The following is a 72,089-nucleotide window of genomic DNA, read 5'->3' as shown; positions in this document are numbered from 1 at the left end:
GCAACTTAATATGTTATCCCTCTTAGTATTTTTGTTTGTTTGTTTGTTCTACTTAATACTTTTGGTTGAATACTGTAATCAATGCACAATTATTCTTAAGTGCTGAAACTTAACTGAAAAGTGATCGCTGTTAAATATAAGAGTGGGAATAAGAGAGGGAAGAGATGTGCAATTTGGGACATGCTCAAGCTGACTTACCTCAAAAGGTAGAGTTAGAAACATACCAGGGGATTCCAATTCAATCCCATCAAGGTGGCATGTACCAATGCCATCTCACTAGCCCCAGTGATCAATTTCTGTTCACAATTGATCATAATGATAGGAATAAGAACCAAAGGGATAACATAAACAAGACTAGTGTCTGCAAATACTAGCTGATAGAATAAAAAAGGGAGAGAACGATCCAACATAGGAAGTGAGATACACAGCAGACCCATAGAATGGCAGATGTCCTAAACAGCACTCTGGCCTCAGAATCAGCCCTTAAGGCATGTGGATCCGGCTGAAAAGCCCATGAGAGTATTATTTCAGGCATGGAAAGCCAAGACACTGTGGGGAAAAAAAAAAAAAAAAACCTAAATGAAAGATCTCTGCGAGTGAGATCCCAGTGGAAAGAACGGGTCATCAAAGATGGAGGTACCTTTCTCTGAAGGGAGGAGAGAACTTCCACTTTGACCATGGCCTTGTCTAAATATAATCAGAGTCAGTGAACTCAGGGGGCTTCCATAGCTTTGGCAGCTCATGACAAGAGCCTAGGGTGATTACTGAGGCCATAAACAAGAGTGTCAATTTAAGTCAACAACAGGAGTCACTGTGCACTTACTCCTCATGTAAGATCTCTGTCCTTAGTGTGCTGCGCATTGAGATTTAATGCTATAACTAGTACTCAAACAGTATTTTTCACTTTATGTTTCTGTGTGAGAGCAAACTGTTGAAATCTTTACTTAATGTATGCTAAACTGATCTTCTGTATATAAAGAGAAACGAAAATGAATCTTGATGTGAATGGAAGGGGAGAGGGAGTGGGAAAGGGGAGGGTTGCGGGTGGGAGGGACGTTATGGGGGGGAAGCCATTGTAATCCATAAGCTGTACTTTGGAAATTTATATTCATTAAATAAAAGTTTAAAAAAAAAAGAAACCATGTTAAAAAAAAAAAGAAAGAAAGTTGGGAAGGCCCCGAAGGACACCTTCTCCATTGCCCACATTAGATAAGCCACGAAGGATGAGGGACAGGGAACGACCACCCAAAGATCCTTTCAGATGAGATAGACTAGGAAGTGATTTTCCTGGGGTGAGTCATCATTATTCCTGACCAATACAATGGAATAACTTCTAAGATTGCTCTGCTTCCCATTCTCATTTTTCAAATGGGATTTCTTTTAATTTTTTTTTTTTTTAATTTTTGTTAGCAGATTATCCTGGGTTTGAGAGCACCAATGAATACTGATGTTCAGGACACTTAACTGGACCACAAGGAGCCTTATTTGTCCCTATTAGAAACAACTGTCCATGAGAGGTCCAAAACTTGAGGAGCTTTGGGTTCCTTCTTCTTGAAGAGGACTAAGAGAAGCTTGTGGAAAGAGGCTGTCTTTGGATAATGTCTTTGTCCACTGAGTGGACAAAGTTGCAGGTGGTTAAAGATACTGCTAGTTGTCTATAATATCTGCCCTGCCCTTCTGCCACGTGAGGCTGGACCATGATAAATGTAATGAAGACTTTAATTCCCAGTCTTATTCACATCTAAGTGTGACCAGGAGACACACTTCTGGCTGATGGAGCGTGTGAGGAATTTATGTGTGCAATTTTTGAAGCATGTCCTTAAAGAAGAGGACCTGTCTCTTTTCTGTTCCTTGGAATAGGGGTCTACCAGTTGGCTCTCCATTTGCAATAGGCTGATTAATACCCTCTCCCCTGCCTCTGAAAGACATCCTTGTTATTGTCCCTGGGACCTATGAATGTCATTTTATAAGGCAAATAAGGACTTCTCAGATGTGATTAAAATGAGATCTTAGGAAATGTGTATTATGTTGGATTATCCAGATGGGCCCTACCTGCAACTGTCTCCTGCTACTGTAATAGACTACAGACTGCATTATAAACAAAAAACATTTATTTGTGTCATTATGTTAGAGGATAGGAGGTGCAAGAACATGACACTGGCATCTGGGAAGCCTTTGTGCTGTGCTGTCCTATAGTAGAAGTTGGAAGGGCAACCAAGCACACAGAAAGAGAGGAAAGGGGGCTGAACCCTTCCCTTTTATAACCACTTCTGCAATAATGGGCTTACTCCATTCATGAGGGCAATCCCCCTGTTTCCCAATCACCTCTTAAAAGTCTCAGCAGTGGCTGACACTGTGGCATAGTGGGTAAAGCCACCGCCTGCAGTGCCAGCATCCCATATGGGTGCCGGTTCAAGTCCCAGCTGCTCCACTTCTGATCCAGTTCTCTGCTATGGCTTGGGAAAGTAGTAGAAGATGACTCAAGTCCTTAGGCCCCTGCACCCATGTGGGAGACTAGGAACAAGCTTCTGGCTCCTGGATTCAGATCAGCACAGCTTCTGCTATTGTGGCCATCTTGGGAGTGAACCAGTGGGTGGAAGACCTCTCTTTATCTCTGCCTCTCCTTCTCTCTCTGTGTAACTCTGCCTTTCAAATAAATAAATAAATAAATCTTTAAAAAAGTCCCATCAGTAATACCATCACAATGGCAATTAATTTCACCACAGTAAGCCCTAAAAGCAATCACTAGTGTTCTTGTAAGAAGCAGAGGGAGATTTGGCCTATTCAAAGAAGAGAAAGCCATGTGACCAGGCAGGTAGCGGTTGCAGCACTGTGGCCATATGTCAAAGGAATAATGTAGACCTGGATAGGAGAAGGCAAGCTAAAGATTCTCTCCAAGAGTCCCTGGAGGGAGGGCAATCCTCTTGCTTTGAGACCAAGGAAACTGATTGTAGGCTCCTGTCCTCCAGAACTGGCAGAATAAGTCTCTGCAGTTTTCAACCAGCAGGTTTGTGGTAACTTACAGCAGCCTTAGCAAACTAATACACACATCTGCCTCAGCTGAGGGGAACAAAACTACACTCTAGGAAAGATGGAGTGGAAATTTGCAGGTGGCTAAGTTGCCCGAGACCTGTGGAGTCTCCCGAATATCCTGAAATTCCTTTATCAGACTTTTAAATATGAAAATGTGATTAACTCCTGTCCTCCTTGAGTCACGATTATTTGGAGTTTCTATAGTAGGCTGCCACAGTCAAAACAACCAGGAATTACGTCATTTAACCCTTTGTCTCCAACCCAAGATATGATCAAACCATAGGCAACAAATGAATTTCTATCCTGGGGATGAATTTTAGCATCATTCTTTCCATGTAGTTGTAGGAGGTAGGTAAGGAAAACCTTTTCACTTGCACTTGGCACCATTCATTTGCTTCCATGACTGGAATTAAGATTTCTGGAAATGATATTTTCATCGTAAAAGGCTTTTAAGGTTGGAGAAATGGTTTTCAATACTGTTAAAAAGAAGCATGTTACCTCATGAAATGCATGCTTTATGGAAAATAGAAACCCTGGGGATTCTTAGTCATATTGAAATAGCGTTGAAAATGACCATCTTTGAAGTTGATTTTCTTCTGTTCATTGGGGATTGTCTCACTGTTAACTGCTCATTCTGTTTATTAACAAGAACTTTACTTTGATTTCAGATACAAGTTTCACCATCTGGAGGAAGTTATGTAAGTCTATAAGACTCAGTTTCCCCACAGGCAAAATAGGAATGAGACAAGGCTGTCAAAGAGCGTCTGATACACTCTTAGGGTTTAGTAACAGGAAACTAACATTAGCTATTGCTGTTAGGATGTGACAGCTCTATTATGGAACCAAGAAGAAGTTGATAAATACTGACTTTGAGACAGTTAACAGAAGGAAATTTGGAAGGTTAAGTTTAGGCATTATTTTTTTTTAATTTTTAACTTTTATTTAATAAATATAAATTTCGAAAGTACAGCTTATGGATTACAGTGGCTTCCCCACCCCATAACTTCCCTCCCACCCGCAAACCTCCCATCTCCCGCTCCCTCTCCCATTCCATTCACATCAAGATTCATTTTCAATTCTCTTTATGTACAGAAGATCAATTTAATATATATTAAGTAAAGATTTCAACAGTTTGCACCCACACAGAAACACAAAGTGTAAAGTACTGTTTGAGTACTAGTTATAGCATTAATTCTCATTGTACAACACATTAAGGACAGAGATCCTACATGGGGAGTAAGCACACAGTGACTCCTGTTGTTGACTTAACAAATTGACACTCTGATTGATGACGTCAGTAATCACCTGAGGCTCTTGTCATGAGTTGCCAAGGCTATGGAAGCCTTTTGAGTTTGCCGACTCTGATCTTATTTAGACAAGGCCATAGTCAAAGTGGAAGTTTTCTCCTCCCTTCAGAGAAAGGTACTTCCTTCTTTGATGACCCGTTCTTTCCACTGGGATCCCACTCACAGAGATCTTTCATTTATTGTTTTTTTTTTTTTTTTTTTTCCAGAGTATCTTGGCTTTCCAAGCCTAAAATACTCTCATGGGCTCTTCAGCCAGATCTGAATTAGGCATTATATTAATACATCCCTAGTAAATGTTTGTTTCTTAGAGAATTTTGGTTTGTTCAATGGAATTTTTTCCTTTCAATCACCATAGGTATCTTATTTCTATAAGGTGTGAAGTGAAAGATATTTGTTTTGAAAGCACTTAGCAGAAAGAATAATTGGCAGCTGACGAGAGGCAAGGAAGGTGGAGTGGAAGCCAGAGGGATGGAAACGTTTTAGCAATACGACTTTGGACAAGATGAGGAGTTACAAGACAAGGAGGAGAGGTGAAACAGGTGGGAGAAAGATTGAGAGAGCAAAGCAAAGTAGTTTAGGGGATAGTATTGCTATAGGAAATGCCAAACTATATACTATAAATCCTTTGAACCGGGGTTAAGTTTGAGAAATATCTACTCAGCTGAAGATCACTGAAATCTTTTGTTTGTTTTTGCATCTTAAGCACCTAAATTATTTTTTAGGCCTGGGGTAATTGATGGCAAATGTCAACAACTTAAAATAGCCAAAGGTGACACAGGTAGGATAGGTAGGATAGATAGTCTACATAGCTGATATTTTATTGCTTGCCTAATATTGTACTAGGTGCATTAATTTGCTTGTCTCATTTAAACTACACAAAAATCCTGCATTGCTAATTCTAATTTTACATAACAAATATAAAATAAATATGACATCCAAGATCAAATACTTGCCAATGTCTTTACTAGTACTGTTTGTCCTTTCAGATAAATTTTAGCTTTTGTTTCCCTGGTTTTGTCTTCATTGAAGGATAACATAAGTATCTTAACTATAATAACTTCTGAGAAATATGTAGAAAATGACGGAGCTTCTGGTCCGTACTAACTCCTCCTCTGTGGGATAATACTTCTCCTGAGTATACACTTCAGACTCTTCTTTTCCTCTATGAATGATATTTTACAATGTTATCATTTTTGTAAGATAATAGTGACTCCCAGCTGGGCAGAAGATTTCAGTAAAGGCAGAGGGTAATGCTAGATAAAGTTCTATGCAGATAAGGAATCACTTTAATCTTTATGACATGTCAAAGATGAAAATGAGGATCCAAAGTAAACAGTAAAACAACATCTGTATAACCCCAGAGGAAAAGAAAACATAGCTCATTTCCGGTAATTCCAGACCATGTAGGAAGAAAAATTTGATCAGTGGAGAAGACATTGACTTGTAGATTAGAAATACTTTAATGTAGCTTTGAACTCTGATTAAATTTGTAATTTCTGGACTCCAAGAAATGTCCTTGTATCATAGTAATGTTAATCTTTATTTGTATATATGTCCCAATGCTTAAGAAGGAATGGAGGCTTTATCGATGTAAATGAAGAGTTAGACCTAAGCAGTGATACTATAGGGAAGAATACCTAATCCCCAGGTACACTGGTTGGAAGGAAACTCAAGTGCTTGTCACTGTTAGTTATCCCCAAGTCATCTTGCCTTTTTAGCAGGTGAGTATAATAACAAGGATTCCTGAAGAAATAATGATTTTCATTGAAGGTGGACAAGAATTCTTAGGTTCTCTTATTAACATCAAGTATCCAAAGACAGAAAAATCAATTATTCAAATGATTTGGAGAAAGAAAACAAATGAATTGACCAATAGAAGAGGAAGAAGAGACCCACTCTTGGCAATGGGAGCAGTTCATCCAACATGGACAAGACAGTGGATATTCCATAAGACCAAAGTCTTCCTCTGACTTGAGATTGGTGCATAAACATTGGAGAGATGGCAGCAGGTGATGTGTCCTCTGCCAACATGTGTTCTTTTTCTTTGATAACGATGGCCAGAATTGTTGATAAATAGTTGGGTAAATTTTTTAGATTTCTAAGTTTGGACTAAAATCGATAGATCTGTGACACCCTTGTAAGATAACACTGGCTTTAATTAACAGAGGTGCCTGTGACAGGTTGTTATATAATCTTGCATTTCTTTTTTAATTTTTCAAAAGCCCAGCCAGACCAGATACTCCAAAATTATACATGTCATTCCAAATAATGTTTTTTTAAACAAATGTCTTCTTCAGATAATAACAATTCAATATTTGAAATATGTTTGAACTAGATATTTTATACAAAGTTAGTTCTGGTTTTAAACTTACTAGATTATCCTCAGTTATGTTACCAGGCCTGATACACAAACACAGCAAAATTATAAAAGGCTTTTGGTGATGGAAGGGATGGAATCACAAAAATCAAACACCAACATCATGTGGAATGTTTAAAATCTGTTCCAATTCAATGTAACATAATGTCTTCTGTTGGATTATTTGAGATAGATTTATATATTTACAATTCATATGAATAATTAGGAACAGGACTTCTACTTGCAAGATGCTGTAACTCAGACCACAGTCTTTGAATTACAGGTCATATTCTTAAACAAAAAATAAAATTCATTTCATTTTTGAGTGCCTCATACCTAGGACAGAGAGAAGTCAAATTGGCTGAATGTCTTTCAGGGTTGTATCCCTTGTCTAGGGTCATTACAGAAGTACCTAGGTATCCAGGTGTCTGCTAAGATAGCCATCACTTCATTAGGTTCTCAGTCTTTGGTCCACACAAGTTGCCTTTGAGGTGTCTCTTATTGCCATCCACAAGTCTCCTTCAGAGGGGAGTCTATATATATTTGTTACAAGCCAGACCTAGGAAACCCATTCTGGTACCATTTGACAACACAAAACACACAGCCCTCCTCTCTCTGTCTCTGAGACCCCAACTTGGGGGACAGGGAAAAAAAGTAGAGGGAATGTATCCCTCTGGAACTTCAACTTAAAGTTCAACTTGCTTGCTCCCATCTCTCCTGTCTCCTTTTCCCATTCAAATGAATTGTTTTCTAGATTGTGGCAAAAGAAGTGGTCTACTATCTTAGGATTTTCCTGTCACTTGTTTTCTCTTTGCAAAAAATAATCACTGTTGCTCAAACACTGAGTTTCTCAACTTGAGCATTAATAACATTTTGGGCTGGATATTTTGTGTTTGTGGAGGTGTCCTGAGCACTGTATGATATTTAGCAGGATCTCTGGCCTCCACTCATTAGGTAAGTCATACTGCTGTTTCTAACTACAGAAAATTCTCTCTAGATCTTGCCAAGTACCCTTGGAAGAGTACTTTTTTTTAAAGGCACAAGATCTTGGGAATCAATACAGGTCTGATGCTCTGGAGATCAGATACAATGAATGGTAGAGCTAATAGAGAGCTGTTAAGGTGGGTGGTGGTGAGTGAGGTGGAAAACTGTGAGTTTTTATCTTTCTTTCTTTCTTTCTTTCTTTCTTTCTTTCTTTCTTTCTTTCTAGGCAGAGTGGACAGTGAGAGAGAGAGACAGAGAGAAAGGTCTTCCTTTTGCCATTAGTTTACCCTCCAATGACCGCCGCAGCTGCCGCGCTGCAGCTGGCACATCGCAATAATCCAAAGCAAGGAGCCAGGTACTTCTCCTGGTCTCCCATGGGGTGCAGGACCCAAGGACTTGGGCCATCCTCCACTGCACTCCTGGGCCACAGCAGAGAGCTGGCCTGGAAGAGGGGCAACCGGGACAGAACCGGTGCCACGACTGGGACTAGAACCCTGTGTGCTGGCGCCGCAGGCGGAGGATTAGCCTATTGAGCCAAGGCGCCAGCCGAGTTTTTACTTTTCATATTGCCTCCTACTTGACTTGCAGAGTAAGGATATACATGATAGGAGAGTTATGCACAGACACTTCTGTGCTGAACATAGGCACTTAAATATTCACTTCCCAAATGCCCACAGAAATCAAGTTTGGGCAGATCGGAATCAGAAGCCTAGAACTCCATCTGGGTCTCCCCAGTGGGTTGCAGAGACCCAAGTACTTGAGCTGTCACTTGCTGCTTCTCAGGATGTGCATTTGCAGGAAGCTGGATCTGAAACAGGGGACCAAACTCTAACCAGACAACACAATATTGGATGTGGCCATCTCAAGCAACAACTTAACCTCGGCACCCAACACCTGTCCCTGACTTTGTATTTCTTTTTAGTTTTTTTATTTTAATTTTTAATTAGTTCTGAACAGATTCAATATTACTTGTAGACAGACTTTGCATTTTTGTGAAGTAATTATTTTCTCTTTATTAACCACAGATTTTGCTTTTATAAGAAAACTTTATACCATTAAGACAAATAAACTGATTCAAATAAAATAGATATCAGAGACATACACCTTCAAGCTGCACGATTTGTTATTTAAGATTGCATTCTAAAATACATTTTTTTTTCTAATATAAGTTAATCAACCACAGAATGTCATCACCATAACATCTTACTGGACATACACAAATATAGACACATATTATATAAAAGACATTTATTACATTTATCTAATATAAATACATTTTTAAATAATTTATGTTATATATATCTATATATTTGTGTGTGTGTGGAATCAGCTATACTATACTTCTTAAAGAAGTATAGCAAAAATATTAAATTGTCAGGAATTTTTGGGACATCTTGAGCTTCTAAACTTTGGTTCACTTATCTGGTATTTCTGCATGACTGATCCACAATCAGTCGAATAGAAATGTCAAAGAGTGTTGACAGAAGAAGAAGAATGGACACACACTTATGGTCTTTGTCAATAGCTCAGGAGACCAATTGTCCTGGTGACCAATGCCAAGTATTTCCTCCATGGATGATTCTTGAAACAAGAGGTTTCCAGATGCAGTTCTTATACAGGTGTAAAATCGGCCTTTTTGACACCTTCTCTATCACCTTTCCTCAGGCAAAGGAAATTTGAAAGCCTACAAATATCACCAAGTTTGCTTTCTTCCAGTCAATGTTTACAAAGCAATGACTTGGCAGATGGTTCATTCTGGTGGTCAGAGAGTAATTTGGGAAATGGTGGGCAGTTATTCAGGATGTTTGTCATTGGACACTTAGCCCCTCTTCCCACTTGTAAGTCAATCACTAAAGGAAAGAACCCAAACCTTTGATGTGTAGCATACTTCTTCCATTTGAAGGTGATGGTCTTTCACTCTGCAACATCTTTGGTGTTGTGCTTCTACTGGGAGAGAGTTCAGTGGAGTAGTGTAGAGTTATCCCAATGTGACAATTTTCTCAAATATTATACTAATGGTCAAGCTCCAAAGGTGAAAATTTGAAGCTACAATTTACTCTCTATAGAACACTCCATTCTCTTATTTCAACTATAATGTTTTTGGCTCTATTTTATTTTATTAATTTTCAAACATGCATACTTATTTTTCACCAGCAAATGTAAATGTATGAATTGAAACAACAAAATTGAGTCATCCAAAAGTCTATGTGAAGAAATATATTTCACTGGTAAATATGAAAAATATTCATTTTATTAGTAAACAACAACATGTAAACAAAAATGAAAATAAAATATAAATTTGCACTTAAAAATTGGCAGAGATAAAGAAATTTAGGATATTTGCTTCTGGAGACAGTGTATTGCTGGTGGATGACAGAAATGTTACAATTTCTTTGGAAAAATAATTCAATAATATGTAGACAGGACCTTTTAAATTTCCAAGGCTGAGACAGGTTTTTCTAAATCTTGAAATCTATCCAAAGAAAATCAACTTAAATACAGAGAAATTTTTGCATACAAGAGTGCTCATTGTAATACCATTTAGACTAGGCAGACAAGGGACAACAAAGTGTTTCACAATAAAAGAAATTCAAGTAAATAGTGGTTTATATCCACTCCATATATACATATGTAGACATTAAATATGCTACTGATTATCTGTAATAATGAAAAAAGATTAATAACACATAGTAAAATAACCAGTGTATACAATTATCTATAGTACATTTTGTTTTCAATGAAAAACTTCAGAATCACAACATTGGGACTGGCATCAAGGCGCAGTAGGTTAAGCCTCACAGCTCTCAATGTTGGCATCCCATGAGTGCCGTTTCTAGTCCCAGCTGCTCCACTTGCCACCCAGTTCCCTGCTAATGCATCTGGGAAGAAAGAAGAAGAAGATGGCACAACTACCTGAGCCCTTGACACCTATATGGGAGACCTGGCTGGAGATACAGGCTCCTAGCATCGGCCTGAACCAGCCCCAGCTGTTGTGGTCACTTAAGGGGGAATCCAGCTAATGAGAGATCTCTCTAACACTGCATTCAGACAAGTATATTAATCTTTTTAAGAAAAGAATCGCAACAGTTAAAATGTGATTTTAACTTCACATCCTAGTCACACTGGCAGTTAGTCCAGTTTTGGCTGTCTTTGGTGAAACTGATCATCCTTTTTAAAATTATGACACCCCTATGACTCATGGCTTATTTCAATTTTACATTTTACTTTATTTCCAATATTTTATGTTTTCAATCTTCTCTGTTAGGGTCTTACAATATTCTTTAACATTTTTCAACAAACTTTCTTTTACAGATTTTGTTTTATTTCTTTCATTTTTTTTTTCTTCCTAGCATAATAGCCATCTTCTGGATAGAATTTTGAGACCCTCTCATTTCTTTGTTTGGAAAAAAAAGAAGCAAAAAGGAAGGAAGGAAGAAACGAAGGAAGGATAGGAGGGTGGTAGGGAGGGAGAGAGGAAGAAAGAAGGAAGTAAAGATTGAAAGAAAAGAAAGAGAGGATACCTGTAGCCTTTGCTTCTCTGTTCTCATTTCATGAATGTAGTATGTGACCAAGGTTAGTGGTACCAGATTTAGTCTTATTCGGGCTGTCTTAATTCATCTATCACAGGACTCTTAGATAGGTCTTATGACATGTGGGTATGTGTTTGGATGTTAGCCAAAATGAAAATTAGAAAATAAAAAAAGGAATTTTAAAAAGCATTTCACTTCAAAAATCTGAACCAATACTTAAGCAGTTCTCAATGTGTAGTCTCCAGATTTGCAAGGTAGAAATGCCCATTTTGAGGCCCATCCGCAGACCTCCTGAAATCAGAAGCTGTCTCAGCAAACTCTCAGGATGATGCTGACGCACATGAAAATTTGACAACCATTGCCCAAGAAGCAGCCCAAAGAACACTTCAAAGTAGTATGCAAACTAATTTTGTGCAGCACCAGTTTTTAAAGATTTATAAGAGAGAGCGAGAGAGAAAGAGGGAGAGAGGGAGAGAGAGAGAGAGATCTTCCACCCAATGATTCACTCCCCAAATGGTCACAACAGCCGAGGCTGGGCCAGGCCAAACCCAGGAAGCAGGAATTACATCCTGGTCTCTCACACGGTAGCAAGTGCCCAAATATTGGGTCATCCTCAGCTACTTTCCCAGGCACAGTAGCAGGAAGCTGGATTGGAAGCCCAGCTGACAAGACTTAAACTGACACTGATGATAGGATGGAAAAATCGCAAGTAGCAGCTTAACCTGCTGTACCACAATGCCAGTGCCTGTACACTGCATTTTTTAACTGGTTTGTGTTGCTCCTCGTCTTCGTGGAGGAACTACACAGGACCCTGCGCTGTTCTTTCGTCTGCTCGGCCCTCCCCGGGTTTGCTGCTGGTTCTTCCCGGGTTGGCTACTGTCCCTTCCACCTCCGTGGAAGGGCAGTTCCCCCTGGCCACTTTCCCCACTTCCGCAGGGGAGCGGCACACCGCCAGCCGGCTCTCTTCGGGGGCTGCACAGGTGTTCCTTCAGATAGATGTTCCCCTTAGATGTTCCTGGTGCATGTTGTCTCTCTCCTCCTTTATAGTCCTCTTCCGCCAATCCCAACTCGGCTGCCCACACGCCGAGTATGCTGCTCTCCTCCAATCAGGAGCAGGATCAGCTCCTGGAGGTCATCACTCAAGTTGGCAAGAGGCAGCTGCGTAGAAGCTGTTTTCTCCTCTCCCAGCGCCATATTGTGGGAGAGCAGATGCATAGAATAAGTCTTAATTCCAGTAACTTAGTCTAGTCTGAGTTGCTCCCCACAGTTTGGGGTTTGCCAAGGCACCTTTGGAGATGATTATTCTAGCTGATTGAAGCCTGGATAGTTTCCCTCTTTCTTTTTCTTGTTGTTTTTTTTTTTTTTTTTTAATTAAAAATGAGAAGCAGTGAAAGAGAGAGAAAGAGAGATCTCAACCTTTGATTCACTCTCCAAATGCCTGTGACAGTTAGGGATGGAACTAAGAGCTGGAAACTCAGTGCAAGTCTATTACATGAATGGCAGGGACCCAAATATCTGAGTCATCGCCTGCTGCATCCCAGCGTCTAATAGCATGAAGCTGAAATCAGGAGTTGGAGCTGGGAATCAAACCCAGTTACACTGATATGAGGTGTGGATGTTCTAACTGCTAAGCCAAACACTCACCTCTAGTCTTCCTTTTACCTCATGAGAGTTAGCACCTTTTTCTCCAACAGTTTAGTAAATCTGATTTTCTACTTTCCTCCCTTCTAACGCAGGTTTTTCATGGTTAGGGTCAATGGACCATGATACTGAGATATACCAAAGCAGGTGAAAGCCACAGATTTCCTTTGTCATCTGACCTGGTTAGACTGTAGATTGTATGCTGTTATTTCCTCCATCTTTCACATTTAAAACTTTTCAGCCTGTGAAAAGCTGGCCTTGCCTGCCACTTTGGGCAACATCTGTAGCAGGTGGATAACTCCCACTTGTACACAAAGAATTAAAATGGTATGAGCAACCTTTTATCTCCTCTCCCCACAATTCAGATTCACAAGTGTCCCCCGTTTGGAAAGCAAATCTTCATACAGACTTATTTGCTGGCAGCTTGCAGCTGTGTCTGTCGTGTTCTTTGATCAGCATTCTGGGAATGTCCAGAGAGATGAAACCTGTGATTGTTATTCTGGATCTATAAAGACCATGCTACCCAGCCATTCCATGCTTTCATTCCACATTTATGCTTCAGAATTCACGATCTATTTTCCAAATTCTAAACTTACTCAAATCTTTCATGCCTGGGCAGCCTTCCCAGTGAATTATTTATTATATTTTCCTCTTATAGATTTTGCAAAGTATTTTCTTATCTTGACCCCATTTGTCTTTTATGACAGCCAGGATGGATTCCACTGGTAGATAAAGAAGAAAACCTGATTTAGAGGAGGGTAAATGGTTTCCTTGCAAATGTTAGCCTAACATGATACAAGCTTTGCATTTTAATTGGTGTGTCAAATTTCCCACTTCTGATCTCTCTCCCACATCCCTTCCGTGTATTTTCAACTCCTTGCTTGGCATCATTCAACCTTCTGGTATGTTCACTAGCTCTGCAACCTGTTTCTTCAGTAGTACTGTGCATCACAATCACAGGTGAATTTGTTAAAACACAGGTTGCTGGCCCAGCAGAGCAGTGTGCATCAGCAGCTCCTGCACAGGGCCAGGACCTGACATTTCTAACAAGCTTACACGGATGTAACACGGATGCTGCGGGTCTGACAGTGATACTTCTGATATCATTCACTTGCTCAACCGTTTTTGTGATTTCCCTTTAATTTATGTACAGAAGGCAGACACAGACACTGCTGATGTCTCAGCCATCCAAGAGCCAGTTTCCTTTTCTCCTTAGTAACAGATCCTAATTTTACTCAGGAACTCACCAAAACTTGCTTCAGAAAAGCCTACCCTCAATTGTAGTCCTAGCATGAGAATCTTAATAAGGAAGGAAGACCTTTCTTTCTGTCTCTCTCACAGTCTAACTCTACCTGTCAAATAAAAATAAATAAATAAAAATAAGTGAAGTATAATGGAATTAAAGGGAAAATAATAGAATTTTAATTTCCCTGTGAAATATTTAGTATATGGGTACTTCAAGTAGTTTATGGGAAATTCAATAAAAACATGAACTTATTTTAGTGCAAAATAATTTTAAAATCCATGCACAGTATTTTCATGATACATATTTTCCATAAACTTTTTGAAGAGCAATAAAATTGGCTAGGGGTCTTGTGAGAAAAGATTCTTATTTCTAAAGTAGAGATATCTGCAAGAGATAAATCCTTATCCTGGCTTTGCATTGATAGGGTGTGACTGCAAGAGTGCTCTATCCAATTCATAACCATCAAGATACCAGAACATCACAGTTTACACCATAAATGCACACAATAAAAAAGAGAAGAGAAAAAATTTGCCAAATGTGACAAAATCAGGTGGAAAGAACAAATATAAATAAATCCTTAAAATGATGACAAATAAAACAAATCAGCTAACCTGAAACCACTTTGCCTCAAGATTTATGTAGGTTTTCTCTTTCCTTCAGCTAAAAGCCCATTGGATTGATATTATCATCTATCTAGCTACCTATCTATCCATCTATCGGTCTTTAACTTGCCTGTTCAATTAGATTATATTTCCTTAACAAATATTGAATGATCCAAAAAGATAGTTATATCACTGTGACAACATAAGGGTATTTCAAAAGGTTCATAGGAAGTGAAATTCAAAGATAATTTTATTTTGGTGCAGAAAGCTTTTGAAATTCATGCATATACAGGGTCTTCAGAAAATTCATGGAAAATTTATAGTGTGAAAAAACTGCACCAAAGTAAACATATTTGAATTCCATTTTTCCATGAATTCTGAAGTGTATTTGACAGGTATGTCAGTTGGAAAGGCTGCATTAACACCCATAAACCTCATATCAAGAAGCAGTCCCATATTCTCCTATCAGATAGAGAGTTGAAAGGAATAGAACATAAGAAAATTAAATGTGGTCAGATGTGCCTAAGAGGTCACAAATGTCAGGATCAACTCACGAGGCCTGAGAAGTGCACCAGGAAAACTCAACTTCTGGGCCCTGCAGTACTGCAGGAAGGGACTGGAAAGCTTCTGGTTTTAAAATAACTATTAATTTTTTTTATTTCCACACTTTTTATTTTTATTTTTTATTTCCTTTTTTACTTTTTAATTATACATTTTATTTCAAAATGATTATACATTTCTAAAAACGTAAGAAATAATACAGAGAAATCTCTTGTAGCGTGTACTCAGTTTCCTGTAACATGACCATATCAGTAAAATATCACAAGCAGATACTGACACTGATACATTCAAAAGAGAGATGGGGCCAGCGCATTGTTGCAGTAGGATAATCCTCCGCCTGCGGTGCTGGCATACCATATGGGTGCCGGTTTTAGTCCCGGCTGCTCCTCTTCCAATCCAGCTCTCCGCTATGGCCCGGGAAAGCAGTAGAAGATGGCCCAAGTCCTTGGGCAAAATAACTATTAATTAAAATTAAACTATTAATTAACTAAAAATTAAAATATTAATTAAAATTAAAATAAATATTTTAATTTAATTCCTTTTGGTGTCCCTTGTGCTGTTCAGTCTCAGTGATCCTTTCTTTACCCTGAATTCACTGTGATTTTAAAAATTCAGCTCATCCCATTCTCATGAAAACCTTTAAAAGGCGTCCCAGTTTTCTTTTCTTTTTTAAAGACTTATTTATTATCTGAAAGGCAGTTACAGAGAGAGAGAGAGAGAGAGAGAGAGAGAGAAAGGAGAGAGAGAGAGATCTCCCATCTGTTGGTTCACTCACCAAATGCCCACAACAGTTGGGCCTGGGCCAGGCTGAAGCCAGGAGCCAGGAGCATCTTCCAGGTCTCCCATGTGGGTGCAGGAGCCCAAAGACTCGAACCATCTTCTACTACTACTTTCCCAGTGCATTAGAGCCAGCTCGGAAGTAGAGCAGCCAGGACTCCAACTGGTGCCCACTTGAGAGGCTGGCACTGCACAGGCCTCTTTACCCTCTGAGCCACAATGCCAGCCTCTGCAAGCTCTGGAATCTTTCACTTGTCCTACAAGGTCCTGCATGAGTTGGTTCCTGCCCGTTTCTCAGTCTCGTCTGTCAGCCCCCAATTTTGTGCTCTAGCGCCAGAGGCCTGTTTCCCCGCCTGTGTTCCCCATTCCCTTCTCTGTGCTCCTTTTCTCGCAATCCCTTACACACAGAACTTCCTGTTTGTGAAAGAGCGTCTCCTGCATCATTTCCACATCACGCTTTACCTTTAGTCTTTTAAAATTCAGCCTAAATATCACTCTCTGGAGAGCCCTTCTTGGGACCAGACTGTGTCTTGTGTTGTATTTATATGGAACTCTTTTTTGTGGTACATATCACGGTTTTAATTGTATAATTAAATGTGCAATTAATTAGTGTCTGTCTCTTACATTACCATGTGAGCCCTCAAGGGCATGAACACATCTGTTTATGACTATATCCCTTGCACCAGACACTCAACGCAGGCAGGAACAATCTGTTTCTTCTTCAGGCACATTCTTTAACGGCTGTTGAGCACCTTCACTCCCTCTTGCTTCCTCAAATTTCTATATGTAATAGTCAGTTTGATTTTGCACCTGACCGTCCCCACTGCTACAGTCAGATTGGCACCAATGGGCATGAATTGCACTGTCTCACAGAAGAAAAACTGAAGCCCAGAAGAGGTAACCGCTCTGCCCGTGGTTGTTCCTCCATGTGCACATTTGAAATCAGAGAGCCTGACTCCCACTCATTGGACCACTCAGCTTGAGAACATCATTACTCAGATCCAGCACACTCATGCTGAAATAGCCCCCAGTTTTCTCTTATCCTCTGCACCAGATTTCTAGGCAGCTTACCCTTGCCTGAGTCATTCATGGACAGCATCTGAGATCACATTGTGTGAAACACACCAGCCCACCCAGGAATGTGCTTCTGTCACTCCAGGCACCACAGGTCAATGGGGGTGAATGTTCTAGGAATATATTTGAAAGGGAAGCAGGAATTGGGGGGGGGGGGCATTTCTTCCCGATTACTCCCTCATGACTTGCCTGTAGAATATCTGGCATTTACTTAAGTATAAGTCCTGGAAAAACTTGACAGCCAGTACAGAACTTCCAAAGAGAATAATACTAGAAGATACATTAATGTTGTGGCCTCTGAAAGTAGCAATGGAGCAACTATTGCTCAACCTATGCACTATGGCTGTAGAAAAACTTGCAGAATAATTAGTACTTTTTTTAACTTTTATTTAATGAATATAAATTTCCAAAGTACAGCTTATGGATTACAATGGTTTCCCCCCCATAACGTCCCTCCAACCCGCAACCCTCCCCTTTCCCACTCCCTCTCCCCTTCCATTCACATGAGGATTCATTTTCGATTCTCTTTATATACAGAAGATCAGTTTAGCATACATTAAGTAAAGATTTCAACAGTTTGCTCCCACACAGAAACAGAAAGTGAAAAATACTGTTTGAGTACTAGTTATAGCATTAAGTCTCAATGTACAGCACACTAAGGACAAAGATCCTACATGAGGAGTAAGTGCACAGTGACTCCTGTTGTTGACTTAACAAATTGACACTCTTGTTTATGGCATCAGTAATCATCCTAGGCTCTTGCCATGAGCTGCCAAGGCTATGGAAGCCCCCTGAGTTAATAATTAGTACTTTTTGTCTGAGCTAAGTAGCTTTTTCAAAATTCCTACATGGTAGTGGTCTTTTCTCCTCCTCTTATTCCTCCTGCTAATTCTCTTTTGGCTATAGCTCAGGGGTGAGATTCTTCAATATGACCACAATTGGTGGCTTAAAGTTTATCTGCTTTTGTTTTCATATGAGCAAGCAGTGTATCCCAACTTTAGCGAGTATAAAGATGAAACAGCAAGGGAACAAGTTAAGGGAGGATAAAGATTCAGTTTAGGAGCTCAGGATGTGGACAATTTTTACATCAAAGCTATATGCATCTGTCTGTAAATAATTGTTGTTGAGTGTCTACTCTGAGTTCACTGGTAATGGGAGAAATCTAAGATATAGGAGGGCAGAGAAGATAGAAGGAAGGCCTGAGAATGGATGTGGTTCCAGATCTTCCACTTACTAGATCAACTTCCTTTATGCTTGTCTACCACATATCACTAAATAACCTTACCAACTTCAGAATGTTGACAGAAGAATTAGGAAAGAAAAATGTGTCAAAACACTACCACCACTACCACCAGCAAAATCTAGCTTAGCATTTTGTTCACTTTTTTATTTAACAAATATTTTTGAAGGACTTTATTATACATTAAACACAAAAATCCAAATGCTCATGGCAGGCTCTTGTTAAACCTTCAATAGTTGAATCAACTATTTTCTCTTCTAGTATGTCATTCCCTAAAATAAATCTCTTTTTGAAATAATTTTGAGTGTCCTTTAATTGTATTACTCTATATATTTGTTTACATGTCCATGTTCCACCGTGCATTGTGAGTTCCTGAAAGACAGAGATTGCTCCTTGTATACCTTCCTGCAGTCATAATGCCCAGGGCAGCACCTGGTCCAGCAGGCATTCCACTGAATGAGAGATTGAATGGATGTATGAAAAGATCAATGGGTACCAGGTATGGCACAGGCTGGCTCTATGAGGGGCATCAGCATGAATGTAAGAGCACTGCTTTGACAGAACAGAAGGGGAGTTTTAACTTGCCAGAGAAAGTAAAGTGAACAGACAAGGGCGGTCCCATGGTGGGAGCCTAGAGAACTATGTTGAGGAGTTTGAACTTAGTTTTGTAAAATGTCAGAGTCCATTAGGAGTTCTTCAGTGGACACATAAGATGCTCAAACTATTACCTCAACAAGAAAGAAAAGTTTCTGTAAGTGGAGAATTCTTTCCATAATCAATGTCTTGCTATACATTTAGCAAAAAAAAAAAAAAAAAAAAAAAAGTCAAAGAGTGCCTTGCAATCCTGGGAGTTGACCTTTTGCTCACCTGTGACATGAAGTTTTCAGAACACAACAGTGTCTTGATGCTGGTGGGTAATGAAAATGAATTACTAATGCAAAGTGATGGTTGAACAATGTTTCTAAAAAGGGTTCAAAAGTAGGAGTATTTAAAAGTGCAAACCTGATATTTTTTTTCCAATTAGTTTCTTTTCTGTTTTCACTTTCAAAGAGAAAATTTTCTTGTGCAAAAAATGATAAAGGCAGCTTGAATATGATTCACTGTTAATGTCATATTTAATCTCTAGAGATTAAATATATGCAGAACAAAATGGGGTCATGTTAATCCAAATGATAAGGAGTATATTTTATTATCAAAATTCTGTATCATTTGCATTTCTAATACCAAAGCATTCTCAGGGACTCAAAGATCAATGAAGTTTCTGAAATTAACCAATAATTCAGGGAGTAATTTGAATAATAAGATAATCTAATTTACTTAATCTCCCTCATAGACCACAACCTTTAGGAAGCTGAGTAGAAACTCCCACTTTCCTTGATTGGAAGAAGCTGAGTCTTCCAACATTGTATCAGATGTTTGTAGTTTAGAATGTTTAAGTGTTCCTGGAAAGTTTCAAGTTGAGCATATTTAAGGGAATCTTTTAAATTTTAAGAGGAACCCTAGAAATAAAATCACCAATAAATCCCTTATGATGTGAACAAGTCTCTTGTTTCATGTGTTACAAGATCAACATTTCTTATGTCAGATTTTTATAAAGTAAATGGTCACAGAACTGGCTTTTTCCCCCCTTAATATTATAAGCAAGGTTACAAGATACTATTCTCAAGTACCATATGTCTTCCTTTCAATTGTTAAGAACCATTTCTAAAGATATAACACAAGAGCAGATGAGCCACATGGGCTGGATTTGGGAGTAATTGGATTTTCTTTTCTCTTCACAAAAATTATGCATGCCTGGAAAGAACGGCAAGAATAAACTTCCACTGAAGCCTACTAATTACCATCAGCCAGGGCCTGGCTTTTGAAATCTGATTTAAGAGAAAAAAAAATGAAATAAAACCACAGGCTTGGCTGATAGAAAACTGTATAATGTTTAAGCAGTGATGGGGGAAGCCCAATCTTAAGCAGGCCAGACTTTGGACAAAACCCAACTGATGTTTCTCATCCTTGTTTATTTTGTTACTTGACATGATTCAACTCATTAAGGATTTCAGAGGTCCAAGGGAAAGTACTTCTACTTTGCCAAGGCATCCTTAGTTGGAATTCCATTATCTCCCATGATCCGAGACAGGGATTTCCTCCTACTCAGTTCTGCGTAATTATGTGTAAGCAAACCCTTGGTGTTTTCGAAGAGTGACTGGACTGAGTTGATGGTTCACCGTGAATCATTCATACGGCAGGCATCTTCAGTAAGAGGGCACCAACATTGATTTGCATTGTTTAGATGAAGTATGGTGTTCTCATTCATTTCATTTGCCTCATCAGAGTTGATGCTTATGCATGTAAACAATGCCCTTTCCTAAATGATAACAGGAAGAAAAAAGTCAGTCCTTCCTACTCTACCAAGTCTAATTGAGATAGAAATTGTGAGACAATTCTTTGAAACAAAATGCATGTAAACTAGCAAAAAAAATTGTTTTCCATGCTTTGTTTTTTGTCTTTTTGGTGGGGGGAGGCAATAGATTTCTCTGAAATTACGACAGAAGTCTTTCCTTTCAGAATAAGTTAACTAAGTACGTAGTTGCACCTAACCTACAACTTCAGGAGGATTGCCATCAGAGATTATTCATGGAACCCTCATGCCTCTTCCCTCCTTGTCTCATCCAGAGAAATCAGGATTAACCCCTGTTCTAAAAGCCCCAGATTTAGAACAGGCATCCTGGTGCAGTGAGTTAAGTTGCTACTTGTTACACCTTGATGCATATCAGAGTGCCTGCTTCGAATCCCAGTTCCTCTGCTTCCCTTCACACTTTCTGCTAATGTACCTGAGAGACAGTGGAAGATGAGCCAACTACCGGGATCCCTGCAACACATGTGGGAGACCTGGGTGGAGTTCCTAGTTTCTGGCTCTTGGTTTCAGCCTGGCCTAGCCCCGGACTTTTGCAGGCTGGTGGAGAAGGAACCAGTAGGTGAATGATCTCTCTTTTGTGTGTGTGTGTGTATGTGTGTGTATGTGTGTATCCATTTGTCACTCTGCCTTTCAAATAAATACATCTTTTAAAGACTTGACACATCTTTCAAAGACTTGTCAAGAAAATAAATGAAAGTCTCAGATTTGAAGGTAATGGAAACAGAGGTAATTTTGTTCTTTAAAAATTTGATCACATACTCTGACAAGTTATTTTACAAATTTCAAGAGAGAATAGCCCAAGGAGGTTGAGCCATACTGACTTGCATGCCTCTAAAAGCTTTTTAAGAAATTCAAAATAAAGCAATGACACATTAGGGAGACTGCTTTGGCAAGTTCCTGGGTCTTTCCCATTTTTTCTACAACAACTTTATTAAGATATAATTCACCTACCATGATATTTCCCCCAGTACTATTCCCAGAGTTGTGTAATCAATACAATCAATCTTAGAAAATTTTCATCACAGTAAAAAGAAGCCCTGTAAGTGTTAGCAATCATTGCCCATTTCTTGCCAACCCTTCTCCAGCCCCAGGCAGCCAGTAATCTACTTTCTGTCCCTCCAGACTTGTCTGCTCCAAAAGAGACTGCAAGTGGGATTTGTCCATTGTGTTAGATATTCGATAGAAATGTTACCACAGATGAAATTATCACAAAATCACCAACTTGAGTTAAATGATCTGCTGTGCATGAAGTGTTCTGTAAGGCATATAGAAGTTTCAGCCCAATTAGGGACTTAGGTTGAAAGGAAGTGATAATTACTATAAAAGCAAGACACAATGCTATGATAGATGTGTCCCACCCAGCCTTGCTCTCTGTAGCTGGCAGGCCTCGTCTTCACTCTCAAAGCTGATACTCATCAGAAATTACCCAAGATATGATTTCTCATTTATGATCAATGTCCTGAATCATTTATTGGAACCCCATCAGTTTCTAATTTCCTCAGATCCTGAACTTTCTAATGTTCTTCTGTTTGTAGTCTCAGAATATTTTGAATCTCATGGCAGGAGTGGATAGCTGCCTCTCCAAATACTTGTATATGTTTTTCTCATCTATCTTAATAATAGAAGTCTCAGTTTTCAACTGGATACATGGCCCTTACTATGACTTGAATGTGATTTGGTTCCCATATTCATGCAGGACTTTAAACTATAAAGGTACCAGGAAGGTATACATTTAATCCAGTTATGGAGTTTAGGAGGTAGGCTTAGTGAGAGGTCCTTAGGAAGTGGGAACTACAAGGCAATTTTGAGAAGACAGTTGGTTATAAAGCCTGAGTAGATACTGCATTTCTCTCTACTTTCTGGCTTATGTGTGATTCTTTCCCCCACACGTTCCCTGTCATTGCCTTCTGCCCAACCTCACCAGATAGGGGATAAATGTACCCAACAACTGACTGTGGACTTGACCTTCGGAAGCATAAACCCAAACTAACCTCTTCCCTTAATAAAGTTAGTTGCCACAGGTAATTCATTATAGTCATGAAAACTGACTAGGACAACCCCCTGATAGTTTCCCTGGCACCTGTGTGTAGCTCTGTGACTAAGTTCTGACCAATTATATGATGTATACAGTTACAAGTATGTGTTCTTAAGGGGTAGGGACATGCATGTTTTTCTTTAAAAAAGATTTATTTATTTATTTGAAAGTCAGAGATACACACAGAGAGAAGGAGAGGCAGACAGAGAGAGAGAGAGAGAGGGAGAGGGAGAGGGAGAGGGAGAGGGAGAGGGAGAGGTCTTCCATCCACTGGTTCACTCCCAAATTGGCCACAATGGCCGGAGCTATGCTGATCTGAAGCCAGGAGCCAGGAGCTTCTTCCAGGTCTCCCACACAGGTGCAGGGGCCCAAAGACTTGAATCATCTTTTACTGCCCTCCCAGGCCATAACAGAGAGCTGGATCAGAAGTGGAGCAGCTGGGACTTGAACCGGTACCCATGTGGGATGCTGGCACTGAAGGTGGCATCTGTACCCCCTATACCACAGGGCTGCCCCCGTGTATGTTTTTAATCCTCTTCATCTCAGATGTGAGTCCAACAGCCATCACTAGCCAGCTTCAGTAGTAAAGATTAGGCAGCCACTCCTGATGTGGACCACATGCTGCTTTAACTCATGGCAGAAAACAGAAGAGCAAGGGGGCACGTGGAAGAGACAAACACTGTCATGATAACTAGTTCAGTCCCAGAAGAGTGAGAAATAACTCCTGTGAGATGGCATTAATTTATTCATGACAGTTCCAATCCCACGATCCAAACTGTCCTTGGTAGGCCCCAACTATAAAGAGTACTGCATTAAAGAATTAAGCTTCAGTATGAGTATTTGTGGGGACAAACCAAGTGCAAATCATATCAAAAGCAGTCACCTATAAATCAGGAAGAGGGGGCCTAGCACTGTGGTGTAGCGGGTAAAGCCACTGCCTGCAGTGCTGGCATCCCATATGGGCACCGATTCGAGTCCTGGCTGCTCCATTTCCCATCCAGCTCTCTGCTGTGGCCTAGGAAAGCAATAGAAAATGGCCCAAGTCCTTGGGTCCCTGCACCCATATGGGAGACATGGAAGAGGTTCCAGGCTCCTGGATTTGGATCGGCACAGTTCCAGCTGTTGTGGCCAATTGAGGAGTAAACCAGCAGATGGAAGACCTCTCTGTCTCTCTTTGTCTCCCTCTCCTTCTCTCTGTGTGTATCTCTGACTTTCAAATAAATAAACAAATCTTTAAAAAAATAAATCAATCAATCAGGAAGAAGGCTCCCTCCAAAACATGAATGGACAGGCACCCAACATCCTAAACCATAAGGAGTGATTTCTGCTATGTAAGCCACCCAGTCCTTTATATTTGTTTTGACAGGAGACGAGTACCCTCTCTTGTCACCTGTTTTGTGCCAGCCATCTTGGTCTCTATTCTTTTTTGAAATACATTTGGGTTTCCTGGCCCTAAGTTTCCTCTGCCTACCATGATTTTCTCTTAGCGTTCTCAAAATTAGGTATGGCTCATTTTTCTTTTCTTTTCAGTTTATTTAAGAGGTAGAGAGACAGACACAGAGCTTCCAACTCCTGGTTCACACACCATCTGCCTGCAACAGCCAGGGCTGAATGATGGCTGCAGCCAGGAGCCTAGGAGACAATCCATGTCTTCCATACAGGTTGAAGGTTACTTGAGCCATCACTGCTGCCTACCAGGACTCAAGCTAGCAGGAAGCTGGAGTTAGGAGACACAGCTGGGTGTTGGAGCCAGGTCCTCCAATACAGGATGGGGATATCAACCACTAGGCTAAATGCCCATCCATGGCTCATCTTTCTAGTGTTGATGCAAATGATTCCTTCTCAGACAGGCCCACCCTGAGCATCCCATGTAAAGGAGCCTCCAGATACTTTTTACTTCATTAGCTTTTTTATTTTATCCATTTATCACTATCTGAGATTCTTTTGACCACGCCTCTCACCAGACCAGCAGCTTCTTGAGACAAAGGATCTTTACTTTCACTGCTCTTTCATCTCTACTTAGAACAGGACCTGCACCACAGCAGGTTCTTAGCAAACATGTGTTAAACGAATTAATTAAGGGAAAGTGAGTGTTTGTGGGAGGAAAAGTGATGACAGTGGGAGAACTAATAGCACTTCCTTAGAAAAGAAATTGATGAGGAAAAATAAATCGAACAACAACCAAAAGGTAAAAATGAGATAAGGAGATACTGGATGTTAGATTTTAATAGTTTGGGATCCGCAAATCTTTTCAAATGTTATACCATTTGATATAAAATTCCAGGAGTTGCCTTGGATACTCTGAATCTTAATCAGGATCATCTCAGCTGGGCTCATGGATGCTAGCATAAGAGTTTCTAGAGTGTGATCAGTGACAGCTGTATCTTCCTAGAGAGCATTTCATGATGAAGTTTGCCTTGCACATAACATTGCCACCTCTCCAGCCATTACATAAAACTCCCCCCTTTAGATGGACTACAGTGAAAGTAATAGTCGGTACTGAAAGTACCTTAAAATTTTTTAAGTTGGGCAGGGCTGTGCAGGAAAAACACAAAACTGAAAAACTGCCTTAAGAATCTATTTCCTACCATAAAGTTTTTCCAGATACAACCAACTTTGCTAGGTTTCAACCTTAATCATAATTAAAAGATCATTATTAAAATTTCTCAGGATTCACATTGTGCTCATAGCCTGCAAAGTAAATTATGTCTCTGTGTGGGTGCAGGACCTTGAAATAAAAGAGATTCATGGATCAGATACCACTATTCTGTTCAATTAGTGCCAAAGGATAAGGAAACACGTGTTCTCAGAGTCACTCCTCTCTGACCTTCAAATATGCAGGGTGCTGAAGCCCCTGGAGGCTGTCCAACTTCCTACCTGATAGATTACACTGGAATGGTGTCCCGTTTTGCCAATGGCCCCTAGGAAACATTACTTTAGAGATATTTTCCCACTTGATCTGAGTTTGCTCCAAGGACTAAAATCCTCACGTCCTGAGCCACATGTCATGTGCAAGCTCTCTGACTACTCGCCCAGAAAACTCTAAGGAATCGTTATTCCGTGCCTCCTACCATCTGCAAGCCTGTGGAATTCAGGTGCCCACAGGAAGGAGCAGAGAGGTGTTTCCAGCCTGACCGTATCAGCCGTCTCACCACAAGAACCTTCTGTTTTGGCTGAGGTCCTGCTATCAGACGCAGGCTGTTCTTTATGGCCAAATGTGAGTTTAACGCGTCTGGTTTACATTCTGCTGGTGAAGTGTTTCTCTCATTCACAGGCTCCTCGCCTTATACCGATGGCTTGGCTGCTTTGTATGCATGTTTGCTTTTTAAGAGGAGGTAGGGTGGGGGGACTTTGGGGACCGTGAAACAACTCTGAGAGTTTAAATTTAGTGAAATTAACGATTGCAAAGAGAATGGCAGGGAGTGAGAGTGCGGCAGAGAGAATCAAGAGTAGGATCAGTGACATCAGTACGTGGGAGGTGATTAAATAACAAGATGAGTGGAGGGTGGCAGTATTAATGGAAATTTCTTGGTGAATTAGCGAGGATTTTAAGAACAGCCCTTTTCTCATATTTGTGAGGTGTGGGTTGCTGTAAGCTATAGTACTGCACCAAAGAACTTGGTAGGGAGGAAAATAGTTTGAAAATTTCCCTTAGAATCCAGTCCACTGGACTTCTGAAAGCAGCCTCAGTATGTAAGATAGACTTGCATGGCTGCAGTTACAGAGGTGTAGGAAAAGGAATGACTTCAGTTACTGGAAACTATATTTGCATTGGACAACATCATTATTTGAACTGGATGGTGGGAGGAAAGGTGCATCTTAACTTTATCAAACGCCTTTGTAAATGTAATCCTGAATTCCTCCACTCCAGGGCATTTTGTTTGTGGATACAGGACGATTGATAATATTTTTAAACACATTTTAAAAATTACCTTTAAGCTTCTTAAGTATTCTAAGGATATTCTTAAGCTCCTTAAAAATTCCAAGAATAATTTGTTTGCATGTCAAAGACTGACACCTGCTATGTTCTGTTGTTGATTAGTTAAAGAAAAGGCAATTTAACCATAAAGCCTGCTATAGAAACATGTTTCACTATTCTTGTCTTGTGTGCATAAAGGAATCAGAAATGCATTTAATAAAATGTTTTCCCCTCAGAGAGTCAGACAGGCTGGGGTGTGCCGTCTACCTCTCCAAGTAGCTCATATTCTGAGGTTACTTTCTCCGGGATACAGAAATCATTTTGCTCAAGTTTCTAAGGTAGGATTTCTGAAGATTACTCAGACACAGGTAAATGAAACATCCTCCTGAGATAAAATGAACCTTAAGGAGCTTCCTTTCCTATGTTTTCCTTCCTTTCCTGTTCTGTTAGAATGGGAGGCAGTTGTGAAAATGGCACACCACCAGGGCTAGCTCAGATGTGACCACGCCCCTGCTCACTAACTTGCAGGAAGCACCCTAGCTCACTCACAGGCGCATCACGTGTCAATCTCATAAGGAGGGTGTGCTGGAGTTTGAGCGTAGGAGTGGGCATGGAGGCGTTTCCGTTCTATTTTGGTTTCTCCTACTGACTGGCTGCTCAGCTGTTCATGAGTCATCCTAACCTCAAATCTGTAATTAAAACAGGAATAATGATACCTATTTTCTTTCCCTTATATTTCAGAATTATTCATGTTTCTGAAATACACGTGAAAATTAGTCAAGGTGAGATGTAAGGAAAAGTACAATGCAATTGTTCTTAGGACATGATAAGTATGTTTTTATCACTTAAATTTCGAAGAGTCTCTGTACTGAAAAGTTATGAGAAGGATCAAATTTGACAAAGTATTTACTTGGTAAGTTAGATCAAGAATACACATGGTTTTTAAAAAATGTGTGGCATTATAACTTATTCAGACATTTATTTAATAACATTCTATTGAGCATCCTAATGCCGAATCAGACATTAATGACAGCACTATGACCACACATGTAAGACAATAAGTGACTCCAGGTAACTGCATACACAGACCGGTGGTATTTGTGGGATTTGTACTTTAATATCATCTACACTAACTCCTAAAGCAGTTGTTAAGAGATTTAGAAAGAAAGAATTGAACTTAATATGAAGAAAAGGTTCACTTTTACCTTCGATGTGTTTTCTACAGCTTGTCATCTTACTTTAGTTGTTCTTTTTCTAAGTTTGCGCATTTAATGCTCTATTTAATATCTATTTATATTCTCATATTTAGAGATAAAAGCATTCAAGGACACCATTGATCTCTGTGTATATTTTTGTCCATATTCCATATGCTGCTTTTATAATATAATACTGTCAATATTATATAATAGATGCTTAATAGTTATAACTTTTGTTAGATGATATTAAAATTTGTAAATGCTGACAAGCCTGTGCTTTGATTTTTGCTCAGTATCCAGCTAGCTTACAAAAGCATAGCAATCTCTTTTGTCTTTGTCATAGAGTTCAAGTTCAACCTATGGATGGTTATATAGTTTACCTCCAGGCTAGGAAATGCTTTTACAGAAGCTCTATTTAGTTCCTCCTAGTCCAACCACACGTCACCTTCTACCATATTAAGCAGGCTTTACTGCAGGATCCTACAGATTCTGCCAAAGTGAACAGTCTTTACAACAGGCCATCCAAACAATGAAAACAGATTTATTTAGTTGGGTTTAGGGAACAAAAAAGACATAGAACTAAATATCTGCCCTTTATTCTCTCATGTAAGGTCCACGAGAGGATAATCTCCTGAATTTGCATTCTTTTCCTTGGGATGGAGGTGATATTATTGGCTTCTCTTAGACGTGAGCTGTTATATGGCTTCTTCTATTTCCTGTCCTGGGGAAAGATGAAAAAGCAACATTGCACATTGCGTGCATAGGCAGCAGCATCCAAACACTCTGGCCGAGATCCCAAATGTCTCACCTCACTGTGCTCTGAATGGGCCTTAGATCTTTCATCATGTTGCCATGCTCATCCATAGCTGCCTCCTCACTGGTTCCTCTCTCCTAATGTCAGACCAGAATTTTCTCTCTTCGAATTTTATTTTCTGTACCAAAGATTCATTCAGAGAAGAGTGAGATTCTAGTTATAATTCTTGTCATCTTAACAGCTTTAGCTCACTGGGGAGAAATAGAATTAAAAATAGATTATTCTCCTAGCTAGATTGTGCTGACCAATGCATGATGTTACTTTTTATTCATGTTATATTTTAAGCCAACATACTTACCATCTGAAGCTTAAACACACTCTATAGAATACTTCCTCTTCTTTTGCTAAGGGATAAGTGACATAATGATAGTTTGTGTAAAATCCAGATTCATGAGTAGACATTCTCTTTTCCTTTCTTATCACTCAAACTAACATAATGGGGGAAAAGGCTAGAAATCTGTATAAGAATTTGAGTAAAATCAGACTTCTTACTTTTAATCTTACTTTTTAATTCTGTACTTCTAATTTCTAAGATTTTTCATATTCCTTTGAGTGATCTTTTTGTTCTCTTCTCAGCTTCATTGTTCTTATCACACGAATGCTCCTTGCTAAAACTGTAAGCATTTCTCCTTAGCCAATTTTCTCAATACTTCATTTATATCCCATCAACAGGACCCACTGAATTATAGTTGTTGGGAAAGAGCACTATTTTAGTAGTCCCTTCAGATCATCATCAATTAACCTTGCTAGCCTTGTTCTCACATGGCAAATAAGCTCCTTACCTGTCCCCAAGACCAAGTGCTCACCTTTTTCACCACAGTGAGTATCTGACCTATTTAGCCATCATTGAGTATTTACCTCAATAACTTACTCAGCTTTTTTATTCTATTCTTTTATCTTCATTTCTCTTATCCTTTCTCTTCCCTATTGGCATCCCCTTCATTAGTTCAGTGGCTGTTTTCCCTCCATCAGGCCACACAACCTGATGTCACCTGATGTCTTGCCCCAATCTCTTACCTCTCACCTGCTTCCATTGTCTCCATACCTGTAGACTCCCAGACTTTCTCCTGAGAGATCACCTGTTACCTCTTTTAGGATGACCCCTTATGTCAATAGCCTAAGATGTGGTCTATCACCTGACATTGTACTCTTTTAGGAAATTGGAAACTGCTTAGAATACTTATCAACTATCTTTAACATAATCTTAACTTTTACATATTTTTTTACATTTAAACAAAATTTATTCTTTTTTCATTATAAAATTTTTCAAACTTAGATAGTAGAGAGAATAGTGTAACAAATCTTATATACATCAATAATTATGATTCAATAATTATTAACTCATGATCTATCTTGTGTTACCTATAACCTTTTATTCTGACTAATTTTTCACCCTTTCTTTTATTTCAGAGTCAACTCCAGGCATCCTATTATTTTATTTATATTTCAGTATGCATTTATGATACAGTTTAAAAATATAACCGCCTTACCATTAGCACACCTAAAGATACTATCAATACTTTCTTAATATTAACTTTCCAGCTAACTATCCAAATTTACCCCATTGTCTAATGTATTTTTTATTGTTTGTTCAAATTAAAATCCCAAAGTGAGCACACATATTCTTTTGTTATCTTTTCAATGTTTTAATGGAAAACTCCATTACATATTATTTTTGAGAATACTTTATTGGGGAATTCCAAGCTGCAGGAAAAGAGGTAAATATGGAAAGGTTCTAAATGTGTCTTCTTCTAATTGGAAAATAAGCAGAAAATATTGGTGATGTAGGAATATTTAAATAAATAATAGTAAATCATTTGATGGAACTTAAGGACACCAGTATAATTGTGTTTTTATTCTGCAAGACATTGGCATAGGCAGATACTTCTTGGAAAAGGCCTCAGAAGCACAGGCAAGCAAAGTTAAAATTGACAAATGGGAGTACATCAAGCTGAGAAGATTCTGAACTACAAAAGAAACACTCAGCAAAGTGAAGAGGCAACTGATAGAATGGGAGAAAATATTTGCAAACCATGCAAGTGATAAAGGATTAATATCCAGAATCATAAAAAATCAAGAAATTGAACAACAACAAAATGAACAATCCAGTTAAGAAATGGGCAAAGGACTTAAATTTGCATTTTTCAAGAGAGGAAATTCAAAAGGCCAACAGACACTTGAGAAAATGCTCAGGATCACTAGCCATCAGGGAAATGCAAATCAAAACTATGATGAGGTTTCACCTCACTCCAGTTAGAATGGCTCTCATACAGAAATCAACAAATGACAAATGCAGGCAAGGGTGTGGGGAAAAAGTTACCCTGGTCCAGTGTTGGTGGGAATGTAAACTGGTGCAGTCACTGTGGAAAACAGTATCCAGATACCACAGAAATCTGAATACAGGCCTACCATATGATCCAGCTATTGCACTCCTGGGAATTTACCCAAACTAAAAGATATCAGCATATAAAAGAATTATCTGTACCCCCATGTTCACTGCAGCACAATTCACAACAGCTAAGATATGGGATTAACACAGATGTCCATCAGCTGTTGACTGGATAAAGAAATTATGTTATATATACATTATGGAGTACTACCCAGTTGTAAAAACAAAATGAAATCCTGTCTTTTGCAACAAGATGGATGCAACTGGAAACCATTATACTTAATTAAATAAGCCATTCCCAAAAAGATAGATACCATATGTTTTCCCTTATTTGAGGTAGCTAATAGAGTATCTAAAATGTAATGTATTGGAGTGAAATAGACATTTTGAGATTCAATGATTTTTTATATCCCTTGTCTCTTCCATTGAGGAACAGTGTTTTTTTTTTTTCCTCTTCATACTATTTGTTGAACTCTTTTACTAAGTGTTGGGTTAATATATAATCATTAAGTAAACTGAAAATATTTCTTTGTGAAAATTAAGAATGAGAATGTGAGAGGGAGGAGGAGGAAGGGTTGGAGGGTAGGCAGGAGGGTGGGAGGGAAGTGTCACTATGTTTCTAAATCTGTATATATGAAATACATGAAACTTGTATAACAAAATTTAAAAATAATAATAAATAATAAAAATAAAAATTATGTTTCTAAAAGGAAATAATTGTCACAATATGGAATCATCTTTACACAATTGTGATGTTTTTTCAAATAAGATTTAATAGCTAAGTTTTAGAGTTTAACAATCACAAAGGCTAAGACTCAGAAGAAAAGAAGCAATATAAATGTGAGTGGTTGTTCATTTCCTGAATTATCTTCAGTGATGATGCTGGTAAGAGTCTATAAGATGCCCCCAATGATGGCTACTACCTGCAATTCACACTTTGGTATAGTTTCTTCTTGAGGGCAAACTGTATATTTTTCTAATCAACGGACAATGTCCTCTTTCATAGTGACGTTTCAAAAATGTGACTTCCATCCTACTAACAGACATTCTCCAACACCTTCTTGCCCTTCAAGCATGGGTAAATGAGCTGTCATCTGGGAGAAGTCTACTTGGTAAGAACTAAGGGAAGCCTCCAGTCAATAGCCAGCAAGGAACAGAGAGTCTTGGTCTAATGACCTGCAGGAAATGAATGCTGCCTAAAATTACCGATTGAGTTTGGAAATGGTCCTTCCTCCATCAGGCCTTCAGGTAAGACCACAATCTTTGACTGGAGCTTTATAGGAGAACATGAAGCAAAGAGTACCCAGTTATACTGTGCCGAGGTACCTGGCCCTCAGAAACTGGGAGATAATAGAAGTGTGTTGTGCTAAGCTGCTAAGTTTTGAAATTACACATTTTGTTAGTTAGCAATAACTTACCAGCACATTAAGCTATTTGTATAACATAGTAGTAAGCTTCTTTTTAAAAGGACATTCAAATAAATTTGAAATGATAAGGAACTTTGTAAGTGTCTCCCATCCTGGAAAAATGGGAGAAGGAGTATATGGGTGCCATGACTGCATAGCATAAAATATGTGCATAAGCTCATAGGTGTAAGGGACCATTGTGGCTATTTTGCATTTAGGTTTTTACCTCTTATGCTGTTCCAGAACAAGGATCTGGAAAGTGATCAAGGAAGTGGAACACTCATCTTGGAATAACAAACCCATCATCAATACATTTGAGATAGGAACTCTCTAATTTGCAAAAGAACCATCATAAATATATTTGGGGAAGAATATACCCTAAATATATTTGGGAAAGGAAATCTTAGGATTTCCTCCCCAGGAAGGAAACTAGTATCCCATAACAGATGCTGGAATTAAAGTGCTCTAATGTTGACCACTCACTATTATCTGAGAGGGCCACACAGGAAAGTCTTTCAGAGAGGAGTGGGACACTCCTGTGGGACACACCTTCAGGAGCTCACCTGAGGTTGGACTTCAGGAATCGTAGACTGTGGTGGAGTAGGGAAGGAATTGTTAACCAACTCTTTAACTAGCCTCACAAGAATAATTTGAGGAGGAGTAAGAAATTGCATGCAGGTGAGCATATCTGTATGGCTTTGTAGGTCAGCGTTTTCCAAAACCTGGCATTCTGAGCTTTAAAAATTATGTATGTGTCTCTGGGTCCAGTAGGAGCTCAAGGAAGAGAACTCAGACAAGTGGCTGAGTATACCAGTCAAGAAAAGGGAGGAGGCTCTTGTCCTCTGATAAATTTATTATTTCTCTTCTTTCTACTTCCCGCCCCTCCATTTTCTATCCCATGTCATTTCTCCATCCAACTGAACATTGGCCAGTTCCTGGAGCTGTGTCCACCCCACCATCTGACCCTACTGTGGAGATGAATCCATTTCCCAGTGGACACTCTCGTCTCTTTCATTCTGCCATTTGGCCTCATGTTTTGAAACATAATCACATGGACCACCCAGTAGAAGAAAAATAACTGAAGCAACTATTTCTAAAGACATTATTTGAAATCTGGAGAACAATTTGTACTAATGTATGAAACAGATGCAAAATACACACTATTAGTAGTGTATGTGCCTGAGTCACCAACATTTAGAATACTTCCTTTCAGGAAGAAATAGGGAGGCAGAGAGTAAAGTTATATTCTTAGAATCATACTTATGAAATTCATGAAATCTGTTCTCTTTATATTGATAAATAAAAATGTAAAAAATTTCCTTTCAGCAGTTGTCAGTATGGGAAAAATGCACCACATGCAGAAGTGTGTGAAGGACAAACAGTCACAGATTAATAATTGGATACTCTCAGAGTCCCATCAGGGGTAAAAAGCAAAAGTTATAGATACAAATCTCATTATTACAGATCCGAATGCCCTAAGGGCTGATTCTGAGGCCAGAGTGCTGTTTAGGGCATTTATCATTCTATGAGTCCGCTGTATATCCTGCTTCCCATGTTGGATTGTTCTCTCCTTTTTAATTCTATCATTTATCATTAGCAGACACTGGTCTTATTTATGTGATCCCTTTGACATTTAATTGCATCTTTATGATCAATTATGAACTTAAATTGATCACTTTAACTAGTAAGATGGCATTGGCACATGCCACCTTGATGGGATTTGGAGTCCCCTGGCGTGTTTCTAGCTGTACCATTAGGGGTAAGTCCAAGGGAGCATGTGCCGAAGTGTACATCACTTCCCTCTCTTATTCCCACTCTTGTTTTTAACAGGGATAAATTTTCAGTGAAAAAAAAGAATAATTGTGTGTTAATTAAAGAATTCAACCAATGGTATTAAGTAGAAAAAGAAAATACTAAAAAGAATAAAATAGTAAGCAGTTCCTCGAGAGTCATCACAAGGGCTGTTCAAGTCATTATTTCTTGTAATGTCAGTTTCACTTCTACAGGTTTCCTTTTAGGTCTTCAGTTAGTTGTCACAGATCAGGGAGAACATATGATATTTGTCCCTTTGGGACTGGCTTATTTCACTCAGCATGATGTTTTCCAAATTCCTCCATTTTGCTGCAAATGACCAGATTTCATTTTTTTTTTGACTGCTGTGTAGTATTCTAGAGAGTACATATCCCATAATTTCTTTATCCAGTCTTCTGTTGATGGGCATTTAGGTTGCCCATGAGAGTTTTTCAGGCATGGAAAGCCAAGACACTGCGGGGGGGGGGGGGGGAACCAAACACCTAAATGAAAGATCTCCGTGAGTGAGATCCCAGTGGAAAGAATGGACCATCGGCCGGTGCCGCGGCTCACTAGGTTAATCCTTCGCCTTGCAGTGCCGGCAAACCGGGTTCTAGTCCTGGTCGGGGCGCTGGATTCTGTCCTAGTTGCTCCTCTTCCAGGCCAGCTCTCTGCTGTGGCCCGGGAGTGCAGTGGAGGATGGCCCAAGTCCTTGGGCCCTGCACACCATGGGAGACCAGGAGAAGTACCTGGCTCCTGCCATCGGATCAGCGCGGTGTGCCGGCTGCAGCGCACCAGCCGCGGCGGCCATTGGAGGGTGAACCAACGGCAAAGGAAGACCTTTCTTTCTGTCTCTCTCTCTCACTGTCCACTCTGCCTGTCAAAAAAAAAAAAAAAAAAGACAATTAAAAATAAATCTTAATGAAGAATGGGATGGGAGAGGGAGTAGGAGGTAGGGTGGTTTGTGGGTGGGAGGGTGGTTATGGGGGGAAAACTGCTATAATCCAAAAGTTTTACTTTTGAAATTTATATTTATTAAATAAGAGTTTTCTTAAAAAAAAAGAGAGAATACATATATATGTACCCCCATAAAAACAAAACAAAACAAATCTCATTATTACAAACATTTGCTTCTAAATTACATATGTGAAATTTTTTTTCCTATTGGTTCTGTATCAGTCAGCTTGGGCTACCATAACAAAATATTATAGAGTAGGCAACTTAAAAGATAGAAATTTCTTTATCCAGTCTATCGTTGATGGGCATTTAGGTTGGTTCCAGGTCTTAGCTATTGTGAATTGAGCTGCAATAAACATTAGGCTGCAGACCTCTTTTTTATTTGCCAATTTAAATTCCTTTGGGTAAATTCCAAGGAGTGGGATGGCTGGGTCGAACAGTAGGGTTATATTCAGGTTTCTGAGGAATCTCCAGACTGACTTCCATAGTGGCTTGACCAGTTTGCATTCCCACCAACAGTGGGTTAGTGTCCCTTTTTCCCCACATCCTCGCCAGCATCTGTTGTTGGTAGATTTCTGCATGTGAGCCATTCTAACTGAGGTGAGGTGAAACCTCATTGTGGTTTTGATTTGCATTTCCCTGATTGCTAATGACGTTGAACATTTTTTCATGTGCCTGTTGGCCATTTGGATTTCCTCTTTTGAAAAATGTCTATTGAGGTCCTTGGCCCATCTCTTACGTGGGTTGTTGGTTTTGTTTTTGTGGAGTTTCTTGATCTCTTTGTAGATTCTGGTTATTAACCCTTTATCTGTTGCATAGTTTGCAAATATTTTTTCCCATTCTGTCGGTTGTCTCTTCACTCTCCTGACTGTTTCTTTTGCAGTACAGAAACTTCTCAATTTGATGCAATCCCAATAGTTGATTTTGGCTTTGACTGCCTGTGCCTCCCGGGTCTTTTCCAGAAATTCTTTGCCTGTGCCAATATCTTGAAGGGTTTCTCCAATGTTCTCTAGTAACTTGATGGTGTCAGGTCGTAGATTTAGGTCTTTAATCCATGTTGAGTGGATTTTTGTGTAAGGTGTAAGGTAGGGGTCTTGCTTCATGATTCTGCACGTGGAAATCCAATTTTCCCAGCACCATTTATTGAATAGACTGTCCTTGCTCCAGGAATTAGTTTTAGATCCTTGATCAAATATAAGTTGGCTGTAGATGTTTGGGTTGATTTCTGGTGTTTCAATTCTGTTCCATTGGTCTATCCATCTGTTTCTGTACCAGTACCATGCTGTTTTAATTACAACTGCCCTGTAGTATGTCCTGAAATCTGGTATTGTGATGCCTCCGGCTTTGTTTTTGTTGTACAAGATTGCTTTAGCTATTCGAGGTCTCTTGTGCCTCCATATAAATTTCAGCACCATTTTTTCCAGATCTGAGAAGAAGGTCTTCGGTATCTTGATTGGTATTGCATTGAATCTGTAAATTGCTTTTGGGAGAATGGACATTTTGATGATATTGATTCTTCCAATCCATGAGCATGGAAGATTTTTCCATTTCTTGGTATCCTCTTCTATTTCTTTCTTTAAGGTTTTGTAATTTTCATCGTAGAGATCTTTAACGTCTTTGGTTAAGTTTATTCCAAGGTATTTGATTGTTTTTGTAGCTATTGTGAATGGGATTGATCTTAGAAGTTCTTCCTCAGCCATGGCATTGTCTGTGTATACAAAGGCTGTTGATTTGTACTCTTTAGAATACTATACCGCAGTAAGAAACAACGAAATCCAGTCATTTGCAACAAAATGGAGGAATCTGGAACACATCATGCTGAGTGAAATAAGCCAGTCCCAAAGGGACAAATACCATATGTTCTCCCTGATCGGTGACGACTGACTGAACACCAAGAGGGAAACCTGTTGGAGTGAGGTGGACACTATGGGAAATGGTGGCTTGATCAGCATAGCCCTGACTGTTAATGAACAACTTAATACATTATCCCTCTTAGTAGTTTTTTTATCTGTTCTACTTAATATGACTGGTTTAGATCTGTAATTGATGCACAGTTATTCTTAAGTGTTGAAAATTAACTGAAATGTGATCCCTGTTGAACATGGTGGTGGGAATGGGAGAGGGAAGGGATGTATAATTTGGGACATGCTCAGGCTGACTTGCCCCAAGTGGTGGAGTTGGAAGCATACCAGGGGATTCCAATTCAATCCCATCGAGGTGGCATGTACCAATGCCATCTCACTGTTCCAGGTGATCAGTTTCAGTTCACAGTTGGTCATGGTGAAGGGACTGGGAGTCAAAGGGAGCACATAGACAAGTCTAGTACCTGCTAACGCTAACTGATGGAGTAAATAAAGGGGAGAGTGATCCAACATGGGAAGTGAGATACTCAGCAGACTCATAGAATGGCAGATGTCCTAAATAGCACTCTGGCCTCAGAATCAGCCCTAAAGGCATTCAAAGCTGGCTGAAGAGCTCATGAGAGTATTTCAGGCATGGAAAGCCAAGACACTCTGGTAAAAGATCTCTGTGAGTGAGATCCCAGTGGAAAGAACAGGTCATCAAAGAAGGAGGTACCTTTCTCTGAAGGGAGGAGAGAACCTCCACTTTGACTATGACCTTGTCTAAACAAGATAAGAGTCGGAGAACTCAGAGGGCTTCCATAGCCTTGGAAACTCATGACTGGAGCAGAGGGAGATTACTGATGCCATAGACAGGAGTGTCAATTGGTAAAGTCAACAACAGGAGTCACTGTGCACTTACTCCTCATGTAGGATCTCTATCCTTAATGTGCTGTGCATTGAGATTTAATGCTATAACGAGTACTCAAACAATATATTTCACTTTGTGTTTCTATGGGGGTGCAAACTGTTGAAATCCTTACTTAATGCATACTAAACTGATCCTCTGTAAAAAGAAAAAAAAAAAAAAGAAATTATCAATTCCCAACTTGACTCTCACTGGGATTAAACATGACAATAGGTCTGCTCTGATTTCATCATCATTAAAAGAAAATCATCTATTATTTTTCACTTTATGTTTCTGTGTGGGAGCAAACTGTTGAAATCCATACTTAATGTATACTAAGCTGATCTTCTGTATATTAAGATAATCGAAAATGAATCTTGATGTGAATGGAAGGGGAGAGGGAGTGGGAAAGGGGAGGGTTGTGGGTGGGAGGGACGGTATGGGGGGGAAGCCATTGTAATCCATAAGTCGTACTTTGGAAAATTATATGCATTAAATAAAAGTTTAAAAAAAAAGATAGAAATTTACTTTATCACAATTGTGGAGGCTGGAATTATGAGATCAAGGTGACACTATAGTTGGGTTCTGATGGGGTCTCTTTCTAGCTTGTAGATGGCTGCTCTCTCATTGTATCCTCACGTAGCAAAGAGAGGAAGAGGAAGAGAGAGAGGAAAGATAAGGAGAAGAAGAAAGAGAGAGTGGGGGATTGAGGGAGAGAGAGAAAACTTCCCAGTGGCTCTTCTTATAAGACAGCAATCCTTACACCAAGACCCCAAACTCGGGACTTCATATAACCCTTACTATCTCCCAAATCCCATCAACAAATGAATTTGGGGAAACACAAACATTCAATTCCAGCAAGCTCATTGACCCCATATGTATTTTTTTCACACTGTTTTAATTATATGTTTTCTAGAGAGAAGGTCAGGCTCTCTTATGGAGTGTCTTCTAAGTGTCACATACTTTTGTCCATCTAATGAATGGTTTCTGGTGATAAAATTACATTCAAACTTTTAGCTTAAAGGAACATGGAAGCAAAACCATGTAGATTGTATTAACATTATACCTTTTAAAACAGTTTGTATTTTAAATAATATTGATAACAAATGCTGCAGCAGAGGCACAGAGGTGGAGTCAAATATGGCTTTAAGTACAATAAAATGCATTTTGCACATACTAAGAACTGGTAAGCTACACTGACTGGCAAATCCTAGTTACCTTATATACGAAAACTTACGTCGAGTGGCCTGAAATAAGGTCATTATACCCTGATTCTTTCACAACCTTCTTCTTTTCTCTATAACAAGTGCTCACTATTATGGGAAGAATGCCTGCCTTTTCTTTGCAGCCTTGCAAAGCTTTAAGGAAGCAGGGATTTTAATCACACACTTTTCTTGCTTGCACTTCTGACTTCTCTAAGTTGGCAACAGAATTTTAAGTTCATCTCAGAGATAGCATCGCTTTTTAACCTTGGACAGTTTAAAAGTCTCTACCAGGGCATTTCTAGGCATTTTATTGCTTCATTCCTTTATTCTCACATCAAGGACAAGTGGATTTAAGCCAGAAAAACAAAATTAGAGCAAAGTCTTTACTCTATTTCCAGATCAGCTAAACCAATTAATACAATTTAATTAAAACTTATTTTCTTTCTTTTCTGTGGAAGGGTCTCTGAGCGCAGCCAGCTGCATTTAACTCTTACAGGGACATTTTCAGAGAGAAGCAGACAACATGTGAAACTATTAATTGATTTCACATTAAGTTTCCTATGTGGGATTCTGGCAAATTGCCTCTTGAAATTATATACTTTTTTAATCTAGAAAAGGAGAAAGTTAACTTCATTCTCACCTTTTTCCTGGGGATTGAGTGCAATAGTAGTACCTATGCTTACAATAGACTACTCATATTTCACAGGTCTCAACCAATTCATTTGAACAAATGCAAAGTTGAGCTACTGTGAGGAATATTGCTTAATCATGTCACAACGTGTTTTAACCTCAAATTGGAGTAAAAGTTCCTTATAGTTGGAGTAGGTGTTTAGCCTAGGGTTGATAGTCCCACACCCTACATAGGAGCCACTGAGTTTGAGGTCCAGCTCCAGTTCCTGACTCCCACTCCCTGCTAATAACAGGCCCTGGGAAATAGTGGTGATGGTTCAAGTAATCATGTTCCTGTCATCCACTTGGGAGTTTTGGATTGAGTTCCTGGCCTCCAGCTTCAGCTTCTCCTTGTCCTAGCATCACTGGAATTCAGAAAGGGAACCAGCAGACGGATGCTCTGTTTCTCTCAGTCTCTCTTCTTCTCAAATAAACAAAATTGTAAAAGGTTCACAATAGTAATGATTCCCAATTTCCACCTTGTAAGATTTCCATGAGCAGTCCTTTAAATTATACAGGTGGTGTTGGCAAAACAATTAATTTGAACACAAGAGAAATCCAACAGGAGCTTCCCTCTTCACTTGGATCCCCACACTCAGGTTGAGTTTACGGTAGTCCCTATTGGGATTCAGCCTGTTGTCTGGACAGAGTTCAAGCTCCTTTCTCTAAAGTACACAGTTGTAACTTATTTTATTGCTCTTTTCCACTCCTCTTTACCCATCCCTAGTCCATGAAATCTTTACTGAAACAAGGGCTGAATGAGTTGCAATTTGTATCACTTGGAACTGGGTTTGGCTTCAAGCAACAGAAACTTCCAAACGGAGCTTTAAATAATTAGAGACTTAGCTTTGCTCATGTAGAAGTCTGGAGATGGTCAAGAAGGGTCTTACAGCAGTCATGGACACCACAAGGGAGCCAGATTCTGCTTGTTTCTTTACTGCAAAGCTGATGGGTGACCTTCAACTTGTGGGTGCAAGAGAGTCCTAGAAACTCCACATATCTTATCCATATTTCAGGTGGGAAGAAGGCAAGAGAGAAGGAGAAACAACAAAAATCTAACATAAAAAGAGTCTGAACTATTTTCGAAAGTTTTCTAGGAAGCTCAATCTAGTGAATTTTTTTATGCTTCTTTTGTTTTTCAGCTAAGTAAAGGGAAGCTGGAAATAGGAGCAATTCATGTGACACAAAAATTCACCCAAGTGAAAGTGAGTTTCTTAATAGTGAAAAAGAAAATGAAAACATATGTGAGAGGGCTTCAAAAACTTCATGGAAAAGTCACATTATCTTTTAATTCCTCTTTTTCAAAAAAACTTTTTGAGGCTCTCTCATATTTGGTAGGTTATTAGTTATCCCTACTACAACCTTCCTCTTTGGCTACCCGACATCTATATACACATTTTTCTAATGTTTGTCCCTTAAGTTAATATTGTAAATGAAATGGAGATGTTTTATTTTGTCTTGATAAGTGAGGTGAGAGTTACTAGTGTTCAGTGTATAGGTTCTAGTGGTGTTAATGGTCCTGGAACATGTAGAATAACTCCTAAACAACACAGATTTTTGTCATCCAGATTCCCATTATAGGCCCCTCTCAAACATAGAAATACTACTTGTCTGAAAGATTAGATCCTAAATTTATAATTAGTCCTCCTTCAGGTCAAATCATGAATTTCTGAGACTGCTAACTTTTACCTCATGCAATGACTCTTTGTCTAGTAATCTAATCTACTTGCAAAACATCCAGTATACAATGATTGGATATTAGTTACAATGAAACATCACATTTGGAAAAAGTTAAGTCAATAGTTACCTCGCCTATCAGTTCCTACTGAAAGGAATAGCTATAGCTCTTCACAAAATTCAGCTCTCCATTGACCAACCTGGTAGCCACAGTTTGGGTACCTTGAAAAAAATCTCCCTGGCCTACAAGGAGTCTACTCAGGTGAGCATTGGGATATGAGCGTATTTTGTGACTTGCACGTGCTCCTGAGTCCACGGATTTCTTTGGGGGGGTGGAATAGTCACAGGAAGAAGTTATCCTGTCCTGGATTTTTGTAGTGTTGTTGTTTAGAGCTTACCAGGCTTCCTTGCTATTTGCTCCAGCTGATGTTCTGAATACCTATAACCAAGGAACCTGTGTGAATATGTTTTTTTTTTTTAAAGATTTACTTACTTATTTGAAAGTCAGACTTACACACAGAGAGAAGGAGAGGCAGAGAGAGAGATAGAGACCTCTTCCATCCACTGGTTCACTCCCCAATTGGCTACAACCGCCAGAGCTATGCCGATCTGAAGCCAGAAGCCAGGAGCTTCTTCAGGGTCTCCCACACGGGTGCAGGAGCCCAAGGACTTGGGCCATCTTCCACTGCTTTCCCAGATCATAGCAGAGAGCTGGATTGGAAGTGGAGCAGCTGGGACTTGAACTGGCACTCTTATGGGATTCCAGCGCTGCTGGTGGTGTCTTTACCTGCTATGCCACAGCATCAGACCCATGAATAGTTTTATACATTACAGTCTTTTCTCTGCTGTCTCCTGTGACGTGATCCTTTTCCTAAATTCCTCCTGGTCATTGCCTTGAGATAATTGAAATAACTGTATGGAAATACAAACATCTAACAGGACATTTTCCCTGATGATCACTACCTATATTTGGCAGGGAAGGCTATTGAAAGGGAATGAAGAAGATTCAAGGTGTAGACTTATAACTGTGTCCTCCAAGAGATTTTCTGTGTAAAACAGAGAAGAACTTAAACAGTTCACTACCCTGGGTGTCCTAAGCCTGCTGTGGTGTTTGAAGATTCAGATAAATATGACAGGATCTCCTCCTCCGAGATGATGAAAAGTCTATTCCACCTTACAACTTAGCTAATATACTGATGAATTTGTGGGTGCCTTGTGTTTCTGGTAGACACTCTAGATTTAATTTCTTTCCTTTGAATTCTAAATTCCCATTCTTCATCTGAAGATCCCACACTATTGATCTGAGTCCAACTAAAAGAACACCATTCAGTCTTGTTCTAGTATTCCTCTTTCCTAAAGATGTTCCAAGATCTTTTCTACCAGAAACTTGGCTCTGATTATCAATGCCTTCAGAGTTCCCATCCACAGTTGCATTGCTTTTGTGTTTCCTCGGTGCTGCCTTCATCTACCGGTAAGCTATCTTGCGCATTTAAAAACTGCTGGTATGTTTTCAGAGAGAGAAATTTGATCCTTTATTTATTTCACTCCAAATCATCCTGATCATGTCCAGGGCCCTTTTTCCCTTTATAACCAAGGTGATTGTGAATATGTTTTTCTAAATGAGAGTGTTTGATCTCTGAAGATTTCAACTTTTCTTAAAAAATAGTTATCTATTTATCTGAAAATGAGAATCACAAGGAGAGAGGGAAACAGAGAGACAGAGAGATCCTCCATCTGCTGGTTCATTCCTCAAATGGCCATAATAGCCAGGTCTGGGCCAAGATGAAGCCAGGAGCCAGAAGTTTCCTCTAGGTCTCTCACATTGGTGCAGGGGCTCAAACATTTGGGACATCCTCTACTGCTTTCCCAGGCACCTTAGCAGGAAGCCGGATCAGAAGAGGAGCATACAGGACTCAACCGGCATCCATATAGGATACTGGTGTTGGCTTTACCAGCTATACCATAGCACTGGTTCCTGAATATTTCAATTTTTAATTAGTTTTTAAATTTGCTTTCCTGGGGCCAGCTCTTCAGTGCAGCAGGTTAACTCCCTGGCCTGAAGTGCCGGCATCCTATTTGGGCACTGATTTGAGAACCGACTGCTCCCAGCTGTGGGCTGGGAGTGCAGTAGAAGATGGCCCAAGTCCTTGGGCACCTGCACCCACGTGGGATACCAGGAAGAAGCTCCTGGCTCCTGGCTTCAGTTGGGCACAGCTCCAGCCATTGCAGCCATGTGGAGAGTGAACTATCAGATGGAAGACTTCTCTCTCTCTCTCTGTCTCTCCTCTCTCTGTGTAACTCTGAGTTTCAAATAAATAAATAAATCTTTAAAAAATAAATAAATTTTCTTTCTTCCATTTTGCAAATCCTCCAGTACAACTACAAAGTTATTAGAAAGATTACTTGATATGACAGATATAAATGTGACTGATATATCATATGTATTTAGTAAAAATTTATCTTATTTTTAAAAATTGGGCATATATAAAACTGAATTAATGGGCAGTTCTGACCATGTCCCTCCACAGCTTAATTATTCAACAATATCCCTTTGCCACTGACTAGATCTAGAATCTCAGCAAGACAGCTCCTAATCTGGTGTGTGCCTAGTTTTCAAGTTCCATCTCCCACTACTTCCCCAAAAAGGATCCTAGGCTTTCACAGTGCCAGAGAGAGGCAGACACAAAGAGAGAGGTCCTCCAACTGCTGATTCACTCCTCAATGGCCACAATGGCCAAAATGTCCAGAGCTGGGCAGGTTCAAAGCCAGGAGCAAAGAGCTTCTTCTGTATCTCCTATGCTGGTACAGGGGCCCAAGCACTTGGAACATCTTCTGCTGCTTCCCTAGGTCTTCAGCAGGTAGCTGTATCAGAAGTGGAGCAGCCAGGACTCCAATTGGCACCCATATGGGAAGCCAGTGCCACAGCAGATATTTAGCCTGCTGCACCACAGCACTGGCCCAGCCACACATCTATTTTTTTTAAAAAAGTTATTATTTGTTTCAAGAGAAGAGGCTGTGTACTCTTAATCTTTGTATCTTTAGCCCATTGGAAAATGGCTGTTACTTACTAAATTTTCAATAAGTGTTTCTTGAATGAGTGAATCATGAATAACTAAGTGAATGATGAAAACTTGGAATGAATTGAAGTTGCTTCAGTTATTTGATTCCAATTTAAATATGCCTGTATACACATTCACACACATACACACACTCACACACACACACACACACATAGACGCACACATCCAACAAATTTTGCTCTTTTCCTAAATGCAAAATATTTGGTGCTGGTTGGATGAAAAAAAAAATAATCTATTCCATATTAATTTACATTCCTTAATTTTTTATTGAATTTCTTTCTTTAGATAATATTCTCAAATCTTATGGGCTTAATAGGACTTCTTAAAATTTTACCATATTGCCTGATGATAGCTGAGACAGAAGGAGAATCCAGCAACATGCAACAAATATTAAACAAGCATTTGATTCTAGTGTAAGAAAAGAGGTTAGAAAAATGTATTCCCAGAATACATATCATGTTTTCTACTTAGGTATTCTTCAGCATTACGCAATTAACAAATTCCCACAACAGCATTTATAAAGCAAATTACTTCAAATCAACCCACTTATTTCTATTGATTTAATTTTCTTCATGTGTTCTGAGTATTTACATTATTATCCAAATGCTGCATTCTTAGTATACAAAACTCAAACTTTAAAGAAATAGAGAGCCACAAAATATTTCACTACATGCTGCTTCCTAAATACAAGGTTGCTATATACAGATTCCAAATTAGAGTCAAATTAGAGTTAATAAAATTGTCGCTAAGAATATAGCATGTTTGCCTGGTTACCAGATGCTGACAAAGATAGCTGGGAAAATAGCTGCTCTACTTAGAACCTGTATGAACTGAGAAGAATTTTAAAATGATAACTAGAAGAAAAAAATAGTTGAGTGCAGGTTTAGACTTTTAGAATAGTATTATTTGGTATCGGGTTTTTTTTCTTAAGATGGCCATGGTTTGAAAATATTTAACAGGTTGAGGGGAAAATCCAGTAAAATGAAATGATTGTAGAAATGGAGATTGATGGGAGGAATACCTCTAATAGAAGTGAAATGAGATTTATCACTATATAAAGTTTTAGCCTCTATAAAATATTGAAAATCATCACATCTCCCCCTCACCAAGCAAATTTAAAAATATACAGCCAGAAGTTAAATAACTTGATTATATTTATTCTGTTAACTTTAATTTTAATTGTGAATCTCAACTTACATGTTGGTTGAGGTGGTGAGGGGATTTAAGGAGCCACCTAGTCCTGAATATTCTTGGTATAGGGTCCACAGCAGAAAACAGAACTCTCTTAAGTATTTGTCTCCCTTTCAATTTCTTCTTATCCACTTTTCTCAAGACACTGACAGTATTGGTGAATGGATGAATGAAGAATGAATAAACATATGCTTCTCACACATAATTTCAGTCTGTCTTCAAAGCAGCCCTAACATAATCCTGCATTATAAATGAGGAATTGAGAATCAAAGAAAATAATTATGTGTTCTCAGCTCATGAGCTCAGAGTTGGAGTCCAGATTTGTAACCAAGTGTTGAACTCCTGGTGTTGATCAGCTTCTCTTATCTTCAATGTTTTAATGTAATATTACTCTGCCCTTAATGTTGTAGAGGAGAGACAATATTTAAGGCTTGTACTTTAATATTTTAAAATAATTCATGTATCTTTACATTTAAAATGTTTAACTTTTCAAATAACTAAAGAATCAACAAGTTTGCAGGATACCCAAAGAAATGGAGAACTTCGTCCAAGACTCTAGCAGTTGGTACAGAAAGCAAACCAGTGAAAATGTAAGACACATTCTCATCTTCAATGAGTTGTTATCGCTTAATCATCAAGTAAAAAGATTCATGCAGAAGAAATAACAGCAAATAAATGTGATCTTCTGTTAAATGATACCAAACAAAACACTCTATTAGTTCTCAAGAGGGAGACTACCTTGTGGGTGTCTTATGGCATTCTTGCAGAAGAGAAATCTTGAAAGCTGAATGGGATTAGGAGAAATATAGCATCACAATAGAAAACTCACAACCTCCAAGGGAGAGAAATCATCTCAAGGGGGCCAATTAACAGTACAGCAATGGAAAGACTCTGATTTAACTAGATTGAGTGTTCATGTCCTAGAGAGTACTGGCTGAGACATGGCTGTGGAGGGCCTAGAAAGTTGCATAGATACTGAATGTCAAGTCTCCTTCCAAAATTCTGCGGTCTTTGCACTCTTGATATGATTGCTATTATATATAATTATAGATAACACTCAGTTCCCATGTTATGACCTTAGGATCATCAAAAGTGCTCTTTCAGGCCGGCGCTGCGGCTCACTAGGTTAATCCTCCACCTTGCAGCGCCAGCACACCGGGTTCTAGTCCCGGTCAGGGCGCCGGATTCTGTCCCGGTTGCCCCTCTTCCAGGCCAGCTCTCTGCTATGGCCAGGGAGTACAGAGGAGGATGGCCCAAGTCCTTGGGCCCTGCACACCGTGGGAGACCAGGATAAGTACCTGGCTCCTGTCATCGGATCAGTGAGGTGTGCCGGCCGCGGCGGCCATTGGAGGGTGAACCAACGGCAAAAAGGAAGACCTTTCTCTCTGTCTCTCTCTCTCACTGTCCACTCTGCCTGTCAAAAAAAAACAAAAAAAGTGCTCTTTCAAATAACTCTTGGGGCAGGTTTTATGAGGCAAACAGCTTATACAATTTGGGGAATGCTTTTAAGGAAATAAATATTAAATTGGAAACTAAAAATGAATTACAGAAGTAAATATTTAAAATGAAGAAAACCACAAGTCGTATATTTTTGAAAGTTGATGAATACCTCAAACATTGTAAAATTCAGAAAAGTAACAAATCATTTTTATTAACTGAGAGCTTTCTTTCTTTCTTTCTTTCTTTCTCTTTTTCTTTCTTTCCTTTTTTATTTGAGAGGTGGAGTTACAGAGAGAGAGGTCTTCCATTCACTGGTTCACTCTCCAAATGGCTACAACTGCCAGAACTGGGCTGACCTGAAGCCAGGAGCTTCCTCTGGGTGGCCTGACCTACTTCTACAATATATTTTCTTCAACTTTTGTTACATTTATTTATTTAATTTTTATTTTAAAGGCAGAGAGACAGAGAGATAGATAGATAGATCTCCCATCTACTGGTTCACTCTTTAAGGCTTGAAACAGCCAAGGCAAGACCAGGCCAAAGCCAGAAGTCAGGAATTCAATCCAGATCTCCCTTTTGGGTGGTAGGAACCCAAGTACTTGAACCATCTCCTGTAACCTCCTAGAGTGCTCATTTGCAGGAAAGCTGGATTTGGGAGCCAAGCCAGGACTTAAACCCTGGTGCACCAATATGTGATTTAGGCCCCTTTGGGTAGTTCAAGTGCCTGCTCCTTAGGATAAAATTTTTTCCTATACTGTTGGGCTGCATGTTTTTTGATTGCTGTTTCACCTGCTGAACATTGTGTAGTATTTTCTATAGCAGTCTCTGAAAGATAGTTCAGTCATTCTTCCTATCTGGTTGATCAAAACTTTTTTAAAAAATTATCTACACTTTTGTATTGTTTGTTTCAGTTGCATAGCCTTGTATTAGTAAGATTACTTAATATTTAGGTTCATGTCAATTTGAGAACTCTCAAATTTCTGTCATATATGAGATGTAGGATTAGAGAGCATTTCAGCTTTTCTTGCGCAGTGACTTAAGTCAAGATACAAGATACAAATGAACAGGCACAGTAGGCAGTAAGGGTGTTCCTACACTAGCACAGATAACAATAACTTAACTAGACATGGAAGTACAAACAATGGCACTATGTCTAAAATTTGACTTCCCCTTAGTCTGATCCCTTAAATGCTACTACCACAAATGAGAAGGGTAAGTGTCATACACATGATGATACAATGGTCAAGATGCCACATGGAAGGCCCACATCTCATTTCAGAGTGTCTGGATTTAAATCGTGGCTCCACTTCCAGTCCCAGCTTCCTGCTAATGTGCACCCTGGAAGGAAGCAGGGGATGGTTCAAATAGTTCAGTCCCTGCTACCTATGTGGGAATCCCAGATTGAGTTCCAGGCTCCGTCTTCAGCCTGGCCCAGTCCCACCTTTTGTGGTCATGTGGGGAGTGAACTAGTGTGTAGGAGATTGTCTCTCTCTCCCTTTTTCAAGTTAATAAATAAAAAAATTTAAGAATCAAAATAACAATATAAAAAACGTGATAGGTGATGATGGAATAGAAAAGAACAGCTAACTCATCTTAAAAACATACTTTTGCAGGCTGGCGCTGTGGCTCAGTGGGTTAAAGCCCTGGCCTGAAGTGCCGGTATCCTGTATGGGCACTGGTTCTAGTCCTGGCTGCTCCTCTTCCCATCCAGCTCTCTGCTATGGCCTGGGAAAGCAGTAGAAGATGGCCCATGTCCTTGGGCCCCTGCACCCACATGGGAGACCTGGAAGAAGCTCCTGGCTCCTGGCTTCGGATTGGCACAGCTTCAGCCGTTGCAGCCATTTTGGGAGGGAACCAGCAGATGGAAGACCTCTCTCTCTCTCTGTTTCTACCTCTCTCTATAACTCTGTCTTTCAAATAAATAAAAATAAATCTTTAAAAAAATACTTTTGCAAATTTTACAAACCTTGGGGCCATATAAGCACCAGGTCATCCTGGCTGCTGTGCTTTGGATCCAGCTTCCTGCTAATGTGCCTGGGAAATCAGCAGAGGATGGTCCAAGTCCTTGGGCACCCACACCCACATGGGAGACCCAGAAGAAGCTTCTGGCTCCTGGCTTTGGATTGATCTCATTCTGGCTATTTGGGTAGTGAACCAGTGGATGGAAAAATCTCTCTCTCTCTCTCTCTCTCTCTCTCTCTCTCTCCCTCCCTCCATCTGCAACTCTGCTTTTCAAATAAATTTTAAAAATAAATATTTAAAAAATAAAACTAAAAGTTTTACAAACCTTTTGGATATAGTGCTATAATTTATAGTCACTTCCACATGCAGTTATTCTGTTGCTGGCTCTTCTACTTTCAGAATATTCCCACTGTCCACTGTGCCAGTTCACCCACAGTAATAACATCACATATGCATCCTCAATTAAATGAGTCACCATCCAAGAAAAGTTCAAATGTCCTCTAATGGTATCTCACAAAGTTGGGTAAGGTCAGAACTTAAGATCCATTGGTGACTCTGGAAATCAATTCTTGGTAATCTAGTATCAGAGTGGAGCCTATAAATCATTAAGTAAAGCCAATGAGAAAGTCATACCCTTTGATTTCTCTGCAGCCTAAACTAAGGAGGGCAAATAACTTGGGCTTTTATGTCTTTTATAAATGTCCTTTATTTGATCTTAATTAGTAATGACAATTTTTTAACTTCAATTTTTCTTCATTTGTTACTCTAGTTAAAGTCAAGGTTTGGTTTTCCTTTTTATTACATTATAATCAGAAGAGAAAAACAAATGCTAAATAAAACCATGTTCCAGAAATACCCAGAAGCTATCAGAAAAATACAAGGTTTAGCAAAGCAATTGAACCTGAGGGTAGAGAAAGCTTTGCTACAGCCAGAGGAGCTAAGCGTTGGGGGAAGTTAATACTTCTTCAAGAGTTGTACTAAGAACATTAAAAATACTTTTGCCAAGGAAGGGTATCAACATTTTAATCTACCTTACACTGATAAAAAGAAAAACATAGCAAGGCGAAGGCAGGGGCAGTGTTTCACAGAGCACGGCCCGCGGAAACAAAACACCCTTTGTTTCGGGAATATTGCACCTGCATTAAATTTACTGCTGACATCTCTTCGTAGAAATTTGATTTTTTCTCTCATTCTCCTACCTTTTATTGTTTTCAACACTGAGGAATGTGAGGCATGCCAGTTGTCCTACTTGTGGCTGCAACATTTCTGTCTTCCACCGTGAAAGAGAACAGGGTTTCCTCACCTCCTTCGCCATCAGCACGTCGTCTCAGCAATGCACCTGCGCCGGTAACACTACACTCTACCTTGCAGAACTTCATACTTCTGTGACAGACTCAAGAGATCAATTTCCTGTAGATCTGGGCCTCAGAGACTGTGCCCTGTTCTGACAAGGAGGTCTCTTTCAAATAATCCTCATGACGAGGGGCAGCTCAAATGCAAACTCAGAATCGGTAGAAGAGCTGTGATATCAATATCATAAAGGAAGGAATCATGGCCATAGGCACAGTAGCTGTGAGTTTGGTTTTTTAGCTTATATTTATGGGAAGGGGTGTCCTCAATCTCAATGGTAACATAGTGAGTTGACTTTGAAATTTTTGTTTTCTGAAATTGTCAAAGAAGAGGATGTGTGGTGGATAGCTCATAGGATGACTTTTTTTCAGAACTTACTTTACCTATGAAACTGCTACCTATTGTAGATTAGTTCAGCTTTGATACTTATGCTTCTGCTCTTGAAATTTCCTCTGCAAAACTGTAAAGGCAGAGTTTATACCAATTCAGTATCTTGGGCTTATTTTTATTATTATATCTGCAGTTATGCTTAGCTGTTATTTATTGAACTATCATCTCCTCTCCTGGACTGTGAATTTCCTAGGACAGAGCTGGGCTGTATCTCTTGGTTCTTAGCTGCTAAACTTGTATTCCCTTCTTGTCAAATCCCTAATAAATGTTTGCCTTTTTATTAGATTAGTGGATTGTCAACCAGATTGGTCACCTACTACGGGATCCTGGAGGTACAATAACACTTCTTATTAAAGCCATGTCAGTTTGCTTTTGACATAAAGCTCAGGAATTTATCTTGAATTGGAAAAAAAAAAAGAAGAAAGAGGAAAGGGGAAAAATGAACGAGAAGGTTGTCTAGTTTTTTTTTTTTTTTAAAATACTCAAATCACCTGGGTTCCAAGCATGGCTGTAACACCTACAAGCTGTGTGACTGAAAACTTAGTATCTGAATATTGTTTCCTTTTCTGGAAAATTGGAATATTGATAGATCCTAGAGTACTGAATGAGAAAATGGATGTAAAGTCCTTAGAATTCCTAGCTCCAGGGAAAAATTCAATAAGTTATGGCACCATGTGTTAGTTAAGCCACCACTTGGGACATCCATATCCGATATTGGAACACTGGTTTGAGTCCCACTGCCTCAATTCTGACCTGGCTTTCTGCCAATGTATCTTAGGAGTCAATTGATGATGGCCAAAGTGTTTGGGACTCTGCCGTTCATGTGGGAGACCTGGATGGAGTTTTGGGTTCCTGACTCTGCCATGGCCTAGCCTCAGCTATTGTGGCCAATGGAGATTGAACAAATGGATAGAAGATTTGTGTTTCTCTTTCTGTGTCTTTCTGTTCTTGGTCACTCTGCCTTTCAAATAAATGAAAATAAATAAAAATGTTTTTAAAAAATTAATGACTAGTGTACTAGGAGGAGAAGAAAAAACTTTGACTTCAGTATACCGAAGATATAATCTTCATGTCGTAATTTCTAAAGAGGCATGCTAAAGAAGTCTTACACTGGAGAAATTACCTTCAGCCATCTGCTTCTCCTATCCATTCAGAATTCACCAGGCAGACCCTGACTTCTGACCTATTGTTTGCTTTCTGAATACCTACAATCCTTTCTCTGTAACTGCAACGGTGCCAGAGGTTGGTTAATTTTGGCAAGAGTAGAATTGAAATGGAAACCTTTAGATGTCCTTTCTCCAATTAGGATCATGCACTCACTTCTTATTTTATTATATAACCTTTAACATGAGAATACTGTAAGGCAGGCATCATCCATGTACCTCTGTTTAATCATCTGGCTTATTTCCAAGTTATACCTGTGAGATTTCAGTTTAACATTAGCTCATAAATGAGTCACGCCATTGTGAGCATTTCAAGCACTTTCCCCATTTCTCCTAAATTTTCATGCTTATTAAGAAATCTGGAAAGGGAAGCTAATATTTTATGCCCCAAAATTTATTTCTGCTTGTGTAACTTTCCATTGAATCCTTATAAATGTTACCTAATTTTACCCCTTTTCATTAGATAATGAGGTCATGCTTTTTTGTTAAAAAAAGAGAGAGATTTATTTATTTGAAAGGCATAGTTACAAAGAGAGGGGGAGAAATGAAGAGAGACATCTTTAATCTGCTGATTCACTCCCTAGATGGCTGCAATGCCCAGGGCTGAGGCAGGCCAAAATCAGGAGCCAGAAGCTTCTTCCAGCTCTCCCAGGTGGATGTAGGGGCCAAAATAATGGGCCATCTTCTACTGCTTTTCCTAGACCATTAGCAGGGACCAAGATTGAAAGTAGAGCAGTCTGGACACAAACTAGAGCCCATATCAGGAGCCAGCATTGTAGGCTCTAGCTACCCACTATGCCACAGCTCTGGTTTAAGGTCAGTTTTTACTGTTCACCTTATGCTGTTTGAGGTTGATCATATATGATTCCTGGAAATTCAGTTTTACCAGTTTCTCTTTTTCTAACTCTCAGAAGTTTCTGACATGAGCAGGCCTGCATATTGTGCAAACATGCCCTCAATGTTGACTATGCCCAGTCAGTTTTCTATTATAGATTTAGAATCTTCCTCCTGCCATCAAGAGCCTTGTTTCCCCCAGTCTGCTGTTGCTGTCACTTATACTAGCTCATCTTGGGGCACAGACTCTCTGCTCAATCCCTCCAAATAATAGCTGAAACTTGACCATATCTTATTAAAGTCTTGGGGCAGTCACTGTGGCATAGTGAGTAAACCTGCTGCCTGAAGTGCCAGCATCCCATGTAGGCATCAGTTCTAGTCCCGGCTGCTCCACTTCCAATCCAGCTCTCTGCTATGGCCTGGGAAAGCAGTAGAAGATGGCCCAAGTCCTTGGGCCACTGCACCCACATGAGAGACCCGGAAGAAGCTCCTGGCTCTTGGCTTTGGATCAGCACAGCTCTGGACATTGTGGCCATTGCAGCCATTTTGGGAGGGAACCAGCAGATGGAAGATCTCTCTCTCTCTCTCTCTCTCTCTCTGTCTCTGCCTCTACCTCTCTGTATCTCTTTCAAATAAATAAATAAATCTTTTTTATTTTTTCAATTAATTTTTATTAAGTACTATAAAGCACATTGCATGTTACATAATACATTACACAACCTTCTAACAGGGGTAGATGACCATAAATGAGTTATTTTCCATCAATCAGGAAAATGCTTCTTTAATCAATGTTCTCCAAACCCTTAGTCACATAGTGACGATTAACTCCAGAGATGCACTTATCTCTTTCCATCAAACTCCACTGATAATGAAAATGAGCAATCCTTTTTTCCTTGTGCCCATTAGTGAACTTGTTAATGTGCGCGGTGGCCGCTTGGGGGATACTCAAACACACGGCCATAATGGCAACTCCAGGCAGAATCTTGAACCACATCTCTGCACCGCTACCTAAGCCAAAACCCTACTTTTAGGTCCCTAAAGGTGACCGGGACTCCGCTTTCTTCCCGGTAAGCCCCGCAGCAGCCCATGAAAGGGCGGAGCCACGCACTCCACAGGAAGCCACGGAGTCCGGCAGGGTTCAAGAGTGGCTGGCGCTAATAAATAAATCTTAAAAAAAAAAAAAAAAGTCTCAAGGATAACAAAATGGCCTTTAAACTGGTTGCCAGTTATGGCTTTTGTAAGAATGCAGAGGCTCAGTCTTTCCATAGGAGCCTCATGTTGGATTTCTCTGTCTACATGTGGTCCTGTTCCCATGTTGCGGGACTGGGCTTATTCCCGACACATCTTCCAATGGTAGTGCCTCCACCATGGCTCCCTTCGTCCGTTCAAAGTCCTTTTCTAGAAGAAGGAAGGGGCATTTCTGCTTTCTTATCAGTCCAGAGCCTGCTCCCAAATCACTAGTTTCTCATAGGAGAGAGATTTTCTGCAATGTTTCACACTGAAACTCTTCTTTCTTCTCATGGGAAAGCTTCCTAAAGAGTGTCATCTTGCCTTTGAACTCCTGACACACAATCGTCCGTCATGTGTCTATTTTGTGAATAATGTATGCTATTCAGCTTCAATAGTTCAGTTCAGGTTTGCCCCTGTCCTTCCTAGCAGGGGGAAGATCACATCCTTCTGGCTCACTTGATACTCTGCTCTCAGTCTACTCTCTATGAGGACTTAGATGAGAAGAAAAGAATACAGCTCTCAAGAATGAGTAAGACATGTCAGAGTCAGGGCATTGCAATCCATATTTTGATTTGCTAAGGTAAATTTCCTAATGTGCATTATAGAAATTGAGCTTTGTCTACCCAGAAGACAACTTCTATGAGTCAAAGCTATTTGACTTTTGAATCGCATTGTCATCAATCTATCAATCTATCAATTCAAGAACAAAGCTGTATACATTTGCATAATTTAGAAGCCCATGAACATATATATATATATATTTATAAAATGGAGATCTTTGATCTAAAAAGTAAACATAACAATCTACCCCTGTGGGAACAAAACAAAACAAGACATGATTTCACCTTTAAAATCAGTTTTAAAAACAGTTTTTCCTATTTCTAGCCATGTGGATATTTTTTTAATTTTTTTTTTTTTGACAGGCAGAGTGGACAGTGAGAGAGAGAGACAGAGACAAAAGGTCTTTCTTTGCCGTTGGTTCACCCTCCAATGGCTGCCACAGCCGGCGCGCTGTGGCCAGTGCACCGCGCTGATCCGATGGCAGGAGCCAGGTGCTTCTCCTGGTCTCCCATGCGGGTGCAGGGCCCAAGCACTTGGGCCATTCTCCACTACACTCCCTGGCCACAGCAGAGAGCTGGCCTGGAAGAGGGGCAACCGGGACAGAATCCGGCACCCCGACTGGGACTAGAACCCGGTGTGCTGGCGCCACAAGGCGGAGGATTAGCCTAGTGAGCTGCGGCGCCGGCCGCCATGTGGATATTTTTTAACATCTTGAGAAACTAGTCTCAGCCAAAATACTTGCACAACCATATAACAGGATATTATGTGAAAATTAATTTGAGGGCTACTTATTGACAGCTTTTTCTGTATTCTCTAAAGTAGCAATATCCTTTGCATTATTTTTTAAAAATATTTATGTATTTGAAAGATAGAATAATAGAGAGCGAGAGAGGAACAGAGATCTTCCATCTGCTAGTTCACTCCCCAAATGACTGCAGCAGCTGGGGCTGAGGCAGGCTGAGCCCTGAGCCTAGAATTCCATCTGGATCTCCCAGATGGGTGGCTGGAGCCCAAGTACTTGTGTCATCTGCTGCTTTCTAGGTATGCTAGTAGGGAGCTGGATTGGAAGTTGAGCATCTAGGACTCAAAAAGGTGCTCTGATGTGGGATCCCAGTATGCTAAGCAGTGGCTTAATCTCCTGCTTTTCATTCTATATCTCAGACACTTGCAGCGTGATGTTAAGAGGCTTTGGTACTCTAACCGCGTTGACAGTTTCTGGTGTCTGAGAGTGTGAGGAGAGAGACAGATACATTCTTGGATCAGGAAAAACAGAAAAAGTGAGATATTGGTGGAGCCCTAGAACAATAGGAATACACACATTGCCTAAGAGAAATGAAAGTTCTCAGAATGGCTAGCTTCTCCCACACATAGAAATTCCCTGTATCAGCAAGGATGTCTGAGAGCCAAGTAAAGCCTATCGTGACAGGGCCATGTCCTTGAAAGATCTCTTAGGTTAGTGAGTGCGGAGCTGCCAGGTGACCAATGGGGACCAATGATGGATGTAGCTATCTCTGTACCAGGAAACTCTGTGACCACCTAAAAACTTTGCAGATTTATGTAAGTTTAAAGGGGAAAAAAGAATTGAGATTCTATTTCTATATTTGACAATGTGAATTAAGATTCACACTTTCTTCATGAGAAAGGTATTTGTGAAATCCTCATGTCATAGTTTAAGAAGCTGAGATCTACAATGAGATTTACTAACCCAATTTCTTGCAGACATGGGTTACCAAACTTGATCTGCTCAATCTAACACTCTGCTTTTTTTTATAGATTTTCAGGATGATCAAAACCTGTGGAAACAGTTACTATTGAGTGGAGAAAATTTGCAAGTGATCTGAGTAAACACTAGGCACCAGAATCATGAACCCACTGATATTATGCACTGTGGAGGACACGATTTAATTCTTTTCTATATTCTTGATAAAAATGCACATCTTTGTCTAAAAATAGGAGCAGATCAGGCAAAGCCAAATAAAAATATTTTACGAAATACATGATTATTATTCTTTAAAATTCTAAAAGTCATGGCAGACAAGGAAAGACTAAAAAACTATTACAGACAGAAAGAAACTCAGTGGAAATAGCAGTTACAGGCAATGAGAGACTCTGGATTAGACCTTGGCAGAGAAAAAAATGCACTAGTGCCAACTTACATACAAATAATATCTATAGTTTAGGTAATAATATTGTACTATTGTTAATATACTATTCTTGAGAATTACAATTGTAAGATCTGAACTGTAGGGGAAATGATGTGAACAATGTAAAAGAATACTAGTCATATAGAACTTTTTTTTATAAATCTGAAATTATTCCAGGGTTTTGGTATAGGAGTTAAGTTGCCACTCATGGGGCCAGCACTGTGGTATAGTAGGTTAAGCCTCCACCTGCAGCACCAGCATCCCATATGAACACTGGTTCAAGTCCTGGATGCTCCACTTCCAATCCAACTCTCTGCTATGGCCTGGGAAAGCAGTATAAGATGGTCCAAGTGCTTGGGCCCCTGCACCCATGTGGGAGACACAGAAGAAACTCCTGGCTCCTGCCTTCAGATCAGCCCAGCTCTGGCCTTTGTGGCTATTTGATGAGTGAACTAGCAGGTGGGAGATATCTTTCTCCCTCTCTCTTTTTTCAAAAATCAAATGAAAATAAATTTAAGAATGTATAATTAGCTCAAAAGAAAAAGTTAAAAAATAAACAAAAATAATCAATGTTGGATCATAGAGATTTCAGAAAACTTAAGACTGATGCCTAAATTCCTTGATACAGACATTTTTGGACATGTAAGATGACTCTAAGATATCATGGGAACAGTGTCTTCTGTGCTTATAAAAACTGTAGAACATTTACCAAGCCTACATAGCACCCTTGGTGAAAAGACGATGCTGAAAATTAGCTTTGAGGCAATGCTATTCAGCAAATAGAGGGGGGAAAATTAAGCAAGCAAGCTCACATACTCTTGCAAACATGGAAGACTTTAGAGCAGATGTTTAGATGTTTAATTGAAAGACATAGTTAAGCTTCTCACACAAATAGGTCAGGATAATTCTTCCTCATGTAAGAGATATTTTGTAAGCGGATGCTTCATACTTTATAAATTTCTTTGATTGTGACTACAAAACAATTATTTGTGTTGTTAATTTGAATATATGAATTTTCTCAAAGGAACATAATTTATTCATGAAGTAATTATGGGTGGAGAAAGCACTGTGTGGAGTCTGAATCCCTAGATGTAGACTACAAAGAGATGAAGAATATTCTGGAAACATTGCTTTTGTGGCAGGATAAGGGTAGAAGAGACGGGAGACAAAAGCACGAGGTTACTGCTGAGTTCAGGCAAACTAGGAAATGGGCATTACCTATAGCAGCATCAGGATGGATGAAGAAAACTGTGTGAAATTAAGAAGAAACACTAGCAAGAAAAAGAACAAAGGTCTTTAGGATGATCTTTTCCTGTATTTTGTGGAAAGTGGTAGCAAAGAAAGGAGGAAAGGTAGAATGGGAGGGAGATTAGTGATTATGGTGGCAACATCAAGAAGAAATAAGAGAATAAAGGCAAGTACTTAGGAAAGAAACAGAGGAAGAAAGGGAAAATAAAGAATTACCAAGAATCCTCAATATACTTAAGCTTTTCCATGAGCTTTTTCTATTGTAACCACCTCTGAAAGAGTGCTACAACCCTGAAATATATCTTCATCGTTATGGGTAATATCTGCCTTAGGTATTAATCTCAATTCTAAAATAACCTAGAGCCCACATACCTCTCTTATTTTATTTTTTTCCTGAGAAATTAATCAGGAAGCAGTTTCCTTCATTATTTACAGGATGTTTTTAGGATTGCAGATATATTCAGGCACCCATAAATAAGCAAAAACAAGAGACCAATTTGTACTTCTATGGGTTACATTGTAGCTATAGCTACTGGCTGGTTCTGAAGCAAATTCTGATAAAGATCAGACTTAGAGGGATTCCATCTGTGTCCACATTACAGATGGAAAACACAGGAAGTATAATTATTCATTTAGGAAATATTTAAGAAGTCCCACTATGTATCAGACAATAGATTCTGGGCATAGAAAGAGACATAAGAAGGATCTTTGCTCAAAGAAAGAAATTGTTTGCCCTGCTGTAAGTATTGTAACAAAAGTAAAACAAGGTAGAGAGAACTTGACCTGCATGAGGGATGGGGTAGAGGGAAGAGTGCTACCTGATACAATTGATCTGTGACAAGTTCTCTGAGGAACTGTTCCTGATCAGCAAAGATCTGACACGAAAGAAATGCTAGTCATGAGCAGCCTTGGAAGAAGTGGAGAGAGAAATATTCTAGTTAGAGGCGTGGAGGTTGTAGCAGAAAACCTAGAGCCAGCCTCTCTGGGTTTGAATGAGCCCTTCCAATCATAGTTATTTGATCTAAGCTCCCTAATTTTTCTGTCCCTTTTTCCTCTTTTCAAAATGGGGCCAATAAGAGAAGTAAATGTATAGAACATTTACAATAAAGTAGCTTTTGTATTTGATAAGTAAGTAGATGGTTGCATTTGGAAGAGTATATTGATTATACTAACTTCAGTGGTTTGGAGCAGGAACTCTTAGCAGAGACAACAGCAGATGGGAAAGCTATTTAGAAACAATCAGCCTACCAGATAACTTCAAGTAATTGGGAAGAGAGGGAGGCATGATTGTCTATTGCTGCATGACAAACTAACCCAACACTAAGCACTTAACGCACTTCAGGGGTGGGCATTGTTGCTCAGTGGGATAAGCTTCTGCTTGGGACACCTGAACCCCATATTGGAATGACTGAAGTGGAATCTCGCCTTCTCTTCTGATTCAGGTTCCTGCTGATGTACATTCTAGGAGGCAGCAGATAATGGCTCAAAGACTTAATTAAATCCCTGTCACCCACACGGGAGACCCAGATGGAGGTCCTGGTTCCTGGCTTTGGCTTGGCCCAATGCCAGCTGTTGGAAGCATTTGAGGATTGAACCAGTGGATGGAAGATCTCTTGTTGTCTCTCTGTTGTTCTGCCTTACAACTAAATAAAAATAAATAGCTTTAAAAATAAATAAGTAAAAGAGCAATTCATCATTATTTCTTTCAAATTTGGAGATGGATGAGCTCAAGTAGGGGCTCTTGTGCAGTTACGGCTGATCCCTGTGAAAACTTCTTACACATTATCATGCATTAATCACTAATCATTAAATCATGATTAATCACATGAAAGATTAATCATGTACCTCAGAAGCATTTCTTCTGAGCTGACTTTCTCAAGTCACAGAATCTCCAGGATGGAGTGGAGGACCTGGAGCAGCCAGCTGCCAGTTAACCATCTCCTTTCTTAGTCTCAATACGTGGTTGGCTTGAGCTGTCTCAGAGAATGATAGTCTTGAGGTTTTCCTTCTTTTTACCTGGTAATTTCTCCTTGAATGAGAGTTCTAAGAGATGGGAAAGGAAAACTGATAGTTTCACAAGGTCTAGACTTGGGGCTTGCACAGTGAGGCTTCTCCATACTTCATTGTCTAAGAAGCCATAAAACAGTCCAAATTCCAAGAAGGGTCCACAGAGTTTAAATGTGGTTGAAGAAGTGTCAGTGCATAGACAGCTTTAATTCCTTCAAGGGATGTTGAGAGGCAGGGTTGTGTGTGTGTGTGTAGTGTGTGTGTTGTATTTCAGAAAGCCTTGAAAGACAAACATATTTGTATTTTATTTGGCATCTTAAGTTTTGACCACAGAGGTACCAAATCTCTAGAGGTTAAAACCAAAGATGAGATAAAACAAATCCCTTTTTACTAAAGTTATGGTAAAAAAACATGAGAATCATAAAAGAGGACTGAAGATAATGAATTACTCTATGACTGAAAGATTTTCATTTATATCCAAGACTTCCTCCTTGTAGAAAAATTTTGTCCTGGCCATACATCAGCCCTAAGGAAAAAAACAGATGCAATTTTGACTGTTATGGAAAGAGATAAATTTGGAGAAGGTCTTCTGCCTAATATTCAGAATTTCTCACTCAGTTTTATTGCCTTGGTGCACATACAGACCATTTTGGGGTAGGGAAATTAGGCATTCATGGATGGGTAGGATGAGCCTTTTTCATGTAGGTACAGTAGTAACTCATCTTAGGGGAGCTGCTGTGATTCTGTAGCAGTTCTTTCACAGTTATTTCTATGAAAAGGGTAGACATAATCCATTTCTATACACATTTACATAAACATCCATTGATATTTTTGTCCCTCTGTGTCATTTCTTAACTTCTGACTCAAGAATTTTAAAAGTTACTCACAGAAGGAACATTTAAACAGTTATAAAGTCTAAACCAATATGACTTTGTCATCCAAGTCCCAACCACATATGGGATTTCTGAATGGAAGAATTATTATTTTATGTGTAGGTTCCCAGCAATAATGGGATAAATATGTACTTACGGATAACATGTTACTTGCTTCATCATAAAAATTAATCATATCCCTCAAAATAGTCTCTTATTAATCATTTTCCCCAGCCACAAAGTTGAATTATTTTTTAAAGATTTGTTTATTCATTTGAAAGGCAGAGTTAGAGAGAGAGAAGGAGAGACAAAGAGAGAGAATTCCACTGCTGATTCACGCTCCCAAATGGCAGCAACAATTTAGGCTGGGCCAGCTGGAAGCCAGGAGCCAGGGTTTTTTCTGGGTCCCCAACCTGGATGCAGGGACCCTGGAATTTGGGCCATCTGCTGCTGCCTTCCTTAGCTATTAGCAGGGAGCTGGATCAGAAGTGGAGCAGACAGGACTCAAAATGTTGCCCATATGGGATAGCGGCACCACAGGCCACAGCTCAACATGCTACACCACAGCACCAGCCCCAAGGTTGTAATTTTTTTTAAACAAGCTTGCATCCTGGTTATGATTCTAAGTCATTTTAAATAATAATCCATTTTCTCATCGTAACAAGTCTGGTAAGTGAGTGCTGTTACCAACATCCCTGGTTTGGACAAGAAACACAAAGCAATCAGAAGCATAACTAGTAAGTTAAAAAGTTGGGACTCAGACCCAAGTATCTGAACACCAGAATTCACTCCCTCGAACACTATGCTGGTTGCCTGTCTCTACGTTCCCTCAACATCAATATTTTCATCTTTACAATACTCTGTCTTAACACAAGACATACACTCTCCTCTTACTATTAATGGAAGCTTCCTGAGAGCAGTACTCTCAACATTTCTCAGTGTAGCCAGCATTGAGCACTGTATTTGGCCAATAGCAAGTACTTAATAAATGCATTTGCCTAACTTGGGTTAATAATAGGATGTATAAATGATTCTTAAACCTTCTGACCTGTCTTTCAACAGAACTATATTACCCAATAATTACGATGTCTACATATGCTTTTCATTTCCAATCACGCTAGGGTGAATTTACATCTTTATCCCATTTCTGCTTTCTCCTATGTGTTTCAGCACTCACATTTTATTACTCTCTAAGAAGAGTAAAGTCTAATAAATTCTTACAATGTAAATTTGATTCCAAGACAAAGGTTAATTGGCAAAGATTACATAAGCATTAATATTGTACATGAATCAGAAGCTCACATGGCATTTCTGGATCAGATGGCTCTTAACAAAATGAAATTTTAAAGGAAATGACATCTTACACTCCAAGTAATGGCTTTTAGTCCTATTAAGAGACCATTTCTTTAGCACTAGTAGGTTAATCATGGTTGATGTATGTGATCTATAAACTCCTAGGCTAAGTTATCTATTTAAGGGTGTTGCTGACAAAAGGCCTATATTATGGGCAAGGTCACTGAGCATGTGTCGCTGGCCAATGCAACATGGACATCTGAGAATACAGAAGTCAGCAAATGTTGTTCACTTTATTCCTTCATTTTTATAGTGATTACAAACTTTATGATAGAAAACATTATACTTTAATCATTGAATGACATATTGCATTTTTAAAATAAACTTCTTGACAAATCTTTATTTTTCTTAGGTAAGAGGGCAATTTTGTGAGAAAGTCACATTCTGGTATCTCAGTTATCTCAGGTTTATTAATTTACATTCTCAGAATAATGGAGTCATTTGTTCTGAAAAGTCACATAACTGTACACAAATACATACATGTGTAAATGCACATATACTCATATATACAAGTACCTTAAATACTTACAATATTTGAAAACTGTTTCCTCTGAACATACTCATATACAAATGCTCTGATCTAAACCTTCTCAAAGATAAATTTATTTAGGATTGTGTATCATTTTATATTGCTTGCTTCATGTATATAATTCCAATAAAAGCTGAAGCAATTTTTTATAGCTGGGACAGCACACAATTTGGGGATCTAATCAACTGCAGACCCCAAGGCTTCATCTCTTAGAATGATGTTACCTGAACTCAAAAGTACAAGTATCAGTCTGGCTTGTCCACCATGGGCATGGTGGACCATCCTTTCTCTACTTTTCATTTTTAAATGTTTGTGGGGAAAGATTAGGGGCAGCATGGAGTATGCCTGTGTCAGTGGTAGCACACTGTAGTTTTGTAATTTTAACTTTCTTCCTCAGCTAATGAACAACCTTCATCATAATAGAGGTTCTGACTAAACCAAGGCAGATCGGAAAGTGCTAAGTGAACCTGGACAATTAGATACTGAAAGCACCAGTGAGATATACTTAAAAGTCCAGAGACTTTAGAACATACGACTACCCACATGGTACAGTCAGACACCCACAATCTGCAAGGCCTATATCCAGCCAGATTCAAAACATTTGGAAAAAATAATTGTATTTGTACTGATAAATCATGTGAAGGTGCTTCAAAATGTTTGTACAAGTGTGGCATTGAAGTATCTTATTTGGGTGCAAAACACTTTTGAAATCCACAAATAGTTTTTTTCATAATATACATTTTCCATACAAATTTTGAAGACCCTTCAATATACAATTTCAATTTTTATACCAAAATAAGGTTATCTTTTAATTCTATTTTTTCAAGAACTTTTTATAGTACTATTGTAAGGTATAATTATTTACATAGTATTTACATTGTATTAGCTATTATGTGTAATCTGGAGATTATTTAATACATATTCGGGAAGGGACTAGTGCTTGGCCTAGAAGTTGAGTCGTTGCTTGGGAAGGGACTCCTGTATCCAGCTTCCTTCTAATGTACACCCTTGGAGGCAGCAGATGATGGTTCAAGTGCTTGAGCCCCTGCCGTCCACATGGAGAACCAGATGAAGTTCTGACTCCTGGCTCCTGATTGGCCTAATCCCGGCTGTTGTAGGCATTTGGAGAGTGAATCAGCAGATGAAAAATACTTCTCTCTCTCCACCCTGCCCCCACATCTTTCTTTCAAATAAATAAATGAAACTTTTAAAAATACACACTTGAGAAAATGAATAGGTTTTATACAGATATGATGTTGTTTTTAACAACAGGCTCAAGCATCTGCAGATTTGGTGTCAAAGGGAAACCCTGGAATAAATTCCTGCAGATAACAAGAGACAACTGTAAATGAGAAATGAAAGCACATAGCTTAAGGAAAAATCAGCTATATAATAGCTTGTTTTCCTGCTGTCATAATCTGAGATTTCCTGTGGCATACTAAGGACATAGTTTAGCTCCTTATTATGTTATATGTACTTTTATTGATTTTTCAAAAGGCACTAGGCTAATGCAAGAATCATTTATTGAGGAACATACCAAAAAAAATCTAGGAGTTCTTAGAAATCATGAAATAAAATCAATCTTCCTTCTTTGTTTATCAGGTAAGAGAACTGATACCCAGAGTAGCAGTTATCGAGGTTACACAACCTCTAGATTTTAGATCTAGCTCATACCAAAGCCAGAGGTGAAATCCCAAATCCCCAATTGAATCTTTAAGTCAACATGCACACAGTACATGTGATCGGCACAAAATTTTCACAAAGGAAAAAGGGGTGTTATTTTTATATAAAAATTGATTTGTAAACTTGAGCTAATACACACACACACACACACACACACACACCCTGCATTTCCACAATGCTTGCTTTTAATTCAGAATTTTAGGCATAGGAAAGAAATCAGTGTTCCTGTTGTAAATTATGGACTGTATTATCTTACCTGAATAATGCTTACAGGAATACATGGAAGCCTCTGGAAGTGGAATAGCTGGCTCTAGGGCAAGCACTTAGTTTTGAAGCGGACACCAGGTAACCAAGTCCCAGTCTGCACCTTTGTTCATTGCGCTTTGTTCGTGGTCTTTCTCTTAGGTCCCCCAAAATGGTAGACTTTGGAGTGATGTTAGGAGAAGCAGGCTGGAGGTTGATATAATAAGGCACAGGGCTGGGAAGGTGAGTTTCTTTTTCTTCTTTCTAGTAGCCACCTGGGCATCAGAAGTTTAGGAGAGGAGAGACTCATGGGAGCTCTTCCAGAGCTGAGGTTTTACAACTGTTTACAAAGCATTATTGAGGACACTGTTTTGCCAAAAGGCCATGTTGTCACACTGCACAAAGCTCAAAGATTGTTTTGGAAGTCCCTGTGCTTGCTGGATTTCAGGATATGAGACAGTCTGCGTAAGAGAAATAAGAAAAGTTGGGTTTTTATCAAAGATAAAATTGTAAGGACTTGTTTATTCAAATATCCTCTGCACAAAAATCTGTAAGCTCATTTCTCTTGCTTTAAAGCAAAAAGCACTGGAACACCTTTTAACCCAGGGCCAAAATCTGACACGAAATGGAAGACTGAATGCAACAACTGTAGTAGAATATGGGAGGACTCAGCCAGGCATGTCACAACTGCTCCTGGAGCTACTTTTGCAGAGAAGTGAAGGTGAAGGGATTGGTTGATGCACACATTCATGAACACAAATGAATTGGCCCACGAGAAATTCATGTTGCTGGATCAAAAGATTTCAGCTCCCCAAGAGCTAAAATAATAATATAATAATACATGGCAAGCCGCACTAATCCATTATGGTTTTTGGGCCTTGATACTTTGTGGATGTGAAATGAAGTTTCATGAACCAGGAGGCTTTACAGCACTTTGTCTCAAGTGAGTCCTATGGTCCCTCTTGTCACCATTGACATTGGCAAGCACTGTTTCTGCCCGAGGCATTGGATGTCCAATTTGATCAAATTCAGACCCTATTATCTGAATTCAAGCCAAACCACAATCAAATCAAACTTTCCAAAGCTTCTATCACCTTAGGGATGTTGAGTGTTGGATGGGGGCACAGGAAACAAGTACGCAGGGAATAAATACGACCCATTTTAATGAAATTCGCATCTGGTATTTATGTGAGGTCATCAACCCATTAGCTGTAATTTAAACATCTTGATTAACATTTCATTACCTAATGTGACTGCTGGAGAAAAAAAAATCTGTCTGCGTGCACCCCATGTATACCAAAATCTCCTAAATTCCTTTGAGTTTAAAGGAACTAAATAAAGTGCTTTCTGGCCACTTAGAAGATCTCTGAAGTCTGCTTGAGATTAGGCATAAAAAATAAACGTGAGAAAAAGGGATGTTTTTATATGCTCAGATATTAGGGCCTGCTAAAAGCCTGGGCTGCTTTGGCAGTCACTGTCGGACCTCCCGGTGTCTGAGGAATTGTATGCTCCTTTCTAAATCCTTTCGGAAATTGCCAGTTTGATAGAATAACATTGCAGGAAACCACTCAAATTGAACATGTTTGTTGTTTTATGTTCTGCCAGGCAAATGTCAGAACAATGCCAGGAGACCGGAGTGGGTCAGAATTGGGGAGAGAAGGAGGGGAGGCAAAGAGAGGGAACTAGGAGCAATAGAGACAATGGGAACAGAAGAACAAGTTATTGTAATGGGAATTTTTTTACAAAGCATAAAACAAACTCTTGCTTTTGAGAATTAAAAGCAAAATACAACTGTCATTTCAATTATCTTACGGTCAATAGCATGATGTCCAATCTGAGGATTTTTGTTATAGAATTTAGTTATTGTGGTCAACAATTTTCTGGTAAATCTCCATCCTCTGGTCAGTGATGTTGGCAGCAATGAGTATTAAATAAATGGCTCACATGGAGAACTCACTCTGAAGTTTATTCCTACAGTTTTACTCCATTTATCTTGAATATTAATCTATTTTACTGCCAGAACTTTTTTTATTTTGCATTTTTCAATTACATAGCATGCCATATAAATCATTTTAATTAATTAGGAACAACAATTTACCATAATCATTTCTTCCATCTCACGTCTGAAGTCCTGGTGAAACACTTTTTTCTAGATCTGACAGTATAATAGAACTTATTGGTGGTGATACCAAACAGTCCTGCAGGAATTTATCTTTCCAGAAGATCGACATGGGAAAAGCTGCATGAGAAACTGAGTTAGCTTTGCTTTCTTTCTTTTTTTTTTTTTTTAAGAGTGGCTGACTCATAAATTAGGAACTTGATTCTTTCTTCCGGGCTTTGGATAGTTTCCTAATGAGCAGAAGGGCTGCTTTATTTATTTATTTACTAACCTTTGCGGAGTCAAATCTTTGATAGCACTTAACACCTTAATGACTTGGTTATATTAGTATTGCAAGCAAAGACTGTTGGTTTAGTTACCAGGAAAATCTTTGTCTCATCTTTACTCTAGTAGTGGCACCCCGCACCAAACACATGCTGTATATTTTTACCAGATTATTATTTCATTTTAGTACATTGAACTAATTTGATACTGATTAAAATTGAATGCTACTCATCTACTTTATTTTCCATGTCAATTATAAAAAAAAAAAAACCTGTAGCTTCCTTTCTAAAATATCTAAATGCATATGCTTTGGCAGAAATCCAATAGTGAATACCATATTATATCTATTGTGTTTCCAAATGTGCAACAAAAATCTAGTATTTTTTAAAAATTAGATTTGAATTAATTGACTATTCTTTGAAGAATATTAATGTTTACTCCTAGATACATACTCTAAAATTGAGCATTATTCTTAGATTTATGCCAAAATAATTTGTGTTGACAGATTTTTTGATAAATATAACTTTTACTTTGTAGGTTCAAAAGAATCTGTAGTGGAAGTGAAGTGACTTGCCCAGTATTACAAAAATCTATACCATTGGAATCAAAGAACAACTGTAGCTTATTGCCAATGTGTTGTTAAGTAAACCCACACTTATGGTTTCATTTTTCTTCTCTTCTCTTTTTCTTCTTTTGCACTGATAAACTGCTTTGTTAAAGTCCAAAGTAGCAAGAAAATAAGAGAATCATTTTCTGCTTTCATGAACCTTCCAGTGAGCGGAGTATGATGATAACACATATAGCATTTATAGAGTCTGTCCAGTTTTCCTGGCAAGCAAAGTAGGTGGTTATGTATGTTATGTGATTTGAAAGGTACAAAAACGTTCTCTTAGGTATCCCCTGAGTTGTTTTTAAATTAACATTAGGCAGCTTAAACAGTGTTCTATCCATAAGCAGTGTCTTTAATTACCCCTCAGTGAACATCAACTGGAAGTGAACACTAATCTGCTGCTCCCCAAAACTTACTTCGTTAATTTTATTTTCCCTAGCTATCAGTTCAGATGCTTCTTCTTTGTAAGATCTCTAATGCCTTAGCTCTAACAATTAAGAAAGGATGATTTTTACATTTTAAAAAGGCTGCAAAAAGGCCTGCGCCGTGGCTCACTAGGCTAATCCTCCGCCTTGCAGCGCCGGCACACCAGGTTCTAGTCCCGGTTGTGGGGAGCAATTCGGACTAGACTAAGTTACCGGAATTAAGACTTATTCTATGCATCTGCTCTCCCACAATATGGCGCTGGGAGAGAAGAAAACAGCTTCTACCCAGCTGCCTCCAGTTCAGCCAATAAACTGTAGGACTTGCTCCTGATTGGAGGAGAGCAGCGTGCTCGGCGTGTGGGCAGCCGAGTTGGGATTGGCGGAGGAGGACTATAAAGGAGGAGAGAGACGGCATGCACCAGGAACATCTAAGGGGAACATCTAAGGGGAACACCTGTGCAGCCCCCGAGAGAGCCGGCCGGCGGAGTGCCGCTCCCCTGCGGAAGTGGGGAATGTGGCCAGGGGGAACCGCCCTTCCACGGAGGTGGAAGGGACAGTAGCCAACCCGGGAAGAACCAGCAGCAAACCCGGGGAGGGCCGAGCAGACGAAAGAACAGCGCAGGGTCCTGTGTCGTTCCTCCACGAAGAGGGGGAGCGACACCGGTCAGGGCGCCGGATCCTGTCCCGGTTGCCCCTCTTCCAGGCCAGCTCTCTGCTGTGGCCAGGGAGTGCAGTGGAGGATGGCCCAAGTCCTTGGGCCCTGCACCCCATGGGAGACCAGGAGAAGTACCTGGCTCCTGCCATCGGATCAGCGCGGTGCGCCAACTGCAGCACACCGGCCGCGGCAGCCATTGAAGGGTGAAACAATGGCAAAAGGAAGACCTTTCTCTCTGTCTCTCTCTCTCACTGTCCACTCTGCCTGTCAAAAAAAAAAAAAAAAAAAAAGGCTAAAAAGTCCCAGGAAAAGATTTTATGACATATGACAAGTATATGGAAGTCAAAGTTCAGTATCCATAAGCAAAGTTTAATTAGAACATGCTATTTGTTTACACATCTTCTATGGATCCTTTCACAATATAATGACAAGGGTAGTTGTTCTGTGTAGCATCAAAGCCAAACATATTTACTATCTGGACTTTTACAAAAAGAAAAAGTTTGCTGACCCCTGTCCTAGACTCTTTAACCATGTGAACAGCTGCTTTAAGTGTCCATAAGCACCCTGTAATGACTAAATGAGTGTCTTTCCTACTGCAATTTAAGCTTCATGAGGCAAACATATATTGCTCAATGTAATGTCTCCATCATCTACAGGAGGATGGCAGGGTGCATAGCAAGTGCTCAATACTAAGATGCCATAGGTGGGAGTTTGGCACAGCAACTAAGCTGCCACTCAGGACACTCAAATGCCACATGAATGTGCATAGTTCCAGGTCCAGATCCACTTCTGTTCCAGTTCCCACTAATATATACCATGGGAAGGCAACAGATGATAACTCAGGTGCTTGAGTCCTTGCCACTCACATGAGAGGTCTAGGCTGAGTTCCTGGCTCCTAACCTCGAACTGGCCTAGTCCTGACTCTTGTACACACTTGAAAAGTGATCCAGTGGATAGAAGAGCTCTCTCTGTTTCTTGAGCTCTTGTTTTTCAAGTGAAATGAAAACAACAATAATAAAATGCCATATATACTAACCCTTTCACAGTATATCTTAATATAATGCTTTTACTGATGTGTTACTTTATCAGTTGGTTAAAAATGTCTTGCATGTAATTCTGCTCTTTTTTCCCCTAAAACAAACAAGTAAGAATCAAATATACAAACAGAGATAAGAAGGTAGGCTGTGATAAAGAAATAGTCATTATGTAAAAGTTGATTTATTTTATTTCTTTTTTTTAGATTTTATTTATTTACTTGAGAGGTAGAGTTACACACAGAGAGAGGGAGAGACAGAGAGAAAGATCTTCTATCTGTTGGTTCATTCCCCAAATGGCCGCAACAATCAGAGCTCAGCTGTTCTGAAGCCAAGGGCCAGGAGATTCCTCCTGGTGTCCCACATGAGTGCAGGGACCCAAGCACTTGGGCCATCTTCCACTGCTTTCCCAGGCCATAAGCAGAGAGCTAAATCAGAAAGAGGAGCAGGCAGGATACAAACCAGTGCCCATATGGGATGCCAACTCTGCAGGCAGGGGCTTAGCCCACTATGCCACAGCATCAGCCCCTCTATTTTATTTCTTATTAATGGCCAAGTAAAACAAGGGTATTTTTTCCCATTCATTGCCAGCACTCTTCTGTAAGGATTGAATAAAGGACTAGAATTTATTGTTAGAATTTGTTCCATGATATCTGAGTAAGTCTTGTGATAAAAATGTTGTTTTAGACCTCTAAAACCATGGAGATAGCAACTCTTCCAGAATCATTTTTTAAGAAGATTTATTTATTTTACTTGAAAGTCAGAGTTACACAGAGAGAAAGGAGAGGCAGAGAGAGAGGTCTTCCATTCTCTGGTTCACTCCCCAGATGGCCGCAACAGCTGGAGCTGAGCCAATCTGAAGCCAGGAGCTGGGAGCTTCTTTCAGGTCTCCCATGCGTGTGCAGGGGCCCAAGGACTTGGGCCATCTTCTACTGCTTTCCCAAGCCATAGCAGAAAGGTGGATCAGAAGTGGAGCAGCCAGGACTCGAACCGGTGCCCATATGGGATGCCGGCACTGCAGGTGGTGGCTTTACCCACTGCGCCACAGCACAGGCCCCCCAGACTCATTGTTTAATGTTGTTAGAACAAACATGAGAGAGAATATGTGCAGTCAGAAATGAAAATGGTTAAATGGTTGCAAACTATGAAGGTGTTCGATACCAACTGAATGATTTTGCTAGGGTTGCCAGAACAAGGTACCACACACTGGGCAGCCTATGCCACACACAGATGATCTTGCAGTTCTGCTGGCTGGAACTCTGAGATCAACCTGTCAGCAGGGTTACTTTCTTCTGAGGCCTCTCTCCCTGGCTGATAGATGGCTGTAGTCTCCCTGTGTCTTCACATGGTCTCCCCTTCATATGTATCTGTGTCCTAATCTCCTTTTCTTACTCTGGTCATATTAGGTTAGGGTCCACCCCAATGACTTCACATAATCATCATTACCTCTGTAATGACTCATTCTCCAAAGTACTAGGGATTGAAACTTCAACATTCAAATTTGGAAGGAATACAACTCAGGTAATAACACCTATCAAAATGCCAAAGGAGATTTTTATGTCCCTGATCCCCCTCCAAAGAAACTAAATAAGCCGTGCCCAAATTCTATTCCCAGAAAACACTCTCTGCAATGATGAAGACTCACTTCTTAGGCCTTGATGAGAAACCCTTTTTTGTTCACCAATTCATGTTTGCAACTTGTGTTCAGCCTTGCCCACCTTGCTGAGATAACTGATTATCAAGTGGCTTCCTGGAAGATGTAATAGTTTGGGAGGATGCTTCAAAAGTTTGTGGAAAGTAGAAATTAAAGATGTTTATTTTAAAGCAAAAAAATTTTGAAATCCACGTGTATGAGGGGGCAGGAGTTTTCAGAAAGTTCATGGAATGTGTATGATTAAAAAAAAAAAAAACTATGCAGGGATTTCAAGAAGTTTTGCAAAAAAATAAACATCCTGGATACCAGCAGGTTAAACTGCTGTCTGCAACACTGGCATGCAATTGGGCACCAGTTCGAGTTTTGGCTTTTCCACTTCCAATCCTGCTGATGTGCCTGGGAAACCAGTGGAAGAAGGCCCAAGTCCTTGGGTCCCTGCATCCAGATGGGAGACCTGGATGAAGCTTCTGGCTCCTAGCTT

At 39.5% G+C, this 72,089-nt stretch overlaps 1 long non-coding RNA gene and 1 pseudogene across 1 annotated transcript; one reads left to right on the top strand and one right to left on the bottom strand.

The window, feature by feature from the left end:
• The first annotated feature begins 25,837 nt into the window (after positions 1-25,837).
• On the top strand, positions 25,838-59,813 carry LOC149124538 (uncharacterized). Its single transcript, XR_016213729.1, has 4 exons — positions 25,838-26,013; positions 27,457-27,497; positions 32,188-32,362; positions 59,603-59,813. It is a non-coding gene; the product is annotated as an uncharacterized LOC149124538 (long non-coding RNA).
• On the bottom strand, positions 53,625-54,049 carry LOC108177067 (NADH dehydrogenase [ubiquinone] 1 alpha subcomplex subunit 1 pseudogene; annotated as a pseudogene).
• Positions 59,814-72,089: the final 12,276 nt, after the last annotated feature.

This window comes from Oryctolagus cuniculus, chromosome 9, assembly GCF_051225735.1.
Source record: "Oryctolagus cuniculus isolate XC-2025 breed Fujian yellow rabbit chromosome 9, ASM5122573v1, whole genome shotgun sequence".
NCBI lineage: Eukaryota > Metazoa > Chordata > Mammalia > Lagomorpha > Leporidae > Oryctolagus > Oryctolagus cuniculus.
The sequence above is the reverse complement of the archived record's forward strand: the minus strand, read 5'-3'. Positions and strand labels throughout refer to the sequence as shown.